The 72089-nt window shown below is 37.4% G+C and overlaps 2 protein-coding genes across 3 annotated transcripts; both read right to left on the reverse strand.

Moving 5' to 3' along the window:
- Positions 1-38483: 38483 nt before the first annotated feature.
- On the reverse strand, positions 38484-46928 carry LOC145119667 (transcription factor bHLH128-like). Of its 2 annotated transcripts, none has more exons than XM_079055373.1 (6): positions 46503-46928; positions 41970-42136; positions 41701-41838; positions 39366-39431; positions 39143-39211; positions 38484-38918 (listed from the first exon to the last, which is right to left on the reverse strand). In XM_079055373.1, the coding sequence occupies exons 1-6, from the start codon at positions 46846-46848 to the stop codon at positions 38868-38870; spliced, it is 837 nt and encodes a 278-aa protein (XP_078911499.1). In that variant the 5' UTR covers positions 46849-46928; the 3' UTR covers positions 38484-38867. The 2 variants fall into 2 exon arrangements, with proteins under 2 accessions (XP_078911499.1, XP_078911498.1); XM_079055372.1 differs by having other exon boundaries at positions 46416-46928.
- A 6684-nt stretch (positions 46929-53612) lies between these two features.
- On the reverse strand, positions 53613-55423 carry LOC145121389 (uncharacterized). Its single transcript, XM_079057142.1, has 3 exons — positions 55348-55423; positions 54345-54770; positions 53613-54247 (listed from the first exon to the last, which is right to left on the reverse strand). The coding sequence occupies exons 1-3, from the start codon at positions 55421-55423 to the stop codon at positions 53613-53615; spliced, it is 1137 nt and encodes a 378-aa protein (XP_078913268.1).
- Between the last annotated feature and the right edge of the window lie 16666 nt (positions 55424-72089).

Genomic DNA, 72089 nt, shown 5'->3' on the forward strand with positions numbered 1-72089 from the left:
CCACTTGGATAAGTCTAAAACTATTATTGCGTATGACTTCAGGAACCGATCAACAATCGTAGCTCTCAAAAGCTTCTGTCGAACTCTGACCTTGTCGATGAACTCTGACCTTTGTCAATGACTTGTCCATTAGATAAGGGATCATATATTCCTCCATTCTAGATATCATATGGACTGAGACATGGATTATCAATCATTCTCTCTGTCCATTTGTTGTTTCTCGATTTCCGATTTATGATGACTGACTGATTGAACAAATCAAATCAGTCCTGGCTTGGCCAAGCACTCACATGTATCATCTTTAAATCATCGAGGGGCCCACATATATCGCTTTTATCCCGAAGGTAAAAGGAATGGATAAACTTCGACTCATATGACTTGTTCTACTACTTGTTGAATCATACACAAAGGCACGTTTTATAACATCGAGTTACCAATGCGTTTTCGTGCAATCAATGTATAACCAACTCATAGTAACAACTCATATCTCTAGGTTTGAAGAATATAAGATATTATCGTCTCACGATCACTCGTGATAAAATCCATGAAGTGATTCAAATGAGCGCGGGTTGAATCCAATACTCAGAGCTTATGAGCACTTATGAGTGTTGTAGCACCACTTTGTCCACCAACTTGGACCTCTACAAACCAACCCATGACAGTCTTGATTCATATCTACTTCCAACATATGACCGACTGTGGATGGTTTGAATAACTTAATCATTCAGGAAGAGCGACTTAGTTATTCTGGAAGTCAAAACATGCAAAGTGAAACACAAGAATAAATGAATCAAATATGGTATCAAACCCTATGAATATAAATAAACACTTTTATTTATCACCATACTGATTACTCATTATTCATTGTTTCGGTTTTATCAACTTTATACTTGAATTTAAAACAATAGTTGTCCCATGCTCCAAGCATGTACACTATGTTTTCTAAACACTAGTCATGCCATACACCAAGTATGCATACTATGTTTGTCTATGATCTTTACTTTGTAAAATAGATCAATTGAACATCACTCCAATGATCCTCTTTTCACAGTCCCAAATCCTTACTGCAAATGCAAGAATTCCAAATTCATGCCATTTACTGAAATCTGTTAGATTCTAAACTTATATGCATTGATCCTCTTAATGATTATGCATAAAGTCAGAAAGACTTGACAACAATCATTACAGAGCATTCCAAAGGAGATCAGCTCCTTGGAAACATCCTTCTTTCATTAAGTTTCCTAATCTTACACAGATTGAATAATTTCTAACTTTGAAATATTTCCATATTCCATTTTGACTATCACTTCTGAACAAGAGTTGCCTCCTTACAGATTATGTCAATATGGTCCTTCCAGAATTAACATTATACTTCCAACTGTCCTTGAGCAACCAATCTTTGGTAAACCTTAGATTGTCCTCGACAATTGCTTAATCATTTTAGTCATATCCAATTCTAGACCTTTTCCCTTCATAATGCCCCAGGCATTTGGAAATTTTTAGAAAGGATGAATATAGCACATGTAATCGCTCCTATATCCGAAGCATATGGGACACGATTCATGATGTCTCACATAAAGACTAAACCAGTCTTTTGCTATAATATTTCCATTTCAATTTGCCAAGTTCTCAAAATTCAGATTATGAAAAGGGATGCCGTAATCATAATCGAATTTTAGAACGCAAATAATGGACCCATATATAGAATTTCCTTATGTTGAGCCATTCCAACATGAAATTCATATATATATATATATATATATATATATATATATATATATATATATATATATATCCTTGATTAAATACGATTAAAATCTCAATCTAAGCTTTTAGAATTGAAATGAAGTATAATTTCCTCTCCCTTAATTATAGCAAAACAACTTTTTCAACCCCTACAACCTCACGAATTGAAACTTTTGTTTTCTATAATTAACATTGCTAACTTGCAACCTCTGTCATAATTATCATGCTCCCACTAACATGATGATTATTAGCATAACACTTATGCTCCCACTAGCTTTGACATGTACTCAGAAATCAGCTGACTTTCTTACCAAAGTTCAGATTTCTGATACTAGATTGTTTTGATAAAACTTTATCAAAATCATACACCTCTCTTAGATAGCTCACATGTGTGTCTAAACAATTTTAGAACTATGAAAAGGGATGCCGTAATCATAGTCTCAATTGTTTAGACCTTTGCCACTTCTCACAAGTCCATGTTAGTGTGCCGGTAAACCACACACGCTCCACTAACGACTTTGAGAATGCAAATATCACAATTGCTATCTAGCTAAAATCTACTTAGTGAAAGTGTTTCCTCACCATCATTTTCATGAATCGGAGAGAAACCTTATGACACTTAGATTTAATAGTGTATGTGTTCTTATCCATGTGAATTTGTCAAAACCATAATCACAAGACAAGGTTAGTGACAAATCCAAACTCATATTGATTAAACTTGTGCAATCTTAAATTCTTGCCATTTGGTAGCTCAGGTGCCTGCCATTGCTTCCAAGTAGTTGTGCAACCAATTGAGAACTCTCAGAACTCCTATGCAAAGCCAACTTGAATAGGCACAAAAATTTCAACACGATAGGTTATAAACCTCAAGTCGTGTGCTAGTGAAGGACTTTAGGTTTTATTTTTGATTAAGTCTTGAAACTTTCAAGAGCTTTAAGACTCCCACTGTCCTCTTGACATATAAGACTCCCTTGTCAAATATTCAAGAGATAGTGCGGATTCTTTATCAAGACTAACACTTTACACAATTGGCCTAAGTTGGTCTCTATTTTATCCAAAACATCACAACTTACCAATTTCAAATGTACAAGAGTAGATAACCTTTTACTCTTACATTTGACTAGTGTTAACAAACCCTCTTTAAGATATGTCACTCAAGTTACAATCTTGGAGTATGACTCTAAGAATTGTTTTGGAACGAAGTATGACTCATCTTTTTGATTTAACCATTTCAACAATTCATGAATCCTCTTCTTAGTCATAAGAATGCACTAAGATGACTTTAGAGGACCAATTGTGATATGGTATCTTAATCATTAAGATGATCATAAACATGATACTAAAGTACTCTCCCATCTTTTCAGATTTGAGAAACTTTTCTCTTTCTGTCATACTTTGATTCTTCTTATCCGTTCTGTCTCACATTGAAACTTCTCCAATGCTACAGACTTATACTTAAACTTATAAGTATAATCATATTTACTGAACTTAAGTAAATCATGACGAATAGTCTTCTTGATCTTTTGTGGTGGACTTGACCAGTGCACAAGAATGTGTACTCGATCCCTTAGTCCTTTCCTTATTCACATAAGGAATTAGTCTTAATTTTCCAAGCTGAAAGTTCTCATTCATCATACTATACAACTTGCATGATTCCAAGTTTCGGTCCAATTGAACCTTGGGTGATGAGAATCTTTCCTTATTTGGTAATATTAGACACTACCACAACCAAAAGAATCAAATCCATTTTTCCAATATTGCTATCAATGGAATCTTATAAGCAATAACTTTTCACAAATGCCATTGTAAGGATACTTAAAATAAATAAAATCAAAACCTTTTTCTTTTATTTTAAAACTTTGCGGAAAAACTTATCCTTACAATCCATATGAAAACCTTGTTGTTATCTATTCCTAAGCAATATAAATATCATAACTCTTAAGTAATAGCTCAAAATTCTGATGCGATCGAAATCCACCTTCGCGATCAGAATCAGCATATACTTCCTTTAAGATTTCTCTCTATTCTTTGATTCTTAAAACATCAACATGTGACCCAGTCACATCATATAATGAGGATCTCAGAATAGAACTTAACAGAGTTAGATAATGGGCTCTACCTGATGTAGAGTCAAACTTATTGACTTTAACATCCTTAGGTAAATTTGGCAGCTTTGCAATCAACGCCCCTTCCTTTGGCAAAATAAACATATGGACCCTTTGGTAATGGGACTATCTCAGACTTAGCCTTTCTCTTTACCATTTTGTCAACCGGGTTGACTATGGCCAATCCCTTTCCATTGGGAAGATAATGCTTTTTCTGGATTTTCAGTGTCACCATTGTCACTATCCATAAAGTTTTTGGGAAGTTGATCTTCTAATCAAATTTGCTTTACTATCGTTCCAAATCATTGCTGATTCAGCAGCACCAAGAAAATAGATATGATCATTAAGGTTCATGTCATACTCTGTTTCATAGTAGTCCCAAAGGAACTCACTATGTGACTTAGAAAGTGATCGAACATACAACTTTCTCAAGACTTTGACACCCAACTCTCCCGGCTTGTCAATATGTGACTTCATCTCTAAGATGTGATCACACATAGACCTTGCTTGCCATTAGGGCTTGAGTGACCTTGAACTTGTGGGTTAGGGAGAATAATTGGAGGAGGTGGAGGAAGTAAAGTTCCAAGAGATTTGGGAAGATCATAGATGTCTGAACTAGACATCTTTTGGGAGATATTCAAGATAGTTGATCTAAAGTCCTTAATATAACACCCAATATGAAATATTAAGGCTAGGATCCAACAACCTATTTATAACTGGAAGAGGGATGCCGTAATCCGAGTTATAAAATAGTTGAAGGTAGGTAAATGACGATTTACCAATTTCCACCAAGAAAAACGAAATAATGTAATTAGGTTTTTAATTGGATTTGAAACTCCTAGATCTTTTGAGATTCATTGAACTTTTCAATGGCATGTTTCAATCTCGAGTGTGCCCTTCAGGTTTTGTGACTGGGATGCCGAGGATCACAAAACAAGGTGTGAAGTAACCATGCAAATATACTTGGTACCCTTAATATTTACTCCTCAATCGATGTGCCGGTTAACCACACGAGCTCCACCGATACTATGATAAATATTAAGTTACCCTTTGCCTACTTTGTTAAATCCAGGTTAGTGTGCCGGTTAACCACACACGCTCCACTAACGGTTTAAACAAAGTGCAAAATGTAATTTCATAGGTTAGCACCAAATTCACATTTTCCTAAGTAACTAAGATTGGGTATTAATAAGAGTTTAGTTACTTAGTATTTATCATTAATACTTTTAATGAAAGGAGAATTATAGTCCTTGTCCTACCCGTTCGGCTAACGACCCTCCACCAGTCAAGGAAGCGGTGGGTGAGAGTGGACACCCATTAAACTGCCATTTTATAGGCAGTAACCTTATACCCCCTTATAGACCGGCTTCGTGAATGAGGCCTACTAACGGTAAGACTGACTTTACTCTTATACATATATATAAATATTATTAACTTATAATATTATAAAGTATAAGGGTTGAATTTTAACTTTTAAAATTCTAAGGGCTAACTTGGAATTAAAGTATTCATAAGTGAAAACTTTTCAAATTCCAAAACTTGAGGGCAAGTTTTGAAACTATTCAAAAACTAATTAATTCCATAACTTATGAGTTTAAAGTAGTTTTAATTAAAAAAAAAAAAAAAAACTCTTCAAGTTCCATAACTTGAGGACAAGTTATGGAAGACTTTAAACTAATTAATAAAAAAAATAACTTTTTTATTGTAACTTATGGAACTAATTAAGGTTACACTTTTTTTTTTTAATTTAATGAAGAGACTCTTGAACCTCCATAACTTGAGGACAAGTTATGAAGTCATAAAACCATTTAATTAGAACTAGACTCTTCATTTTGTAACCTTTGCCAACTTTTATGAGTTTTATGATTCTTAAATGTGACTTTTCATATAACTTGAGGACAAGTTACAAAAACACACTTTGAAATCAACTCTTAGATTAAAATGGATTGAAAACAACTATTTCACACAACTTTTTTATTAATCTAAGAACCTCATAAGAACAAGATAATTCAAATCATCAATCTTCAAGAAATTAGCATGAACATACAAACTAATACAAATCTTGAAATTATGACAATTATCTTAGAAATTGGATTAGCATGAACATTAACACATCAAAAACAAGTTTATAAGTCCAAAAACATCTTAGAGTAATGTTCCTAGTCCAATTCCAGCCAAAACAATCGAATATATGCATCCAACTCGATTTTTTCAGCTACTTTTGCAAGTATAACAAGAAAACAAACCTGGCTCTGATACCACTGTTGGGTTATGAGCATTCTAACACTCCTAAGTGTACATGCAACCCTAAATACCTTGGATCTATGTTTTCTCTATTATACATACAATTATGAACATCCAAGGTATTATCCTAATCTAGCATACAAAATAATAAATATAACAAGATAGAATACATACCTTTTTGATGTAGAATGTCTTCATGAAGCTTGAGTGCCTAGTGCCCCAAGTGTGACACCTCAAATGGTTCACACAACACCAAATACACTTGGAATAACTTGAGAGAAACTTGAACACTCCTTGAAATCGTCTAGCCCTCACACTCACACATTAGTGCACGATTTCTTGAGCCATGGGATTCTTTTATATGGTGGCTATTAGGGTTACACCATGTAACTCATAACTTTACCCATTCCTTATGCTCCATGGATTTTAACCTCCATGGAGTATCCATGGGTCACCCCATGGACTTAGTCCAACATAAGGAATCTTGGATCACAAGCCCACATATATAAGAATGAATGATTTACACAATCAACCCATATATTTAATTAGTCTCCTTTTGATCACTTAATGAATTCCAAATTAATTCTTGATCAATACTAATTAAATAGCCTTATTAATATATTAGAACTTATAATATATTAACCAACCTTAAGTGTTATTTCTCTCATTATAGTCTATCCAAATGCATGATGCCATGCAACCCAAATGGACCATGCCGGGTCGGGTCAAGTCTTACCAATTATAGTTATGGACTTAGACATTAATCCAACAGTATTTTGGGGAACTCACTAAGCTTTATGCTTACCGTGTTACGTGTTATGTGTTTCAGGTACTCCAGAGGATCGCGGGAAGGCACCGGCGTGATTGTACACACCTGTGCGAGATTATGTTGAGGATTCTGGGATTTGTCTTTTGTTGTGGATTTATGTTGACTTTGAGACACTTATGATTTTAATGAAATATAATATATGAGTTTTATGTGTTTTAAAATGAAAATTTGGTTTGAAAAATTACGTCGTTACAAGTTGGTATCAGAGCCAGGTTGGAGGGATTCAGATGCACCTTCGGGTATGTCTGGACTGAAACTGAGGATTTTAGAAATTTTTCCATGAGAAACAATTTTTTTCTAAATGAGTAAGAGTTTCTAAGAGAAAAACGAGAAAGAGCAGTGTGTACAATCAGCCAGCGCCCGAACGGTGATTTCCCAAAATTCCCTTACTTTATGTGTTATGACATATTTATGAGATATTATGAGATATATATTATGCATGCTAGAGAGTAGACTAGGTATTTCATATTTTAGGACTAGAGTTGCCTGATTTGTGATGCCTTAGCCTAGGAGTTACTGCTACCTGTGATTTGCTTTGAGTTCGAGTATGTAGCAGAAATGAGCTTATGAGGGTAGTCGGTGTTCGATAAGATATAGAGTACTTGCAATCTAGAATCCTAGGAGGAGGACTTGGGGTGATTATAGATGCGGTGTGGAAGGTAGTATTGGGTCCGTACTACTAGAAGCACCGGGTCGGTGAGCAGTTCAAGTAAGAATCATTGGGATGCTAAGGAGCAAGTAGGGGGAGTGATCGACTGTGAGTATACTCGAGCGAGTCTCTGATTATTTTGTGTTGTATTTTAGAGACATCATGGTAGGTACACACCACAACCCGGGGGGCAGTGGTACCAGTGACGATGAGATTCGGAGGATGATTCATGAGGAGGTGGCCGCAACCATCCGAGCAGAGATTCCCAAGATGTTTGGGTCTATCAAGACCGCCCTGATTGAGACATTTGATGAGCGATACGCTGCTGTCACTGAGGCTGCTGCTGCTGCCGCCACTACAGCTGTCGCTGCTGCTAGGCCACAGGGAGGTGACTCGTTGTTGTTCCGGGAGTTCAGCAACACGAAGCCACCAGAGTTTGATGGGACACAGGATCTGATTGCTGCGATGAGATGGATTTCTGATATCGAGGGGTGTTTCTACACTTTTTCATGTCCAGAGCACTTGAGGGTACGGTTCGCGCTGAACCAGCTTCGTTTGGGACCGAAGGATTGGTGGAAGTTTGTGACAGCTCATTTTACTCCTGCAGAGCAAACTGTCGTGACTTGGGAGGGGTTTACTGTGATGTTCAGAGACGAGTATGTTCCCCCGGTAGAGAGCAAACGGTTGGCCCAGGAGTTTCTGTCCCTCAAGCAGAGTACAGAGTCAGTGACAGTGATTACGAGGATGTTCCATGAGAGGGCAATGTTCTGCCCTGAGCACGTGTCTACCGAGCAGGCACGTATGAGTCGGTATTTGAGCATTCTGAGGAGGGATATTCGAAAGTTCGTGGCGAAATCGACTTATCGGTCATTTGCTGAGCTTCAGGAAAATGCCCGAAAGAGGGAGATTGAGCTGGAGACTCAGGCCAGAGAGGAGGTGGAGTCTCAGGGGAGGGATCGACGACCGACACAGTCTCAGCCGGCAGCCAAGCAGGCTAAGCCCGCGGATTCGAGATCAGGGGGCCAGAAGGGCCGTACTTGTGGGAAGTGCGGCAAGGGTCATGAGGGGATATGTCGAGCGGGGTCTTGCTACAAGTGTGGCAAGGAGGGACACATGGCAAAGGATTGCCCCAAGGGGTTTGCAGTCTGCTTTCACTACAACCAGACCGGCCATCGGAAGGCCAAGTGCCCCAGCCGCTTCAGGGATCTACACCCGCTACTATACGAGCTACCGAGAGTCGGCCCGTTAAGGCCGAGGCGCCGAAGGTTTGTAGGAGAGCCTTCCAGCTGACAGCGGAGGAGGTCCGCGCAGCACCTAATGTCGTGGCCAGTATGTATTCCTTTGTTTATTATATTCTTAGATATTTGTGCTTATATTGTGATATGCGTAGGTACTTTTCTTGTGAGTTCTGTACCTGCCTTAGTGTTATTTGACTCGGGTGCGAGTCGATCATTCATATCATTAGCGTTTAGTCACCATATCAGTATCAGACGTGAGTCGTTAAGTCGACCTCTAAGAGTTTCTATAGCCGATGAGCGTGCGGTGTTTGCCACTGATGTGATCCGGGGATGTGTGCTCGAGATTTTTGGTGTTGAGTTTCCGATAGATCTGGTACCGATCGCGATGGGTGATGTCTGTGTCATTGTGGGCATGGACTGGTTGAGTCGGTACGGAGCGGTAATCGACTGCGAGCGTCAGTTGGTGACCATACGAGACCCTAGTGGGGGAATGCTTACAGTATATGGCGAGGGTACCCGATCTGGATCAGCTTTCTGCTCTGCTGCCCGAGCAAGACAGAGTTTACAGCAGGGTTGCATGGGTTTTCTGGCGTATGTGATGGATACGCGGGTTACTGCTGAGAGACCGAGTTCTATCGCTGAGGTTCCGATAGTGAGTGAGTTTCCGGATGTTTTTCCCGAGGAGTTACCGGGTGTGCCTCCCGAGAGGCAGGTGGAGTTCCAGATTGATTTGATTCCGGGAGCGGCGCCTATTGCCAAGGCACCTTATCACCTTGCGCCGCCCGAGATGCAGGAGTTATCCTCGCAGCTTCATGAGCTGTTGGGGAAGGGTTTTATCCGACCGAGTAGCTCGCCTTGGGGAGCGCCGATCCTTTTTGTCAAGAAAAAGGATGGTTCACACCGGATGTGCATTGATTACCGGGAGTTGAACAAGCTGACGGTCAAGAACCGTTATCCACTTCCGAGGACCGACGATCTGTTCGATCAGTTGCAGGGTGCGTCTTGGTTTTCCAAGATCGATTTAAGGTCTGGATATCATCAGATAAGAGTTCGTGAGGAGGATATCCAGAAGACGGCCTTTAGAACTCGTTATGGGCATTACGAGTTCGTGGTGATGCCTTTTGGACTCGCCAATGCACCAGCGGCGTTCATGGATCTCATGAACCGGGTGTGCATGCCTATGCTGGATCGATCGGTGATCGTGTTCATCGACGATATTTTTGTGTATTCGAGATCCAGAGAGTAGCATGAGGAGCATTTGAGAGAGATTCTTGGAGTATTGAGATCGGAGAGGCTTTATGCCAAATTCTCCAAGTGTGATTTCTGGTAACGAGAGGTCCAGTTCCTGGGACACCTCGTTAATCAGAATGGGATATTGGTCGACCCGGCCAAGATTGAGGCAGTCATGCGATGGGAGGTGCCGAGATCTCCATCCGAGATCAGGAGTTTTCTGGGATTGGCCGGCTATTATCGGAGATTTATCAGAGATTTCTCCAAGATTGCGGTTCCTCTCACCAGATTGACCCGGAAGGGCGTTACTTTTGTTTGGGGGCCTGAGCAGCAGGCATCATTCGAGAGTCTTCGCCAGAGATTGTGCGAAGCTCCGGTACTAGCTCTTCCGGAGGGAGTGGAGGACTTTGTGGTTTATTGTGATGCGTCTATCTCAGGGATGGGGGCAGTGTTGATGCAGAGAGGTCACGTGATAGCATATGCGTCGAGGCATTTGAAGCCTCACAAGACGAGATATCCCACCCATGATCTAGAGTTACGGGCGGTGGTGTTCGCCCTCAAGATCTGGCGCCACTACTTGTATGGGGTTCGGTGTACCATATACACGGACCACAAGAGCCTGAAGTATCTCATGGATCAACCCAACCTGAATATGCGACATAGGAGATGGTTGGATGTGGTGAAGGACTATGACTGTGAGATCCTGTATCATCCAGGCAAGGCTAACGTGTGACATCCCCAAAATCACGGCCAGAAAAGACCGGTTTCATTTATGCTTTTAAAATAATTTCAGAGTAAATCCATTGATTTAAAAGAGTTGCGGAATTTGTCCCAAAACAATACATGATAAAATAAGGTTTATCAAAGCATTTCTTAAAGAAATGTATTTTCATTATATATCAAAACTCGGGATGTCATGTTCCGATACAGACACAAAATCATAAACAATAAAACATAGACCTTACACATTTTTATACAACTACTGGTCTATAAACAAAAACATCTTCACAAGTTCTCCAACTTATGCTCTCGCGCCACTACCTGTAATACAAAGAAACTGAGTGGGTCAGGCTTGGGAGCCTGGTGAGCATATAGGGTTTTCAACCCACAATAAATAATTATATTTAATTTCACCAACCAACAATAACTCGATTACCCATTCCCGTTATCCTCACTTTACGTCCCTAAAACAACAACTATCACAAGGGACCTAATCTAGGATTTTCATCGGGACGGACAATACTGCAAAGGGGTTTCCTCAGCAATGAATGTCCTAAGGCAACCATGAGGGGATAGAATACAACAAATGAACACCCAAGTTCACCAACACCTACAGGTTATGAGCTTGCCAGCATTCCACAGGACAGTCTAGAAAGAGTCCGTGGTCGTCATCCATATTCTGCTGAATGACTAGATCACAATCACATCGATGCCTCTCATCAGTTTATCACACATCAACTATCTACCCAAGTTCTACCCAACATTTTTGTAGATAACAACATACATATGCATTCATATGCAACTTAAAAACTGATAAGATACTCATTCAATACTCATCCCAAATAAACAGATAACATATATATACACGTATATTTATACACACGTAACACGTATTCTAAAGTAGATACTTCATATCTATATGTTAGAAGAAAGGGAATATACACTCACTTGATCAGAAGATGATCGGACAGCACTATGGCTTTAAAAGTAGTATTCTTCGGTGAAACTAGAAGATCTTCACACACCGGGCTTCTTGCAGGCAGAGCTTCGGCTCGAAAATTCTTTTCTTCTCGGGATCTTCGGGCTTCGGGACTTGCTTCGGGTCTCGGGATGATACCAGGGCTTCGGGGGTATTTCTTTGCACGTAAATCGATGCAATACGGGTGAGAGATGAGAGAATGAGCAACCAAACTCGGCTGCCCCTTCAACTCTATTTATAGGGCTGATTTCTCGATTTTCACGTCGTGAACAGTGCTCCCACGTCGTGGGCTTGATCGTCACTGCATGCGTCATCACAGGTTGCGTCTGACAGGCTCTGAAAGGTCACGTCACTGAGTCCACGTCGTGAACACTGTTTTCACGTCGTGGTCTCTAACACAGCTTTGGGGTTTGCGCCCCAAACTTCAGAAATTCATAACTTTTGCATACGAACTCTGTTTTCGACGTTCTTTTTTTTCACGCGTAGGTAAAAACAAGATCTAAAACTTTCGTTTAGACTTCGTTGGCTAATTTTGACTTTAATTTTTATTATATTATTTTTAGTAGGCCGGGACAGGAAAACTCCGTTATAAACTCATAACTCCTTCGTCTGACGTCCGTTTTCGTCTGTCTTTCCGTCGTTGCACTACTATCGATGAGATCTTCGATTCTCATTTAGAAAGTTTTGGCTAAATATCGCTCGATCCCATATTCGAACTTCGGGCTGTACACTGCTAAGTCGAAACTTCGAAAAATCATAACTTCCTCATACGAAGTCAGATTTAGACGTTCTTTTTATGTACGCTCTCGGTTTAACATATTCTACGACTTTCGTTTAGATCACTAAGGCTAGATATCGCTCTATCTTAAATTCATATTTTACATCATTCAGCGTTGTGCCGGTTCTGTCGCGAAACTTCGACAGGTCATAACTTCTTCGTTATAACTCGGATTTCAGCATTCTTTATATATTCGGAAACCTCGTCACGACCACTACCACATCCTTCATAGATATCGGGTTTATCTAACATTTCATTTTGACGCTTATTTTTATCCTTAATTCAATTAAACCACACAATTAAGCATAAAACATATAATACTCAAATAATACATTCTTATTATTTCAAAATGAGTTACAAAGGTTAACCTAGACTATTACATCAATATTAATGCCTAGCCCAGAAACGCGGGTGTTACAATTCTCTCCACCTTAGGATGATTCCGTCCCCGGAATCACACATCAACAAACAAATGTGGATAGCGACTCATCATGTCACTCTCCGTCTCCCAGGTGAGATTTGGCTCATTCGTATGTTTCCATCGGACAAGCACTAATTCGACCATCTTGCGTCGCAACTTCTTAGTCTTTCGGTCAACGATTGCCTCTGGTTCTTCAATTAACCCTTTTTCTCATCAATTCTTAACTCAGAAATTGGAATTATATCGGGAACTTCTCCCGTGAACTTCCTCAAATAACACACATGGAAAGTGTTATGAATTCCATTCAGTTCTTCGGTTAATTCCAGCTTGTAAGCTTGGTTCCCAATCCTCTGAAGAACTTTAAACGGTCCAATAAACCTTGGACTCAGTTTTCCCCTTTTACCAAACCTTATAAGTCCCTTCCACGATGAGACTTTAAGTAAAACCGAATCTCCAACTTCAAAAGTCATCGGTCTTTGCTTTTTGTCAGCATAGCTCTTTTGACGATCCTGAGCTGCTAACATTCTCTCCCTTATTATTTTCAGCTTTTCAGCGGTTTGATGGACTATCTCCGGTCCCATAAACTGCTTTTTCCCCAGCCTCAAGCCAACAAGACGGCGTACGACACTTTTGTCCGTACAAAGCTTGATAAGGTGCCATCTTAATGCTCGAGTGGAAACTATTATTGTAGGAAAATTCTACCAAAGGCAAATGTTCATCCCAGTTGCCTTGGAATTCCAGGGTACATGCTCTCAACATATCTTCAAGCGTTTGTATTGTTCGCTCGCTCTGCCCATCAGTTTGTGGATGGTAAGCTGTACTTAAACACAACTTGGAACCCAATTCCTCTTGTAGACTTTTCCAAAACCTTGAGGTGAAACGGCTGTCACGATCCGATACAATCGTTAACGGAACACCGTGAAGCCTCACAATTTCCTTCACGTAAGAATTCGCAAGCTTATCCATAGACCATTTCTCATTGGCTGCTATGAAATGCGCACTCTTAGTGAAGCGATCAACGACTACCCAAATCATGTCGTGACCATTCTTTGTTCTGGGCAGTTTAGTGACAAAATCCATAGCAATGTCTTCCCATTTACCCATAGGTACAGGCAAAGGTTCTAAACTTCCGTATGGTTTCTGATGTTGTGCCTTGACTCTCGCACATGTCACACACTCCGCCACATACTTTGCAATATCAAGCTTCATCGTTGGCCAACAGTAATAGGTTTTCAGATCCTACATTTTAGTGCTGCCAGGATGAATTGAGTACATGGTTTTGTGAGCTTCTTCCATCAGAAGATCTCTTATTCCTCCTGACTTAGGTACCCAAATACGATCTTGGAATACCTTCAGTCCATGACCGTTTGTACCGAACACCAACGTTTTGCCCAAACGTTCCTCCTTCCGGTCATTATTTTCAGAAGCTTCCTCTTGAGCTTTCTTTATACTCTCCACAATTGTCGAGACAACTTCTATTCTCAATGCTCTTGGCCTTTTTCTCTCAAGATTGACTTTCCGACTGAGAGCATCAACGACAACATTTGCTTTACCGGGGTGGTAAAGTATCTCACAGTCGTAGTCCTTAAGTAATTCTAGTCAGCATCGCTGCCTCATATTCAATTCTTTCTGACTAAAGAGATATTGGAGACTCTTATGATCAGTGAAAAGTTTGCACTTCGTGCCATAGAGGTAATGCCTCCATATCTTTAGAGCGAAAACTACCGCTACCAGCTCCAAATCGTGAGTGGGGTAGTTCTTTTCATGCTCTTTCAGCTGTCGAGATGCATATGCTATCACATTTTTTCTTTGGGTCAAAACACAACCCAACCCAACACCAGACGCATCGCTATAGACAGCGAAGTCTTCAACTCCATCGGATAGAGAAAGAATCGGTGCCTCACATAACTTCTTCTTTAGCAACTCGAATGCTTCTTTGTGCTTATCACTCCAAGCATAAGTAGCTCCTTTGTGAGTCAAAGGTGTTAATGGAGTAGCGATCGGAGAAAATCCTTGGATAAACCTTCGGTAATATCCAGCTAATCCCAAAAAGCTTCGGATCTCCGTGGGACTTTTTGGTTTTCCCACTTCATCACAGCTTCAATCTTTGCTGGATCAACCATTATCTCTTCTTGGTTGACCACGTGACCCAAGAATTGGACTTCTCGAATCCAAAAATCATATTTTGAGAACTTTGCATACAGTTTCTCCTTCTTCAAGACTTCCAACACTTCACGCAAGTGTCTTCCATGCTCCTCGTGGCTCTTCGAGTAAATCAGAATGTCATCTATGAACACTATCACAGATTTATCAAGGAACGGATTACAAACCCTGTTCATTAAATCCATGAATGCTGCTGGAGCATTGGTTAGTCCAAACGACATAACCAAGAACTCGTAGTGTCCATATCATGTTCTGAATGCAGTCTTCTCTATATCCTGCTCTCTTACTTTCAGCTGATGATATCCTGACCTCAGGTTGATCTTTGAAAAATAACTTGAACCTTGTAGTTGATCGAACAGGTCATCAATCCTCGGCAACGGATACTATTCTTTATTGTTGCCTTGTTCAGCTCTCTGTAATCGATGCACATTCTCATACTCTCGTCCTTTTTCTTTACGAATAACACCGGAGCTCCCCAGGGTGATGAACTAGGTCTAATGAAACCTTTGTCCAATAAATCCTGAAGTTGCATCATCAGCTCCTTCATCTCCGTTGGTGCTAATCGATAAGGTGCTTTTGCTATTGGCGTGGTTCCTGGTAACAAGTCAATACGAAATTCTACTTGTCGATCAGGCGGTAATCCAGGAAGATCTTCTGGAAATACTTCCGGATAATCACAAACCACAGGAATGCTCTGCATCTCCTTTTTCTCTTTCTTTCCATCAATCACAAATTCCAAATATGATGTACATCCTTTGGCCAAACACTTTCTGGCTTTTATTAGTGAAATGATCCCAGAATTCACTCTGCGTTTGTCCCCTACACCATAAATGACTCTTTCCCAGGTGGGTTTACTTTTACAATCTTCTTCTTGCACAATATCTCGGCGTCATTGGCGCTAAGCCAATCCATTCCCAGCACGATGTCGAAACCGTTAAGTTCGATAAGCAATAATTCCTCGTGGAACTTATTCCCATTCATGTCGATTAAGATGTTTTTCATACGATGGCTAACAGGTACAAACTTGCCACTAGCAACTTCGACTAATAAAGCATTATCTAGTCTATCAACAGGCAAAGCTAGTTTTCTACCAAATTCATGCGATATAAAGGAGTAGTTGGCTCCAGAATCAAATAAAATTTGGGCAGGCAAATTGTTTACGAGAAAGGTACCTGAAGCGACATCAGCTTCATCTTTCGCAGCTTCCAGTGTCATCTGGAAAGCTCTTGCTTTAGGCTTTGGGGGAATATTGGGTTTTGCTGCCTCCTTCTTTCTCGGACAGTCTTTCAAAATGTGCCCCTCTTCGTTACATCCAAAGCACACTCTTTTGTTGGACGGACACTCATTGGCGTAATGCCCCGTCTTTCCACACTTGTAGCAGGTCACATCCTCGCTACATTTCCCAGAGTGCTTTTTCTTGCACTTTTCACACCATTTCGATTCGCCTCCAAACGTTTTCGAATCAGACTTCGAAAATTTGCTTCTCTTATTGGAACCTGATGTTCCTTCAAACTTTCTTTTCTCGCCAACCTCAACCTTGCTGGCGGTTGTCCCCTTTATCATGTCCTCAACAGACTTGGCAGCCCAAATAGCTGCCTCAAGAGTAGGTGCCTGACGTACTGGCACCGCATACTCCCATGGGAGTCCCTTTGCGTACCGGTCAACTTTTGTCAGCTCATCTGGAACGATGCGCAAAGCAAACTCCATTTTGTCGGTGAAGGCGTTTGTCTAATCGTCAACTGACATGCTGCCTTTCGCCAATGTCAGGAACTTGTTCTCCAACTCCAGTAGATTTTGGTCCGAGCAGAACTTGCGCTTGAATTGCACCAAGAACTCTGCCCAAGTCAGTTGCAGTGGCTCATTAGGGCTTAAGGTCTTCCCCAGAGTGTTCCACCAACGAACAACTCCACCCCTGAACTGAGGTACTGCGAAAGTGGTCTGCAACTTGCCTCTGCAGCCACACGTCATGAAGGCTAGCTCCATTTCCGAGATCCAATCCATAACTCCGATCGGATCCTCCTTTCCAGTGAAGGTCGATGGTTTGCAAGTCAAAAAGTCTTTGTACTTGCATCCAAGTCCATCATTTCCTCCCTCCTGGTGTTTTTGTCTAACTAACGGTGGGTTGTCTTGACCAATTATCCCACTAAAGTTTTCTCCTTCAGATTGCCCTCCATTAACTTCGGGCACTTCCACGTGAATTGACAGTTCTTCACGGTTTTGTCGAAGCAGACGCCTCGTTTCTTCCATTTGACGATCCAACATCGTCTGAATCATCATTTGTACCCCAGCCATTGTCACTGGCTCAGGTGCTGCAGCTACTACATGAGCTTGCTCAATCACTGGTGGTTGAGGCTGTTGATTCATGTTTTCGTTAGCGTTTCCAACTCCACTTCTTGTTCTTGCCATTCTTGATCTATACACCGAATAAGGTGAATTTAGATCCTCAATCACGATAGATAATTAAATCATCCTTATCGCTCCGAAACGTTTACATGCTAGTTCTAATACCGTAGTCCTACGCTAGAACCCTAAACACATAAGGTTTCCAGATCCGGTTGGCAACAAACCATCCGAACGAATATTATCATATATGGCAAACATATAACATTTAGCACATAAAAGAATTTTAGGCAACTTTCCTAAAATAAACTAGTGCTCGTGTCTAAAATATAACAGACACTATATCAAAATCTTCACTTAGCATTCTAAGTTTAAGTCTAGAAATCCTACAAATTCCTAGTTCGCTTAAACTAATGCTCTGATACCAACTGTGACATCCCCAAAATCACGGCCAGAAAAGACCGGTTTCATTTATGCTTTTAAAATAATTTCAGAGTAAATCCATTGATTTAAAAGAGTTGCGAAATTTGTCCCAAAACAATACATGATAAAATAAGGTTTATCAAAGCATTTCTTAAAGAAATGTATTTTCATTATATATCAAAACTCGGGATGTCATGTTCCGATACAGACACAAAAGCATAAACAATAAAACATAGACCTTACACAGTTTTATACAACTACTGGTCTATAAACAAAAACATCTTCACAAGTTCTCCAACTTATGCTCTCGCGCCACTACCTGTAATACAAAGAAACTGAGTGGGTCAGGCTTGGGAGCCTGGTGAGCATATAGGGTTTTCAACCCACAATAAATAATTATATTTAATTTCACCAACCAACAATAACTCGATTACCCATTCCCGTTATCCTCACTTTACGTCCCTAAAACAACAACTATCACAAGGGACCTAATCTAGGATTTTCATCGGGACGGACAATACTGCAAAGGGGTTTCCTCAGCAATGAATGTCCTAAGGCAACCATGATGGGGATAGAATACAGCAAATGAACACCCAAGTTCACCAACACCTACAAGTTATGAGCCTGCCAGCATTCCACAGGACATTCTAGAAAGAATCCGTGGTCGGTCCATATTCTGCTGAATGACTAGATCACAATCACATCGAGGCCTCTCATCAGTTTATCACACATCAACTATCTACCCAAGTTCTACCCAACATTTTTGTAGATAACAACATACATATGCATTCATATGCAACTTAAAAACTGATAAGATACTCATTCAATACTCATCCCAAATAAACAGATAACATATATATACACGTATATTTATACACACGTAACACGTATTCTAAAGTAGATACTTCATATCTATATGTTAGAAGAAAGGGAATATACACTCACTTGATCAGAAGATGATCGGACAGCACTATGGCTTTAAAAGTAGTATTCTTCGGTGAAACTAGAAGATCTTCACACACCGGGCTTCTTGCAGGCAGAGCTTCGGCTCGAAAATTCTTTTCTTCTCGGGATCTTCGGGCTTCGGGACTTGCTTCGGGTCTCGGGATGATACCAGGGCTTCGGGGGTATTTCTTTGCACGTAAATCGATGCAATACGGGTGAGAGATGAGAGAATGAGCAACCAAACTCGGCTGCCCCTTCAACTCTATTTATAGGGCTGATTTCTCGATTTTCACGTCGTGAACAGTGCTCCCACGTCGTGGGCTTGATCGTCACTGCATGCGTCATCACAGGTTGCGTCTGACAGGCTCTGAAAGGTCACGTCACTGAGTCCACCTCGTGAACACTGTTTTCACGTCGTGGTCTCTAACACAGCTTTGGGGTTTGCGCCCCAAACTTCAGAAATTCATAACTTTTGCATACGAACTCTGTTTTCGACGTTCTTTTTTTTCACGCGTAGGTAAAAACAAGATCTAAAACTTTCGTTTAGACTTCGTTGGCTAATTTTGACTTTAATTTTTATTATATTATTTTTAGTAGGCCGGGACAGGAAAACTCCGTTATAAACTCATAACTCCTTCGTCTGACGTCCGTTTTCGTCTGTCTTTCCGTCGTTGCACTACTATCGATGAGATCTTCGATTCTCATTTAGAAAGTTTTGGCTAAATATCGCTCGATCCCATATTCGAACTTCGGGCTGTACACTGCTAAGTCGAAACTTCGAAAAATCATAACTTCCTCATACGAAGTCAGATTTAGACGTTCTTTTTATGTACGCTCTCGGTTTAACATATTCTACGACTTTCGTTTAGATCACTAAGGCTAGATATCGCTCTATCTTAAATTCATATTTTACATCATTCAGCGTTGTGCCGGTTCTGTCGCGAAACTTCGACAGGTCATAACTTCTTCGTTATAACTCGGATTTCAGCATTCTTTATATATTCGGAAACCTCGTCACGACCACTACCACATCCTTCATAGATATCGGGTTTATCTAACATTTCATTTTGACGCTTATTTTTATCCTTAATTCAATTAAACCACACAATTAAGCATAAAACATATAATACTCAAATAATACATTCTTATTATTTCAAAATGAGTTACAAAGGTTAACCTAGACTATTACATCAATATTAATGCCTAGCCCAGAAACGCGGGTGTTACAATTCTCTCCACCTTAGGATGATTCCGTCCCCGGAATCACACATCAACAAACAAATGTGGATAGCGACTCATCATGTCACTCTCCGTCTCCCAGGTGAGATTTGGCTCATTCGTATGTTTCCATCGGACAAGCACTAATTCGACCATCTTGCGTCGCAACTTCTTAGTCTTTCGGTCAACGATTGCCTCTGGTTCTTCAATTAACCCTTTTTCTCATCAATTCTTAACTCAGAAATTGGAATTATATCGGGAACTTCTCCCGTGAACTTCCTCAAATAACACACATGGAAAGTGTTATGAATTCCATTCAGTTCTTCGGTTAATTCCAGCTTGTAAGCTTGGTTCCCAATCCTCTGAAGAACTTTAAACGGTCCAATAAACCTTGGACTCAGTTTTCCCCTTTTACCAAACCTTATAAGTCCCTTCCACGACGAGACTTTAAGTAAAACCGAATCTCCAACTTCAAAAGTCATCGGTCTTTGCTTTTTGTCAGCATAGCTCTTTTGACGATCCTGAGCTGCTAACATTCTCTCCCTTATTATTTTCAGCTTTTCAGCGGTTTGATGGACTATCTCCGGTCCCATAAACTGCTTTTTCCTCAGCCTCAAGCCAACAAGACGGCGTACGACACTTTTGTCCGTACAAAGCTTGATAAGGTGCCATCTTAATGCTCGAGTGGAAACTATTATTGTAGGAAAATTCTACCAAAGGCAAATGTTCATCCCAGTTGCCTTGGAATTCCAGGGTACATGCTCTCAACATATCTTCAAGCGTTTGTATTGTTCGCTCGCTCTGCCCATCAGTTTGTGGATGGTAAGCTGTACTTAAACACAACTTGGAACCCAATTCCTCTTGTAGACTTTTCCAAAACCTTGAGGTGAAACGGCTGTCACGATCCGATACAATCGTTAACGGAACACCGTGAAGCCTCACAATTTCCTTCACGTAAGAATTCGCAAGCTTATCCATAGACCATTTCTCATTGGCTGCTATGAAATGCGCACTCTTAGTGAAGCGATCAACGACTACCCAAATCATGTCGTGACCATTCTTTGTTCTGGGCAGTTTAGTGACAAAATCCATAGCAATGTCTTCCCATTTACCCATAGGTACATGCAAAGGTTCTAAACTTCCGTATGGTTTCTGATGTTGTGCCTTGACTCTCGCACATGTCACACACTCCGCCACATACTTTGCAATATCAAGCTTCATCGTTGGCCAACAGTAATAGGTTTTCAGATCCTACATTTTAGTGCTGCCAGGATGAATTGAGTACATGGTTTTGTGAGCTTCTTCCATCAGAAGATCTCTTATTCCTCCTGACTTAGGTACCCAAATACGATCTTGGAATACCTTCAGTCCATGACCGTTTGTACCGAACACCAACGTTTTGCCCAAACGTTCCTCCTTCCGGTCATTATTTTCAGAAGCTTCCTCTTGAGCTTTCTTTATACTCTCCACAATTGTCGAGACAACTTCTATTCTCAATGCTCTTGGCCTTTTTCTCTCAAGATTGACTTTCCGACTGAGAGCATCAACGACAACATTTGCTTTACCGGGGTGGTAAAGTATCTCACAGTCGTAGTCCTTAAGTAATTCTAGTCAGCATCGCTGCCTCATATTCAATTCTTTCTGACTAAAGAGATATTGGAGACTCTTATGATCAGTGAAAAGTTTGCACTTCGTGCCATAGAGGTAATGCCTCCATATCTTTAGAGCGAAAACTACCGCTACCAGCTCCAAATCGTGAGTGGGGTAGTTCTTTTCATGCTCTTTCAGCTGTCGAGACGCATATGCTATCACATTTTTTCTTTGGGTCAAAACACAACCCAACCCAACACCAGACGCATCGCTATAGACAGCGAAGTCTTCAACTCCATCGGATAGAGAAAGAATCGGTGCCTCACATAACTTCTTCTTTAGCAACTCGAATGCTTCTTTGTGCTTATCACTCCAAGCATAAGTAGCTCCTTTGTGAGTCAAAGGTGTTAATGGAGTAGCGATCGGAGAAAATCCTTGGATAAACCTTCGGTAATATCCAGCTAATCCCAAAAAGCTTCGGATCTCCGTGGGACTTTTTGGTTTTCCCACTTCATCACAGCTTCAATCTTTGCTGGATCAACCATTATCTCTTCTTGGTTGACCACGTGACCCAAGAATTGGACTTCTCGAATCCAAAAATCATATTTTGAGAACTTTGCATACAGTTTCTCCTTCTTCAAGACTTCCAACACTTCACGCAAGTGTCTTCCATGCTCCTCGTGGCTCTTCGAGTAAATCAGAATGTCATCTATGAACACTATCACAGATTTATCAAGGAACGGATTACAAACCCTGTTCATTAAATCCATGAATGCTGCTGGAGCATTGGTTAGTCCAAACGACATAACCAAGAACTCGTAGTGTCCATATCATGTTCTGAATGCAGTCTTCTCTATATCCTGCTCTCTTACTTTCAGCTGATGATATCCTGACCTCAGGTTGATCTTTGAAAAATAACTTGAACCTTGTAGTTGATCGAACAGGTCATCAATCCTCGGCAACGGATACTATTCTTTATTGTTACCTTGTTCAGCTCTCTGTAATCGATGCACATTCTCATACTCTCGTCCTTTTTCTTTACGAATAACACCGGAGCTCCCCAGGGTGATGAACTAGGTCTAATGAAACCTTTGTCCAATAAATCCTGAAGTTGCATCATCAGCTCCTTCATCTCCGTTGGTGCTAATCGATAAGGTGCTTTTGCTATTGGCGTGGTTCCTGGTAACAAGTCAATACGAAATTCTACTTGTCGATCAGGCGGTAATCCAGGAAGATCTTCTGGAAATACTTCCGGATAATCACAAACCACAGGAATGCTCTGCATCTCCTTTTTCTCTTTCTTTCCATCAATCACAAATTCCAAATATGATGTACATCCTTTGGCCAAACACTTTCTGGCTTTTATTAGTGAAATGATCCCAGAATTCACTCTGCGTTTGTCCCCTACACCATAAATGACTCTTTCCCAGGTGGGTTTACTTTTACAATCTTCTTCTTGCACAATATCTCGGCGTCATTGGCGCTAAGCCAATCCATTCCCAGCACGATGTCGAAACCGTTAAGTTCGATAAGCAATAATTCCTCGTGGAACTTATTCCCATTCATGTCGATTAAGATGTTTTTCATACGATGGCTAACAGGTACAAACTTGCCACTAGCAACTTCGACTAATAAAGCATTATCTAGTCTATCAACAGGCAAAGCTAGTTTTCTACCAAATTCATGCGATATAAAGGAGTAGTTGGCTCCAGAATCAAATAAAATTTGGGCAGGCAAATTGTTTACGAGAAAGGTACCTGAAGCGACATCAGCTTCATCTTTCGCAGCTTCCAGTGTCATCTGGAAAGCTCTTGCTTTAGGCTTTGGGGGAATATTGGGTTTTGCTGCCTCCTTCTTTCTCGGACAGTCTTTCAAAATGTGCCCCTCTTCGTTACATCCAAAGCACACTCTTTTGTTGGACGGACACTCATTGGCGTAATGCCCCGTCTTTCCACACTTGTAGCAGGTCACATCCTCGCTACATTTCCCAGAGTGCTTTTTCTTGCACTTTTCACACCATTTCGATTCGCCTCCAAACGTTTTCGAATCAGACTTCGAAAATTTGCTTCTCTTATTGGAACCTGATGTTCCTTCAAACTTTCTTTTCTCGCCAACCTCAACCTTGCTGGCGGTTGTCCCCTTTATCATGTCCTCAACAGACTTGGCAGCCCAAATAGCTGCCTCAAGAGTAGGTGCCTGACGTACTGGCACCGCATACTCCCATGGGAGTCCCTTTGCGTACCGGTCAACTTTTGTCAGCTCATCTGGAACGATGCGCAAAGCAAACTCCATTTTGTCGGTGAAGGCGTTTGTCTAATCGTCAACTGACATGCTGCCTTTCGCCAATGTCAGGAACTTGTTCTCCAACTCCAGTAGATTTTGGTCCGAGCAGAACTTGCGCTTGAATTGCACCAAGAACTCTGCCCAAGTCAGTTGCAGTGGCTCATTAGGGCTTAAGGTCTTCCCCAGAGTGTTCCACCAACGAACAACTCCACCCCTGAACTGAGGTACTGCGAAAGTGGTCTGCAACTTGCCTCTGCAGCCACACGTCATGAAGGCTAGCTCCATTTCCGAGATCCAATCCATAACTCCGATCGGATCCTCCTTTCCAGTGAAGGTCGATGGTTTGCAAGTCAAAAAGTCTTTGTACTTGCATCCAAGTCCATCATTTCCTCCCTCCTGGTGTTTTTGTCTAACTAACGGTGGGTTGTCTTGACCAATTATCCCACTAAAGTTTTCTCCTTCAGATTGCCCTCCATTAACTTCGGGCACTTCCACGTGAATTGACAGTTCTTCACGGTTTTGTCGAAGCAGACGCCTCGTTTCTTCCATTTGACGATCCAACATCGTCTGAATCATCATTTGTACCCCAGCCATTGTCACTGGCTCAGGTGCTGCAGCTACTACATGAGCTTGCTCAATCACTGGTGGTTGAGGCTGTTGATTCATGTTTTCGTTAGCGTTTCCAACTCCACTTCTTGTTCTTGCCATTCTTGATCTATACACCGAATAAGGTGAATTTAGATCCTCAATCACGATAGATAATTAAATCATCCTTATCGCTCCGAAACGTTTACATGCTAGTTCTAATACCGTAGTCCTACGCTAGAACCCTAAACACATAAGGTTTCCAGATCCGGTTGGCAACAAACCATCCGAACGAATATTATCATATATGGCAAACATATAACATTTAGCACATAAAAGAATTTTAGGCAACTTTCCTAAAATAAACTAGTGCTCGTGTCTAAAATATAACAGACACTATATCAAAATCTTCACTTAGCATTCTAAGTTTAAGTCTAGAAATCCTACAAATTCCTAGTTCGCTTAAACTAATGCTCTGATACCAACTGTGACATCCCCAAAATCACGGCCAGAAAAGACCGGTTTCATTTATGCTTTTAAAATAATTTCAGAGTAAATCCATTGATTTAAAAGAGTTGCGAAATTTGTCCCAAAACAATACATGATAAAATAAGGTTTATCAAAGCATTTCTTAAAGAAATGTATTTTCATTATATATCAAAACTCGGGATGTCATGTTCCGATACAGACACAAAAGCATAAACAATAAAACATAGACCTTACACAGTTTTATACAACTACTGGTCTATAAACAAAAACATCTTCACAAGTTCTCCAACTTATGCTCTCGCGCCACTACCTGTAATACAAAGAAACTGAGTGGGTCAGGCTTGGGAGCCTGGTGAGCATATAGGGTTTTCAACCCACAATAAATAATTATATTTAATTTCACCAACCAACAATAACTCGATTACCCATTCCCGTTATCCTCACTTTACGTCCCTAAAACAACAACTATCACAAGGGACCTAATCTAGGATTTTCATCGGGACGGACAATACTGCAAAGGGGTTTCCTCAGCAATGAATGTCCTAAGGCAACCATGATGGGGATAGAATACAGCAAATGAACACCCAAGTTCACCAACACCTACAAGTTATGAGCCTGCCAGCATTCCACAGGACATTCTAGAAAGAATCCGTGGTCGTCATCCATATTCTGCTGAATGACTAGATCACAATCACATCGAGGCCTCTCATCAGTTTATCACACATCAACTATCTACCCAAGTTCTACCCAACATTTTTGTAGATAACAACATACATATGCATTCATATGCAACTTAAAAACTGATAAGATACTCATTCAATACTCATCCCAAATAAACAGATAACATATATATATATATATATATATATATATATATATATATATATATATATATATATATATATATATATATATATATATATGTATATTTATACACACGTAACACGTATTCTAAAGTAGATACTTCATATCTATGTGTTAGAAGAAAGGGAATATACACTCACTTGATCAGAAGATGATCGGACAACACTACGGCTTTAAAAGTAGTATTCTTCGGTGAAACTAGAAGATCTTCACACACCGAGCTTCTTGCAGGCAGAGCTTCGGCTTGGAAATTCTTTTCTTCTCGGGATCTTCGGGCTTCGGGACTTGCTTCGGGTCTCGGGATGATACCAGGGCTTCGGGGGTATTTCTTTGCACGTAAATCGATGCAATACGGGTGAGAGATGAGAGAATGAGCAACCAAACTCGGTTGCCCCTTCAACTCTATTTATAGGGCTGTTTTCTCGATTTTCACATCGTGAACAGTGCTACCATGTCGTGGGCTTGATCTTCACTGCATGCGTCATCACAGGTTGCGTCTGACAGGCTCTGAAAGGTCACATCACTGAGTCCACGTCGTGAACATTGTTTTCAGGTCGTGGTCTCTGACACAGCTTTGGGGTTTGCACCCCGAACTTCAGAAATTCATAACTTTCGCATACGAACTCTGTTTTCGACGTTCTTTTTTTTCCACGCGTAGGTAAAAACAAGATCTACAACTTTCGTTTAGACTTCGTCAGCTAATTTTGAATTTAATTTTTATTATATTATTTTTAGTAGGACGGGACAGGAAAACTCCGTTATAAACTCATAACTCCTTCGTCTGACGTCCGTTTTCGTCTTTCTTTCCGTCGTTGCACTACTATCGATGAGATCTTCGATTCTCATTTAGAAAGTTTTGGCTAAATATCGCTCGGTCCCATATTCGAACTTCGGGCTGTACACTGCTAAGTCGAAACTTCGAAAAATCATAACTTTCTCATACGAAGTCAGATTTAGACGTTCTTTTTATGTACGCTCTCGGTTTAACATATTCTACGAATTTCGTTTAGATCACTAAGGCTAGATATCGCTCTATCTTAAATTCATATTTTACATCATTCAGCGTTGTGCCGGTTCTGTCGCGAAACTTCGACAGGTCATAACTTCTTCGTTATAACTCGGATTTCAGCATTCTTTATATATTCGGAAACCTCGTCACGACCACTACCACATCCTTCATAGATATCGGGTTTATCTAACATTTCATTTTGACACTTATTTTTATCCTTAATTCAATTAAGCCATACAATTAAGCATAAAACACATAATACTCAAATAATACATTCTTATTATTTCAAAATGAGTTACAAAGGTTAACCTAGACTATTACATCAATATTAATGCCTAGCCCAGAAACGCGGGCGTTACATAACGTGGTAGCCGACGCCCTGAGCCGTAGAGCGGAGAGTGCCCCGATTCGAGATGTGTGTATGAGGATGACAGTGATGACTCCAGTCTTGGATACCATTCGAGAGGCCCAGTCGGAGGCCGTGAAACCAGAGAACCGCAAGAGGGAACGAGTGATTGGGCAGGTGTTCGAGTTTGTGACGGATAGCCGAGGACTCATGACTTTCCGAGGGAGGATTTGGGTGCCATATACGGGCAGAGCTCGGCATATACTGATGGAGGAGGCGCATAGATCGAGGTTCTTGATCCATCCCGGGGCTACTAAGATGTATTTAGACCTGAAGAGAGACTATTGGTGGCCCTTTATGAAGAGGGATGTTGCTTGGGTAGTTGAGAGGTGCTTGACCTGCCGCCGGGTCAAGGCAGAGCACCAGCGTCCTCATGGTCCATTGCAGCCTCTTGAGATTCCCCAGTGGAAGTGGGAACAAATATCGATGGACTTTATCACCAAGTTGCCAAGGACTGCGCGAGGAGTTGACGCGATTTGGGTGATTGTGGACCGACTGGCGAAGAATGCTCACTTCCTTGCTATTAGTGAGATCTCTTCTGCGGAGAGATTAGCTGAGATCTATGTGAGAGAAGGGGTAGCGCGTTATGGGGTGCCTGTCTCGATAGTGTCGGATCGGGACGTGCGTTTTACTTCTAGGTTTTGGAAGAAGTTTCATGAGGAGTTGGGCACGCGCTTGCATTTCAGTACTGCGTATCACCCACAAACAGACGGGCAGAGCGAGCGTACGATTGAGACGTTTGAGGACATGTTACAGGCATGTGTCATGGACTTCGGGGGAAGTTGGGACACCTACATACCACTGGATGAGTTTTCCTACAACAAAAGCTATCATTCGAGTATTGGTATTCCTCCCTTTGAGCTTCTGTATGGGAGAAGGTGTCGGACTCCCATTTGCTGGGGAGAAGTGGGACAGAGAGTGATGGGTGGCACGGAGATAGTACTGAAAACAACCGAGCAGATCTAGCAGGTCAGACAGAGGCTTCTGACAGCACAGAGTCGCCAGAAGAGTTATGCGGACAGGCGACGGTCCGAGCTAGAATTTCAGGTCGGAGATTTTGTGCTCCTGAAGGTATCCCCATGGAAAGGGGTAATCCAATTCCGCAAGCGGGGTAAGCTGGGACCCCGATACATCGGTCCTTTCAGAGTAACCGCCAAAGTAGGCAGGGTAGCATACCAGTTGGAGCTACCTGCGGAGTTGAGCCAGATCTATAACACCTTCCACGTGTCCTAGTTGAGGAAGTGTGTGGCCGATGAGACGGCGATAGTACCACTGGAGGACATTCAGGTAGATACGAGCTTGAACTACATTGAGAGGCCGATCGCAATTCTAGATCGAAAGGTGAAGGTTCTGAGGAACAAGGAAGTGCCCCTGGTTCAGGTCCAGTGGAAACATCAGAAGGGGTCCGAGTTGACTTGGGAGCCGGAGTCGGAAATGCGGGAGCAGCATCCTGAGCTATTTACTGAGCATGACTTCGAGGGTGAAGTCTGATTCTAGTGGGGGAGAATTGTAACATCTGGATTCCCAGGTATAATATTTTAATATTTTATTTTAGATTTGTCGTGTGACTCGACGAGTTAGTGCCTCAACTCATCGAGTAGAATCGCGACTAGTGACGTGGATTAATGAATGGACTCGACGAGTCTGTGAGGCGACTCGTCGAGTCAGCGCTGCTGAAGGAAACCCTAAATTCTCGGGCTTGTGGCCTATTTAAGGGCACTTATAGCCTCCATTTCGTCTCACCAGAACCCTTACACCCTTGAGAGAAACCCTACCGTCCATATTGAGCTAGAGTGGTGAGGATAGCTAATCTTGTGTTCATTTTGGCTCATTTCCTTGAAGAGGAAGGAAGGTTCTTTAAAGATCAAGAAGGGAGGGCCATTGGATCTGTTTCTTCTTCATCTCAAGCTTCAGATCGAGGTAAAAAGCTTTTACCTTTCTTGTAGGATGATTAGATCTCATGTTCTTGAGATTTAGGGCTTGTAACACCTTCTTGATGGGGCTATGGATGCATCAAGCCCCTTTTCGAGTTTAGACTTCAGATCTGGATCTTGTGAGGTCCAGAGAGTCCAAAAGTTTAGAGCCTTAGTGAATCAACCAAAGAGTTTTGTGTTTTGGAAGCATTAATGGAGTAGTGATGGCATATAGAGCAATATATGCCATACATGGTCAAGTATGAGCATTTGAGACAAGAAAGGGGTAAAATGGTCTTTTACCCATTCCAAGAGTTAGAAAGAGTGTAAGAGAAATTTTGGTGTATTTGAGTAAGAGTGGGATATTAATTAGAGATACTTATCTAATATGTTAGGCTGAGGCTAGATCGAGGATTTCGAGCACGGGATTTTACTAGCTAGCTTACGAGGTGAGTCTTCTCACCATACTTTACCTAGAGTGGTATCTATGTGTGACCAGAGGGTCTATTGTGTTTATTTGAGTACTGTGATATTACTGCATTATGTCTGTGTGATTTATGCTATGTGTTATACAGAGTTTACAGAGTTAGGACCGGAGGGTCCACAGAGTTAGGACCAGAGGGTCCATCAGATTTGTGGGATTGGAGGGTCCCACTGAGACACATTGACCAGAGGGTCTTACAGAGTTATAGCCTCGAGTGGCTAATGTGTTGTATGTGGTATTGTGGGGAACTCACTAAGCTTTATGCTTACCGTGTTACGTGTTTATGTGTTTCAGGTACTCCATAGGATCGCGGGAAGGCACCGGCGTGATTGTACACACCTGTTCGAGATTATGTTGAGGATTCTGGGATTTGACTTTTGTTGTGGATTTATGTTGACTTTGAGACACTTATGACTTTTATGAAATATAATATATGAGTTTTATGTGTTTTAAAATGAAAAATTGGTTTGAAAAATTACGTCGTTACAGCGTATGGGCCCTGTGCTTCCAGTAGTACCGGCCCATACTACCGTCTACACATACCCATATTCGTATAAAAGGGTCGTCACAGACCACCCGATTGCAAGACCCAACATCTAGGATACACATAAATCCTATACATTTTCTACACAGTGGCTAATCCTTCCTCATGCGAGCCTACTATAAACTGCACTCACTCATGGAACTTCCACCAACCCTGTAGTCACTCGTGCATGCTAAACATACATAACGTTGGACTCCATAGACTGTCGAATACTTGATTCTACCCTAAGCCCACAACCAAACAAGGAACAAGAAATAAGGCTAAATCAAACATTCTCAAGCTATAAAATCTTAGTTATGTACCATTATGGTGCATACACTAAGCAACTACAATAATGATGTCAATTCCATTTAGCGTACAATAAAATCTCCTAGGCTATCAGGCATCAAAATTTAGGCAATTCTATCATGCAAATCCTGAAGATCTCTAGCCTACAACTAGCATGCAATTCTATCATAATCATCATAAGAAAATAACAGTGTGGGTATCTTGGGGAATACTTTATTGCTCCGGCTGATCGTACACATCTCATCCCTCATTGGTTACTTTTGAAAACAGTTTTGAAAATAATTTGAAAACTTTTGCAGATCCTTAGTTTGAGTATGGATTTAGATGAATGTTTATCTAATTCTCTCAAACCAGGGCTCTGATACCAACTTGTAACATCCCAAAAATCAAAGCAAAATTTTCATTTTTAAAACCATTCCAAAAATCCATAAGTTTTACAAAACAAGTTCTCAAAAGTCACTATCATGAATCAGAGTAACCTAAAATCATAAAACACATAAAATCCAAGATGATGTGCACGATCAGGCCTTCGCCTTTCCCCTGTTCACTGAAGTACCTAAAACCATAAAAATCAAACTATAAGCCAAAGATTAGTGAGTTCCCCCAAAATACCATACACAATATAACATATACAATCACGTATGTTGGGTCCACATTCATCGAACTAGATTACCCTTGGGTCCACAGTCATCAGACGGAATTACCCCTGACCCACAATCATCGAACTGGATTGCCTTGACCCAATCATTCATCAGACTGGAATGCCCTGGTGTGTTGGTTTATGCACATAGGAGTAAAGCCTCAACCCAAACCGTACTATATCGACATATGCAACAGATAAATCATATAATAACATCAAATAATCATGCAGATCTAACAGATTACTACAACATAGAAACATCCTGTATACTAGGATACATAACGTAGTGGGTTGGCATTGGTGCTGTAACTCCCGTAGATCCGGGCTAGTCAATTTAGAGATAATAGGGGTCAAAAACGACTTTTTGACAAAATATTATTTAGAATAAATAATCTTAACCAAGTTGTAGAATACGTCGCAAGGGTTCCGTACATATAAAGAACGTTGAAATCCGAGTTATAACGAAGAAGTTATGGTACGTCGAAGTTTTATGGCAAAACCGGCACGACACCGGGAGACGTAGATAGTGAATTTATGATGGAGGAAGTTTTAGCCTTAGAAATCTAAACAAAAGTTGTAGTATACGTTAAACCGAGAACATACAAAAAAAAAAGAACGCCCAAATCTGACTTCGTATGAGGAAGTTATGAATTTTCTAAGATTTGGCTTAGCAGTGCACAACCCGAAACTCGAATTTTAGATCGAGCTGTTTTCGGCCTACGCGACCTAAATGAGATTTGAAGATCTCATTAATAGGAACTCAACGGTAAAAAGACAGACGAAAACAGAGTCCGTATGTAGAAGTTATGAATTTTACGCGGACATTTAACAGTATAATCTCCTCGTACTGTTAAATTTAAGATCGGTCGAGAATTAGCTGACGGAGTCAAAATGAAAGTTGTAGATATTATTTTTACCTACGCGTGGATATAAAGAACATCAAAAACAGAGGTCATATGTGAAAGTTACAGATTTTAGAAGTCGGAAGTGTGCTGTGTGAAAATGGGTGATGTGGCACAATCTTGGCCATTGCTTTCTCCCCAAGTCTTTCTTCTCTTTACTCTCTCTCTAGAATCTCTCTCTAGCCCCGAAACCCCCCCGAAAAGCCTAGGGAACCTCCCTAGCACGAGGCGGAAGCCCCGAAGTGCTCGACGGCTCCGAGAAGAAGAGATTTTCGGCTCGGGAACGCTGCTCCAAGCAAAGCCCGGTTTTCTATAAAACCCGCTGTAAGTGATCTACGCCTACGCTATTTTTAATATAGCTTTTATTTAATTATAGTAACGTTATTAGGACCTTATAAGGAGTACTTGGGCTATTATTATGGGTTATATAAGTATTGTTTAACGCTTATATAATAGTAATAATAGCTAGACTATTAATTAGTCTCAACGAATAATAGACTAAACTCTAGTGGTAATAATACTAGGTTTCGTCGAAGGAAATTATTTTTTTAAGAAGCGAAGCGCTGTCTGAGTTCGGAATCACCACCTTTTCAAGTGAGTGCATAGTTACTTTCATCTTACACATAGATATGAAGTATTTTATATAAATTACGTGTTATGTGTGCATATTATCTGTATACTTGCTATCTATGTTGGATGAACGATTTTATACAAGTTTTATATAATTTAAACTGTATATGTATTTATATCTACATAATATGTTGGGTAAAACATGGGTAGATGAAATATGAGTTGGATGATGAGTTGAGAGGTGATATAGACCATGAGGTAAGGGTGAGAGGTGGACGATGTGAGAAGCCTTGTTCCCAAATGCTGGCCCCATCATCTAGCAGAGTATGGATGACAACCACGGACTATTCTAGACAATACAGTGGAACACTAGCAGGCTCACAACCTGTAGGTGTTGTGAACGATGTGTTCACCCGGTGTACTCTAAACCCTGTCGATCATGCAGACTTGGTGCCTAAACCTTGGCGATCATGCAGACTTGGTGCCAAAACCCTGGCGACTATGCGGACTTAGTGCCTGTTGTATAAACCATGGCGACTATGCAGACTTAGTGCCTAAACCCTGGTGACTATGCGGACTTAGTGCCTATTGTATAAATCCTGGCGACTATGCAGACTTAGTGCCTAAACCCCGGTGACGATGGACTTCGTGCCGATTCCTTAGGATGATCCTTAGGAATGAATGAACGAGGAATAGTTGATTCTTAGGGTAGATCCTTAAGAGTAAAGAAGATAATGGGGATGGGTAATCGGGTTGATTGTTAGATGTTTAAACATAATAATTATATTATTGTGGGTTGAAAACCCTATGTACTCACCAGGTTTCCCAACCTGACCCACTCAAGCTTATTTGTATCACAGGTGTCAATATGAAGCTCCTTTACACTGAGAGATTTAAAAGAGATGTAGATCACTAGTGTAAATGAATGTAAGTTCTGTTTATGCTTATGTTTCTGTATTGACGATGACATCCCAAATGTTTTAAAATGAATAAAAATACATTTCTTCGGAATTGCTTTGATAATGTATTTATCATGTTTTACTGGGAACTAATTCCGCAACATTTTTATTAAAAGAAGTACTCTGATTTTTATAAAGCATAAACAAAATTGGTCTTTTCTGGCCGTGAAAATGGGGATGTCACAAGTGGCTTCGACCCACAAGTACAGTGAGGAAAACTCACCTCACAGTATGAAAAATGGTTGAACAGATCACTGCTCCAAATACTGCCTCTACATATCATATATACAAATAAAAGGACCCAATATCTCCCATAATTCTCATTAAGTTCTTATTCCTTTAAGTCATTACATCTAAGTCTCAGATCTAATCCTAAATAACCTCTTAAATCATAAAGTTTCCAACTTCATGACTTTGCATGACTAGAAAGTATCCAAAACTAACACCCTAACATATCACAATATTCTAAGCTGTCACACCCCTAAATCGGAACGGCGGAAACGTTCGGGGGCGGATGACGTCATGTACAGTATCACAACAATTTTATAATAGTAATCAAAGTACAACAACCATGATATTGATAATGTATAGTTTTTACATCCGTGTTCAAATCAATGTATACTTGACACCAAAATGTATAGCAAAAACTAAAAGACGTAACTCTATGAAGCTCCGTCTTCTCAAAACCTGTGTGGATACCTGTCTACTGATTCCCTGAGAATACAAGTAGTTTTGAAAAAAGTGTCAACAATTAAGTTGGTGAGTTCATAAGCATGTTTGTATTTGAAATCAGTCATTTGTTCCTTGAAAATGTACGTGTTTTCTTCCAGAAAATCTAATATTTTCAGTTGTAAATGAATTGTAGTCTTAGTACTTTAAGACTAAAATGTATAAGTGTTATTGTACTCTGAAATAGTATAATGTAGTTTTAATTCAAATAAAACCATAAAATGTATGTTTATAGAAATGTTAGTTTTCTCTGTAATGGAAATAGTATTTTGTATTTGTACTTGTATGAAAATTCTTTAATGTAAAAGCCTGGATTCACCAGCTGTACTGTAAAATAATGGATTGTAGTTTTATTATTAAATAAAACCATATGAAGTTGTTTATGTATTCGTACACTAATCGTATTGTTCAATACCAAATTGTGAGTTATTATAACCATGCTTAATGACCTAAGATGGCCTGAATACGACGTTCTTCAGGCGTCAGAATCGGTATGACATTTGTCACCCCAGGCCAGCCAGCCTAACTGTAGCTAATAGTTTAGGTGCGGGATTGTCAGTCCCGTATAGATCTATACACAAGTGTCACGCTCTCCCTCCAGGAGACTCTAGTTATAATTTCAGGGCTTGCTTGGTACTTAGATAAGTACTTGAAGTATGTCTCACAAAGCTATATTGACTGTTACGAGTAGAATAATGAAAAGTCACTTTGTAATGAATAAACTGTATGTATGTTTCATAAACTATATCTATTATAGTTTATATGTTTGTTTCTATTAAATTGTAACCTGAACTTGATAAAATAGTACATATGTTCCATAAACTATACCTATTATAGTTTATATGTTTGTTTCTATTGAATTAAAAACCTTTGTATTATTAACGACTTTGCAAGTTTAAAATCGTAAATCCGTGAAAAAGATATTCCGTGAAATTTAACATTTATGTCCAAATGGTAATAAAATAAATTGCAAAAATATTCTTTTTGTTTAACATGTTTAAATAGTTTTATACTTATATATATATATATATATATATATATATATATATATATATATATATATATATATATATATAACTACGATTAAAAAGGTAGTCGAATCGTTAAGCTCACAACCAAACAAGGAACAAGAAATAAAGCAAAATCACAAATTCTAAGCCTGTTGAATCTTAATTATATAATTTATATAGATATATAAATATATGCTTTTTTAGTAACGACAACGATTGAAACTATTTGAAATAATTTAGATATTAACACAAGATTTCTTGTGTTTTACTTGTATTTCCCCCCCCCCCCCCCCCCCTAAAACAATGAAAAATCATGAAAACGTAGGGGGTAAGAACTCACCTCGAGTGTGTGTTCTTGATTGGGTACGATGTGGTAGCGATAATCCTCGGGTTAGAACACGTATATAAATTCGTATCCTAATAGTATTAAACACATATAATATATGTAAATTAGATCACCTAATAATAAAGTGTTGTATAACACTAATTTATGTAAGAATACTTACAAATTAATTCCTAAGAATTAATTGAAGGTTTTGATTTCCTGGGGAAAATCTTGAAGATGTTCTTGTTGTTCTTGAGGGAAATATGAAGATTTGAAGGTTTTCTGGGAAACTGCTTGAAGATATGAAGATTGCCTTATGAACTTTGAGAGCAAAATAGAAGGATTTCGGCCTTGAAATGTGAATTGTAAGAGTTGTTTTCGGTTATATATATATATATATATATATATATATATATATATATATATATATGGGATAAAATGATTTGACATGTGTATTGGGAGGTGTATTTTATCACTTTGGATTGTGTGCCACCGCCTAGGAATGAGATTTTGGCCATAAAGAATTAGATTTCGGTCCTAGCATGACCGAAATCACCTAATGTGTCTCACAAAAGGTAGTTTTCGGTCTTAGTGGAGCACCCAAAACCGAAAATCCTAATTGATCTAAGATTCCAAAAGCCGAAACCACTTGTTTCCTAGATATTAGAACCGAAAACTCAATTGTTTCTAGATTCCAAATACCGAAATCTAATATTAGGTGTCTTATTTGTGGTTTTAACTTAACCTTCTTGACTTATATTGACTTGATACTAACTTACTTCAACATTGTTTTCAATATAAGTATATATAACTTATATTAGCATGGCTTTCAAAGTATAATCGTATATATTAATATGCCCTCATGGCTAATTGTGATTTAATGTAACAAGGTTACAATGTGGTTTCCACTTATACATGGTACATCTTTTGACTTAAACTAATAGACTTTTGTTTATAACATTGATTTTTATTTAAACATTGTTTGACCTTTATTGACTTTCTTTGACTTTTATTGAATGGAAATAACTGGTTGTTACATAATCCCCAATACTCATGCATGGATGAAAGGAAAGGATCAAGATCACATTTTTATGACTTCATGCACTTCAAAATATCTAAAAAGGATACTCATTAGGTCTGGAGTAGCTCATACTTTACTAGACCAAGATTATGGGACCAAAATGCATAAAACTTAAAAACTAACAAGATTTAGTGAAGCACTCATCAAGTTTAGAACTTTATACCTTCTGGAGGTTTCTTGAAAGGTGCAAATCCAAGATCTACAATACTTGAAGCTTTCCAAGTGCATTCTAATGATCTTTTTCCTTCAAGGATGGACACAAAACACTCAAATAGCTCAAAACTCTCAAATGAAAATTAGTGTTTGCAAGGGGTTATTTGGGAGGGTGGAGGCTGAAGGTGGAAGGGTTTATAGGATTTAAGGTTGCTTAAATAGGGCTCAAACCCTCAATATTATGGTTTGCATATCTGCCGAGTACGCCATGCATTCCCATTGAGTACGTCATGTGTATTCTTAAACACACACGTCCCTTTTAACAGCTTACGCCCAACGAACGCCCCAAGTACGCAGGGTGTAAGGACCATTTTTGCAATAATTGATACTTTGAGATAAGAAAGGAAATTACTAGATTGCCTGGGTGTTACAGTTCCTTGCACTTATTTTGAAAATATGTTGAATTACCTTGAGATGTTTGGGACCATTATTTCTACAACCACTTTGATTGAACTTTTGAAAGTTAAAATTCTTTTCTTAACTCATTTTTAATTTGAGCCTAGAGAGCGGTATTTCAGTTGTGGTGATCGATATTTAAAAATGCAAATCAGAACTTTCACACTTTCTAGAAACTAAATTTTGAGCACTCTCAAGGTCTAACATCTTCAAAACTTCTACTACGAAACTCATCATGAAATGGGGCAACATGTAATTCTACTACTACTTTTTTTTCATATCTTCATCTGCTTAAAGTTTTCCTAACTTGTTGTTCCTTCAGTTAGGGTTTCGAATGGGAAGAATGAGTTCGAAACTTCTTGATGAGTTTCAAACTTGTTCTTCCAGTTTGAAACCCTAAATATAAGGTTGTATTGGTTGGATTTGTGTATTAGCATCTTTCGTAGTGTAGGGTAAGGTATACAAACTACGTAGGTAACTCATTTAGTTGAAAATATTATTTTGAACATTAAGAACATGTTCGAAAAGATGGTAACTATTGGTTTATTTGCTAGATTTTTTCTTTAACACATTTTAGAGTGTTGAATAAGTTATAAAGCTATTGTAGGTATTTCATTTAGGTTAACATTTATTTCTAATATGAACAATAAATTTGAAACTTATTAATGTTCAAAACTCGGTAACAGATTGGATACTGATTTTGTTTATAATGTTTGTGGTTTTATTACATCGTCTTCGCTTTTATGAGGCCAACTTGACTCTAAAATTCAACACCATATCCAGAAGAGGCGATAGTGGATAAGTAGAGTATGATACATGTATGATTAGACATGTTTATAGGCATATGTTTTGGATCTTATCTAAATCTACAGAGACCAAAGGGCTTGTAGCCCAGCAGTATTAGGTGTTGCCCTCCTTCTTTGAGGTCGAGGGTTCACATCTCGTGGTGGACATAGATGGAATAAGTGTTGTTAGCTTAGGAGTAGAACACCAAAGGTGGACATAGGTGGTATAGTAGGTTGTAAATTAAAGACTTAAGGATTTCAAATGAATATGATTATATTTTATAAGATATAATTGATAATAGATAATATATAATATATAATTAATAATAGATCATAACACCATTAAGAAACACAATGATCAATTTTTATAGTTAGGGCATACAAACAAAATTAATCAAATTAATGAATGTAATAGATATACTCGTTAGAGAAACAAATACCACAAGAAACTCATGATATAGTTATACAACCCAATAATTAGATGTAACTTCTATAATTACACAAACATTACCAAAATCCTGTAATTACATAAATATCCTAATCAAGAATTAAATGTGCGTATATTAGGTTGTGCTGCAGATTGGAAGATACAAAAGAACACGTATATTAAACCAAAGCTAAAGTTAACTTGCTTTCCATTGAATGTAACTCCATGGTCGTTTAGTCGTTTTCACGTGAACAATGACGCTCTTATGATCCCTTGGATGTCTATCTCAACATCATGTGTTACCCTACGAGATTTCCCTTCAATATCTTGTTGCATCAGTATAATTTTCATTTGGGTTTGCATCCACACGAGCAATTTTGGAGTTCATTGTTAAGGCTCTACAAAAGAAGCAAAAATTAACCACGTCGCACGATCTACAATATAAGATTAATCAGAAACATTGTCAAGAAAACATGCAATATGCCCCCAAGCCTTTTTGGTGCTTAAAATCTCGTAACACAATTTATAATGAACGTATATTACTTACAAAATTTACTTATAAGCTAAAAAGAATATTTTATCAATCATTCATTTATTATTATTTAATATAGTTTCTACCAACCTGAACGTGAGTTTGAAGGCCTTTTATATGTTGTACAGCCAGGTCCAACATATCTGAATAGCTTGTTTGCTGCAAAAAGAATTTTCACCAAAATAACTTTGTAATTATATTTTGTATGTTATGGTATAAAAAATGATATGATTATAGGTTTTATTTATTTGGTGCAAATAGAATTAAAACAAAAATCATAAAATAAAAGATGCAATCTAAGTGATATAGCTACCTTATCCATATTTGGAACAAGATCTTGCAACTTCTTCAGCTTCCCGCTTATTCTTGTTCTTCTTTCCTAAATCAACAACAAAATATAAGAACTTGGAACTAATTAATAAGCGTTGACGAGTCAACCAAATGTGATCTAATCCTCTTTTATTAATGCTTAATAATTAAGAAAAATAATTGTGTCAAAATCGAAATATTGTAATAATATAGTGACCTTCTTGCAATTTGAAACTCGGTATCACAATCCAAACTTTGATAAACTTAATGACTTTATTACAATTCAGAAAAAATAGTTACCGGAAAAACATGAACAACATGTCATTTGGTTGATATTACAACAAAATTACAAATATAATGATATAATGGAGAAAAAATATAACTTATGTCAAAAAAAATAATAATAATAACTAATGTTAAATCCTACGTGGCGTCCAATAAAAAGATTGATATCAGCCAATCATTAATTCGTTTTTTTCAAAAAGAAAATAGATCCACTCATTTCTTCCTCAAACTATAACACACATTTAGAATATTAAACCAGTATATACATTATTAAAATTGGACGTTGACATAGGCTGCAAATAAGACCATGATCATCATAAATAGCCTTTAATTAGCATACGAACCTAAAAATAAACGGGGTAATACCAAAACCGCTAAAGCTGCTTGGACAAAAGAGCATGATTAAACACAAATATACTAGCAATGTCGAGACCACCATGGACTTTTTACCCCAACAACTTACGCCAACTAATTCAAGTCATAGCCTACAACACTTTAAACAAAGATATGAAATAAGTCGGAAAAGATTCCAAGAACGACTTGATTAACATTAGCCGACCACCCACAAATAAAGTCTTAGCCTTCCAAGATGACAATTTGGTAGTAATATTTTTATGACATCCTTCTACACATCGATCGGATAAAGGTTACCACCAACAAGAAATCCATATATATATAAGAAAAAGTAGTACAAATAGCCGCACACCAGATATCCTTTTCCATCTCGTCAACAGCTAAGGAAGAAACTACAATACCTAAAAGATTACTTTTATGCACATTCAACTTTAATTAGTTCGGTAGCCAAAAAAAGAAAAGCATTAAAGCGTACGAACAACATTATTAACATTTTGTGAGACTACTAAACTAAAAAGATCACATCATTTGCATAAAAAATGAGTGGTTTCCATGGTCTGCTTCCCAAAAGAAAGACCATAAAAGATCTTCTTAGAACCAACCTCCTGAAAGGCTAAACCGTAACACGTAATCCTTCTATCTTGAAAAAAGCATAAGGAGATAGAGGGACACCTAGTGTCAACCCCTTCTAAAGATGAAACTCATAACTTATAGACCCATTAGCATGAACTGGATCCTTGGAAGATTAGAGACAATGCAACCTCGAGTCCAAGATCTTTATTTACACCAATAAGATATTTATTAATAAGCATGTCCGGATGCGAACAATTTCAGGATGGATAACCCCTGAGAAGTTTTCCTGTTGGGAAGCCCAAAGTGGACACCATTGTGGTATGTGCCTAAGAAGATGTTACAGTGTTGACTCATAATCAACTGAAACCTTTGTTAGAAGAATCAGTTGGTGGACTGACAAATGACGATCAAGAACTAAACCAAAAAGGTTGTCAACACATCAGTAAGGCCACCATACACCAAAAATTGGTCGATCTTGCTCATCTGAGTGACCTATTTTGTCTGGCCACATAAAGGATTACCCTCCTAAAGGGATGTCAACAAGACTCACATTAGAGATACATTCATTAAAAACATCTGCAAAGTTAATAGTGGAATATCAAAGCATATCGTTGTGAATCCAAATGATCATCATCAAATTCACCCATGATTACCACCACTCCATGACACCGAGTAATCATACCTACTACTCCATGACACCGAGTAATCATACCTACTAACTGGTTCAAAAGATCCATTTGCAACCAAATATCCTGAGGCGCATAAACCGAAATAATAAGAAAGGAAGTGGCAATAGGAGTCTACAAAGTACAACCTTCCACTACAACAAAAGAATCTGAAGAAAACGATCTATATTCGGCAAACAAAGGGTCCCAAATTAATACAAATAATACCACCCGTTGCACCCTTTGTACTATTAAACACAAAATCAAACTAAACTATTATTGGTTGTTATTTTATGATATTAATCGTATTTATCCCATTTTTTTATTTGTATTTTACATGTCTTTATCAACATACTTGTGTATAATATAATCATGTTATAATGCATAATTTAAATATTCATTTTTTATCCAATAATTTACTATATCTTATCATTATAGCAAAAGAAATCCACATTGATTTACCCTTTCTGCAATGCTCCGGGGATGAGTAGCGCAACCACGCTTGGCACGGATTTTACAAGGGACAGAATCATGAGGAAGGTCCATCATCTTCTCCATCGTGGCTGCCTCTAGAGCAGATTCTGATAGCCCAAAATTAAGCTAAAATTCAATTTAATTAAATTGTTAGTATATATATAATCTTTTTATCAATTAAATAGAATCTAAATCACATCTTTATAATTAATTATCTCCATATAATAAGTGGGATCAGCATAAAAATATCCAAATACCTCAGAATCCATGACATTGAGACCACTGATGTCAAGTTTAGCTCTTTTGTTATGCGATGAGTTTGAAAACATTAGGGAATTTGCAATGTCGTTCTCTTCGGATATTTGAGAAAAAGAACTTGTTCCAGTGAAACTAAGTTGAGAGCTTAATCTTGAACCCCTTCCGTCTACATTATCATCTCATCAATTAGTTCATATAATTATGTTTCTTTTTTAAATTATGTAAAAAATGATTTTTATACGAAATATATTCATTACGAAACAACATCAATGGTTTACCCGTAACATGTTAATTTAACATCAATCCTTTTACTGGGTTAGTAAGAAGCTAAATTTGATTCGTTTATATTTAAACCGTTTTGTAATTAGAAACCTTTAATTTGGTTTTACATATTTTCATATATATATATATATATATATATATATATATATATATATATATTATTGGATTCGATAAGAAATTATATCTGAAAAACTATTAAAATTTAAACAACCGTAAAATTTTAAATGATAGAAACATGACTGCTATCGCATCAAAAATGATTACAGTTGTATGTATTTTAGTTCTATAACATTTCGTCTAAAAGAAGTAGATAAATACATATTTGATATTATTAATAATTATTATTATACATGATTTATATATGTATGGAAATTAGATTCTGGTACATGCGCGACGAGCATATGTTTGAGTGGGGATCAGGTGGGGTTGAAGGGGAGACATGTGATTGGTCAGGTACGAATGGTTATGATGATGATTGATGCACTGAATCTACCCACCAATCAACCAATTTTCAAACTAAACAATTACAACTTGCAACTTGCGAATTGCAACTTGCGACACTTTATTTTTATATTTATTTATTTTTTATGTTCGATGCAGGATTTAATATATTCTTTTTGTCACATTAAAATTCTACGATAAACATAAAGAAGTATAAATGTAAATACAATATATAATTAAATTATATATACTAAAAGATATAACGGATGGAATTATAGTTCTAAATTTAATATACCACATACTATTATCTATAAAAGTGTATTCAAGTATGTATAGAAACACTACTAGCTAGTTTCATCCGTTTTTTATTATATTTTATAAAGCCTTTTTGTTCGTAATTAATGCTTTGTCTTTTCGGTCTGAATGCTCGACGATGTATTATCAAATAGCAAATTGATATAAAAATATAGTATTATATATTTTTGACACTCAATTGGAAGACATTCACATGAAACAAGATTGAACGAGTAGTTAAAAAGACCAATAATACACTGTATATGTAGACAAGTGGGACTTAAATATCATCCATTGGTTTTAAACAAAGCCCATGGTTTTGCTTTTCGAATATTTTTTTTCTTACTGTTTGGATTTGATTTTTAATTGATTAATTTGTATATATAGATTTCTTTAGTTGCATATTTATTCTACAAAACACTATAAATCGAGCCCATAAAATATATACTTAAAACGAATATAATCTAAATAATAATAGTTAAACAAAGGTGTAAAATATCATACAACTTAAGCCCATAATCTCCTCTGAAAAAATCTTTTTGTCACATATCACATGTTTATTGATTTGATCACATTTCATTTTGTGGTTATTTCTAATTAAATTTTTTTTCCATATGGTATTTTGTGTTTGTTTTATTTTTATTAAATTTCACATAATATTTAACTACATATATTAAGGGGCAATTACTAATCTAGCCAAATTAAGGAAGTTATTAGCAATTTATAGCAAAAAATTAGTAAATATCCAATTATAGACCACGAAACCGTAGGTTTTGATATTCGTCTACTGTTCCGCCAAATCGTCTAGGTTTTGATATTCGTCTACTGTTCCGCCAAATCGTCTACTGTTTCGTGTTTTGTATAATTTTTTTTTTTCATTTTTAGGATACAAAACCGTAGGTTTTTTAAAACCTACGGTTTCCTCTCGAAACCTACGGTTTTGGGTGAAAAAATACGGTTTTTTTTTAAATCTACTGTTTTGGGGGTTTTAACTACTGTTTTGGGGAAACCGTAGGTTTCGAGAGGAAACCGTAGGTTTTTAAAACCTACGGTTTTGTATCCTAAAAATGAAAAAAAAAAATATACAAAACACGAAACAGTAGACGATTTGGCGAAACAGTAGTCAACCTACAGTTGACTACTCTTTTGTGGACTATTTTTGGCTAAGTGGTTTTTTTTTTGGCTATTTTTTGTTAAGTAATTAAGGATTTTGGCTGGATTTGTATTTTGCCCATATATTAATTGCAATAAATATAATAATAAATGCATTTCAATTTCATTAATCGACTTTCTTTTTAATTTCAAAATTTATAAATTAAAGCCATGTAATACATGAGTCTTACGCCTCGTAAAAAATATATATATACTTAAAAAGAATTAATTGAAGTTTTGGATTTCATCATCTAATAATTGTTCTTTGATTTAAAATATTAAACATGTATTAAACCATATTACCATTATTATCTACTCTTCAATCGCGTTGACGCCGGCTCTTTTTTTTTTTTTTGAACCGGCGGAGAATTTTATTAAAGCCACAGCCTAACGAGGCAAAGACAGGGCAAAAACATAAACAACACAGCTACAAAATGTCAAAAGGGTTACAAACCCAAACACACCGATTACAATTATTAAACTTTCCCCTATCTTTAACCCAATCAAACACGTCGGCTCTTTTAATATCTATCGTACGTACTTTGTATTTTTCTAAAATTATATTTAGTTTAATATTTAAAGGAAAATAGTTATTGATCGACATAATTATGTTAAAATAGTTGTAATTCAATTAAGTGCAAAACCAATTAGCACAAATAAGTAATTTGAGCATGTGAACAATAAATGAATGAAAAGAATGTTTATCTGTTGATTTGATTATGAAAATATGTAAGTATGTGACTAATAAATCTGATTGTAAAAATTATATATAACTGAAAATATACCAAAGTATTGATTAAAAAATATACCACACTTTTAGGATCTTTTTATAAATTGAGGTCTTATATATCTTCCATGTGTGGGAGGAAACTTAATTAATTGTTCGATGGAATTTTTATGTACTGGAAAATGGATGTAACCAATTAATCGGCGGTCCAATAATTAATTAAGGATTGGTGTTTATTGTTTTCAACGTAGGGTTTTCGTTTAAACATGAGTTATATATGCGCGTTGGTTAACAAATGAAGACCTTGTATTCAGACAATATTGATTCATTAAACTCCCTTATAATTTAAATAAATAAATATGATATGTTTTATTACAACTGTATAAATATAATGTACGTAAACCTAATCTGTTTTATTACAAAATATAAGGATATATATATAACTAATAAGTAATAACTATTAATGCAAAAGATGTACAAAATATAATTTTATGCAATTTTGAATTTAATATATTCATCATTTCAAAATTTCAACCTTAACAAATACAGAACATATAAGGAATTCGTGAGTTAATGAATAATCTCCCCATCAAAAGATAAAAATGCATAATATATAGTATGCATATAATTAATAACTATTAAAGTATCAGTGCAAAAGATGTAAACTATAAGTCTATTCAATTTTGAATTTAATACATTAATCATTTCAAATTTTCAACTATAAAAAATTTCAGAATGCATAAGAAATTCGTGAATTAATGAATAATCTCCCGATTAAGAGTGTTAAAATTGCATAATAGTACACATACATTGCATGAATTAAACTTCATAATTAAATAATGTTTAGAGCATGCTAATATCCAGTTTTGCTAAGAAAAAAAGTTAGAATTAAAGTTTCTGAAAGTATATGATATATATCGTATAAGATTGTTTTATCTTTAAAACTATATATAGGAAAAATACTCATGTATTTGCATGAAAATCCATTTACTTTGTGCATGTCTCTACGATTTTATCAAGTGTTATTGGTACATTTGGTTCTTGGAATACTAATGTGTGTGATACTTTATATATGTGCATTCCTGTAGAAATTCACTAAATTAGGGCATCATTTCATATTAAATAATAAGTTAGTTCTATATGCAATACATTAAATTTCAGAAAGAGATCAAGAAATTTAAGGGTTTAAGCGAGGGTGGTCAAATGTGTATTATATCTTCAACCATGCATTTGATAAACCTATATGTTGTAAGGGTATACGCATTAAAAAGGTAACGAACAGTGATAGAGATAAAAAATCATTTTTGAAACGTTTTAAACGAACAATGCAAGTTGAAAGCAATTATGAATATAATATTTTTAGGGTTTTCCTTTATGCGTACTCCGATGAATACTATATATCATCATGGAAACTTCTAGGTCAAGATGTTTTATATATAATTTAACCGAGCTAATATAATCTTCCTGCTAGCTAATTAACAAATTAAGTATGGATTTCAATTAGATACATAAGTAAAATAGGGTGTGAAAATATAATTAAAGGACGAACCAGTGGGAGTAGAAGAAACAAGAGTGTTGAGAAAACCGGCGGGGGAGCTGCCGTGCCGGAATAACGGAGACGGAGTCTGAGATGTACCTTTCAAACCATTAAAAGCGGTTGCGAACTCGTTTAAACGGAATGAGGTGGTTGGTAACCGATCTCCGGTGGAGAGCTGCGAAGATGTCGAATCTGGAGGTGAGAAGAAGCGAGTAGGGGTTCCGCCTCCGCCAACCATATTGTGATTTCCGACGGTGGTATGTTGGGTTTGTCCATTGATGACGGAGTCTACGGTGGTGGTTAAAAAGGAGACGGGAGCAGAACGGTAGCGAGCGAGGCCTTGCTGTGCTCCTCCCCCACCGCCGTTAACGTTACTGCCATTGATGGCGTTAGGATCTCCTCCTGAAGTCTGAGATGCGGAAGATGAATTGGAGGTGGGATACATATCAATCTTTCTTTGCCAGAAATGGGGAAGATGGAGAGAGATGAAGGTCGTTGAAGAAGCAGCCTGCAAGAGATGCGTTGGATTGGATAAATATAAGAGGAAAATTAATGTCCCACTTGTTCAAAGTCTGCGGTCTCTTTCGACAAGCTAATTCAATTTCTTTTACTTGATTTTTTAATCAACTATTCCATTAAAGGCTTAAAGCTAAAAAGTAAAAACATTTTTCTAATTCTTGTTATGTGTTAATTATGGTGATAAAAAAAAGGTAAACGCCACTTCTTGATTAAGAATGTCTTTGAAAAAAATATCATTTGTATTATCGAATATAACTATAAATACATCATATTTAGTAACAATTAAGTATCATAAATTAAAAAAATAGTTGTAATGGTTATATATATATATATATATATATATATATATATATATATATATATATATCATTTGAGAACTCATATATTCCCGAGAACCCGAGAACCAAACAAGAGCCGCTGGATGAAAATAATAGATGGCCAAGATGATTTGTGGCATTGTTGTAAATAATTGGAAAAAAATAGAACGGGGGTAGCTTATTAAATTGAATCAAAGGACATTTTAGGGAGAAGATAATTTGGTCGATCATCCTTATACTCTCCCTTCATCTAGTTTCTCTCTCTCTCTCTCACCCTTTCATCCCGCTTCGACCATCTCGCCTCCGACTATCCATATCCGATAATCTCCAGATCGTCGACGACATTTTCTTGACCAAATACATGTTTCCGATGAGTCGGATTCCTAAAATCGACGAAGATTGGCCGACGATAATGAATATGCTTAAGCAGAATCGATGAGTAATGTTGTTTACTTCCAAATCGGAAAAAGAGGCATCCGAGGGAATCACTTATGAGCGGAGATGCATCATTGAAAAATCAATGTAATTTTTAGTTTTTGAGCTACTTTATTGAATCGTCATCGTGGATCTGTTTGACAGTACCTTTGCCGATACGTGCCTCCTCCACGTTAATTCTGCCTCCTTCGAATCCTCACCTGCCGATCTCACCTACCGTAATCGGTTCCTCCTCCATGATGATTCCGAAGCCATGGGCGTACCTGGTCTTCTGATGTATTATTTCACCATCTACTGCAGTTGTGATGGTAAATGGTAATTCCTTATAACGATTGCATCACAGTTTTCATTGCTTGCTCTTCTTTGATGTTCAATTTTTTGATGAATCCTTTTCAAGAACATCACTATTTGTGCAGTCCCTTCGCATTTTTCTTGGTCTTGATTCAGTACCGAATTACACTCTTGCTGATATCAGTGAGCAATCTATGCTTAAAATGCATGTAAAACCAGAGGTATTTATCTATGCTATGAATGTTTAAAGCACAACAGCTCTTTGTTTTTATATTTGTATAAATTATATTGTTCTCATGTTACAGACATCAGAGATACGTCCGTATGTTGTTTGTGTTGTTTTGAGAGGCATAACTTTCAGTGAGGCAAGATATAACAGCTTCATTGATCTCCAAGATAAGCTTCACCAAAATATATGCAGTTAATATATAAATCTTTATTTTTTCCAGTTGTAGTATGTTACAAGTGAAGTTGCTGACATCACTGGTTTCAAAGTATGTATTGTATCACAGGACATATAACATTGAATTTATAAACTCATGTCATATTTATCTAAAACGAGTAAAGTAGAAATATGTGTTAATTAGTTGGACATATGTAAGTGATTAGTCAATGGGATAATGTGAAAAGTGTAAAAATGTAATAGTAAATAACACTAGAGACTTAGAGTTAAATTATGTTATAAAGGAAGCTTAAAGGTATTCTATTACAATGGATTTGTCTTACATGTATTCTTCTTCAATAAACATAGTCTTTATGTACACCTTTATCTTTTTGTAACCATTTGCATCTCTCAAACCTACAACCCCTCACCCTTTATTCATTCACATTTTGTCATCATCATCATCATCAAAGCTCCACAAAATATGCACATTTAACCAAATTTTCATTTGCTATTCACTTCCAAAAGCAACAATTGTTTCAAATCCTACACATGTTCTACCTTCCTTCCTACTTGTTGTACTTGATCTTCCGGCTCACAATATCTTTTCCAAAACCAATGTTGTTGACATCACTGGTTTCAAAATATATGCAGGTAATATATGAATCTTACAAGTGAAGTTGCTTAGGTTCACCATGTAGTTTCCAACGTACCTCCTTTATGCCGCCTAAGATCTTATAGTTGATCAATTGTTTCAGAAGTTCGCAAGGCTGTAACAGCTAAAGTCGAGCCTTTGATGCTGGTTCAGTGTTCAATGATTGAATTCAAAAGCAAGAAGCCGAGGATATTATTGGTGTTGCTCTTCACTAACCAAGGATGATCTGATCTGATATACTTAATTAATACATATAAATTAAAATATCACGTCTTCATTTGATTTCTATACATCAAAAAACAGTATTCACAACTTATAAATCATGAGCCAAAACACCTAAATCAACTAACAATTAAAATTATCATTTTTGGACCTAAAACAGCCACTGTTTAAAGCTGTTTTAGCACACTTGAAACCTGTATAACTTCCGTTTTTATTTCATATTCCAGAAGTTCAGACTTTTTTCTTTTCAGAATGTACTTTTGAAGGTCCAAATGATTTTTCTACAATTTTATATGATTTTTACAAAACTGCCTATCAATGCAGCTAAATTCTGACCAGCTGGTGAAAATGTGATTTTCACCTAATTTAGAAGCAACAACAGGTTATGGAAAAATTAATGGATAAACTAGATTGAAAATGGAAACTTTGAAAGTTTACGGATCATTAATTCGATTCCTAGTGATTTTTCTATAATGTTTCCAATACAGGGACACATTTGTAATTTTTGCTGAATTTTCCAGCTTTGGATTTCAAAGGCTTTTTGACCACTTAACATATTAAGCCATCACTAAGAACACCCATAAGGGTAAAAATTAGCCTCTAAACAGACGTGGCATGTCAAACAATAAAAATATCATCCCACTCACAACCCACTCATCAAGGTACAAAATATTTGGTGGAAAACAAAGTAGGTTGCACGAATAGGAACTTGGATTTCTTCCACCACCAATTCTCATAGAAGGAATTTGAAAGATTGTTTTGAGGCTTATTGGGTGACTCAAAAAATGATTTAATCTAAACAAACAACAACAAAATCATGAGCACTCCTGTATTTATTTCTTTTCTTTCTCTGTCTCTATTATTGGTTTGTGAGTATGCAGAAAGCAATTTTTCTGACTCCTTGGACATGTTTGAGGATAAAAGTTTAAAAATAGAAGATGATTCTGACTTGACATGATGTTCAGGTGATGAACGTGGTGTCAGGGTTCTTATGAATGTTGATAGCTTTGGTGCTGTTGGAGATGGAGTTTTTGATGACACAAAGGTGAATATACATATATAGTCTTTATTGAGTGTATTGATGGAGTCATTAAGGGGATTCTTTTTATTTTCATGTATATTACATAACAGGCCTTTGGAGATGCATGGAAGGAAGCATGTTTTACAGATTGCATTCACTGGAAGCAGTGCAATATATAATGATATATGCATGAGAACTCAACTGTAAAAATGGAAGAACAAGACTCGGAAGAAGAACAAGGAACTCCATGTGGATATGATTCAAAGTGCCATCCAACAACTCTTCTATCAGGTCAATCATAATTGATAATGGTTCATGTTCGAATTTTCTTGAATTTTTGTATTTGTCTGAATCATGGTGTGACGGTTATAAGTAAATCACATGTAAATCACAAGTAAATCACATATGAATTACATGTGATTCACATGTAATTATGAATTACATGTGATTCACATGTAAATCACATGTAATTCACACATGATTCATATGTAATTCACATATGAATTACGTGTGATTCACATGTAAATCACAAGTGATTCACATATGAATTACATGTAATTCACATATGAATTACATGTAATTCACATATGATTCACATGTAAATCACAAGTGAATCACATATGAATTACATGTGATTCACATGTAAATCACTAGTGAATCACATATGAATTACATGTGATTTACATGTATATAATATCTAATTCACATATGAATTACATGTGATTCACATGTAAATCGCATGTAATTCATATATGATTCACATATAAATTACATGTAATTCACATATTAATCACATGTAATTCACATATCACAAGTGAATCACATATCAATTACATGTGATTCACATGTAAATCACAAGTGAATAACATATGAATTACATGTGATTCACATGTAAATCACTAGTGAATCACATATGAATTACGTCAATATGCACACATGCATTTGTTTGAGTGGTCTTTGTTAATTTTTTTTTTATTTTTTTGTGAATTTCACATTTGAATCTTAAAAGATACAATCACATGTGAATATCACATTATATAATCATATTTGAATCACATGTGAATCTTACATGATATATACTTGTGCATTTTTCTGAGTGTTTTTGCATTAATCAATTTTTTTTTAAATTTTCTTGTAGGTTTTAAAGAATTTGTTGAAAATATTGAAGAGGTGAAAAGTGATAAATTGAAGAAAATATGGAAATCTTGATATGAAGAAATGATAACATTGTGAATCTTTGTAGTTTTTTTATATTTTATTTTGTATCGAACAAAATACGTGTATTATGTTTATAGATTGATTAATAAAAATGTGATTTTTTATAATTTACTTACGAATATTATAGTATAAGAAATATGTATATATGCATTTGAAAAAATATGCATATATGCACCTAAAACGTTGATTTTTTTGTTAAAAAATGCAGTTTTGAAAAAAATTGCATTTTTTTATAAAAATCGCAGTTTTTTTTTTTTTGAAAAAAATGCAGCTTTTCTGAAAAAAAATGCAGTTTTTTTGAAAAAAAAAATACAGTTTTTTTTTTGAAAAAAAAAAATACAGTTTTTTTTTGAAAAAAAAAAATACAGTTTTTTTTTTGCATTATTTTTTGAAAAAAAAAATGCAGTTTTTTTTTATAAAAGATGCAGATTTTTAAAAAATATTTTTTTTCATTTTTTTTGAAAAAAATTAAAAATCTCCATTTTTAAAAAAAATCGATTTTTTTTCTTAAATAAATCCGAAATTTTGAGTTATTTTTTAATTTTTAGACATTTATATTAATATATTAAATAACACAAAAATTAAACATTAAATGAGATTGGTAAGATGACGATCATGTCCTTAACGAATTACTTTAATCGAACGCTCCACTTTTAGTTTTCGAGTTCTCGGAAAACTTTGAGTTGTCAACCGATCTCAATCCTATATATATATATATATATATATATATATATATATATATATATATATATATATATATATATATATATATATATAAATTTTAAAGCTTTATATTGGAAATGGTGTGATATTGTGCCGTTTGGTGCCGTTGAAGATTATAATTAGTAACAATTAAGTATCAAGTTGAATTTTAAAGTTAAAAAAATATCATCATAATTAGTAACAATTAAGTATCAAGTTGAAGATTATAATCATACGATTTTGAAGTGCCGTTTGGTGCTAGAGATCTTTGAGAAGGTTTGGAAATGGTGTGACATTGTGTTCCCTTCTTTACATTTGATAGTGGAGCTTGAGAACATTTTCCATGATTTGCATTTATCGGCGACTCGGAAGAACGTGGTAGATGCATTTTGATCTATAGCTTGGTGGTGTTTGTGGAATTTTCATGACAAGTTTCTTTTTGATCGGGTTAGGCATAGATTGTTAGATGATATTGTAACTTTCTCTTTTTGTTGGACATGCATAAAAAGCATGAGCTCCACATTAATTGGAATATATATGATTTTAAACATGATGTAATTGCTTGGATTTTTCTAGTTTCTTACTCATTCCAACAAATATAAGGTAAATTAGTATGAAGTTTAAAATGAATATATTATTCAAAATAGATGATTTATTTTAAACCATGTTTATTTGGATGATCTCTATTATAAGATTTATAGATGTGTGTAGTTATATGGTTAAAGATTATTGAGATTTACGATTTTACACATGTTTTTTTGGTCATTATATATATATATATATATATATATATATATATATATATATATATATATATATATATATATATATATATATATAGGTTCTTAATATTTCGAAATCACTCCTAGATTAATCATAACCATCGGTTCCAGGCAACCAATTTCTAGATTTTTTTTAATACTATGAAAGAAATTGATTGATTATTACAAACACCAAAATAAATAATGAACCATAAAAATATTGACAACATATAATACAAATAAAACATTACAAATCGTAAATATTGATATTCCGAAGATTTTATTTTTAGAACAGCAGGATTCTATTAAAAATAAACTAGCAAGATGCTAGTAAAGAAAATAATACATCATGAAGAAATAACAAGTTGTGGGTTTTGAAGCCAAACAACCCAGTTTAAGTTTTTCTTAGACCTAACTTTGCACCAAAAGAAGGTTTTAGTGACAAAATTATCAAATAAAACTGCCATCATCGGAATAGAAGAAGCAAAAACTCGAGCATTCATGTACTTCCAAATGTTCCACAAAAGAGAGTAGAACACACCCTCCAACCATCCTTGGGCAACGAACGGAAGAAAACCAAAGAATCTAGTCGTCAAAAGAAGCAAACAAATAATTATCAAAACCCCACCATCTAAGGACCTGTAAATGGAGATACATAGCCAAACGACAAGAAAAAAACAAATGATTTATGTTTTCTGCAAGAGAATCGCAAATAGGGCAAACAAAAGACGGAACATCCAATCCCCTAGATAAAGGTTCTGTCTAGTTGGGAGTTTATCGAGACTCATCCACCACGCAAATACATTAACCTTTATGGACACCAATTTACACCACTTAGTCTCTGAAGAAGAAAAATGAAGAGTCTTCTCATCAATGAAGGATCTAACAGACGCCACCATGAATTCCCCCACTCCTGAAAGAGCCCAAAACCACGTGTCATAGCAACCGAGAAAGAAAAGGAACCCAACAACCGGACAAAAATTTTCCACTGAATGGATTCGGCTCCCCCCCCCAAGAGATCTACGAAAAGAAGAAACGATAAAGTCATGTTCCATCTTAGCTTGAACAGTCACCTGTTTTTCCAACTCAAGATTAAAAAGTATCGAGAACTGACTTTTAAGAGGTGAACCGCCAATCCATATATCTTCCCAGAAAGCAGTGGTAGACCCGTTTCCAATCCTCTTTGTATAGAACAACATTAGATTCAAACCTTTATCCTTTAAGTGATTTACTACTTTCAAGATATCAAGCCAAACCGAGGTCTTTCCCATAGGTAACCGACTTCCAACGAAAGCATTTTCTCCATGAATACATTTAAGCACTTTCACCCAAAGAGAATTAGGATTATTGAAAAAACTCTAAACCCACTTAAAAAGAAGAGCTCTATTCAAAGCAAAAAAGACTGCTAACCCCCAAACCTCCATGTTTCTTGTGAGCTGAGACTTTTTTCCAAGCAATCCAACTCATTTTTTTCTCATCTAAATTAGCTCCAATGAAGAACTTATTTCTCATAGCCTCAAACGAATTTAAAATACCAATGGGAGCCTTACATAAGGACATAAAGAAAGTCGGCAGTGATCCCAAGGTAGACTTAATTAAAGTCAATCTACCACCCACCGATACAGTTTTAACTTTCCATTTGGAAAGCCATTCCGCCACCTTTAGAATAATATCTTTCCAACTTGAAATCTGGGACATGCTCCCTCTCACTATAAGACCAAGATAAGGAAAAGGAGTCTTCATAGTCACACATCCAATAAGAGAAGCTAAATCTTCAACCTGCATGCTAGGCACCCTAAAACCAAGAAGCTTACTTTTATTTAAGTTGATCTTCAAGCCCGAGGCTAAAAAGAAACAATGAAGCACATGAACAATGTTTCTGATGTTTAACTCCTTCCATTCCCCCAAAAAGATAACATCATCCGCATAAATAATATGATATAAGCAAAAGCCAGACGAATAATCGAAAGAGATACCACGAAATAAACCTTGGTCAACAACTCGTTGAAAAGCCACATGTAAACTCTCCATGATTAAAATAAAAAGAAAATGTAAAAGAGGACCGCCTTGTGTAACACCCCGTTTATTAAATAAATAAATAGATAAAATTAATAAACGAATAGTGGCCCTAAATGCGGAATAATTTAGCAAGGCGTTGTTGTTGGGGGTTAAAATGTAAGTCCCGGATTAGTTTGTAAAGAATTTTGGAGGTTGAGGGTGGGTTTGGTAAATTCTGGATTTAAATTGAAATAAAATCATGAAGAGAGGGGCTGAATGGTAAATATTGGATTAAAGTTGAAAAGATTTATGGAGACAAGGGCTAAAGTGTAAGTTTTGGATTTAAATTGAAAACAAATATTGTGGGGAGAGACTAATATAGGATAAATGAATTCAAGTTTGATTTGGAGTCACGGGATATACCAGATCCCCATTTCCCTCTCTTTGAACGGATGCAACCAAGAACCTTAAACCTCACATAACTTCCTTCAGCCGCCATGCTTGGAGCTCTTCTAGCCGCCGCCTCCTCACCATTGAAGTTGGAGTCCACCGCAACCAAACCGCCGGCGAAGCTGCCGCCAGCGACGAAGTGCAGCACAAGGATGCCAACAGCGGGTCGCCGCTGCCCTCCACCGGTGAAGACCCCCCTTCGCTACCTGCCTTCTCTGCTGCGACCACTGCCGAAAAATCTCGGTAAGCCCCTGTGTTCTTCCTAGCGTGCACGACTTGGTCGTTATTTTGCTGTCGGCGTCGACCGCCGTTTCTGTTCATCTCAGCGGTGTCAGCCACCAAGTGGGTGGCTGAGAGTGGTCATTTCATGTTGTGTTTTGCAAGTGTTGCTGCTAGAACCCGTGAAGAGTATTGACCGGGGGTGAGGCGAACCACCATGGTGGCTTTCGTTTTCTGCCACCCATTGCCGCCACCAGCCACCGTGGGTGGTGGTTGTGTGTGTGTCTGTATGCTATGTGTGTTAATGGTAAATGATATATCAGTTTTCTTGGTCAAAAGTGAAGAAGATCACCACCACCACAAGATGGTGGCCGCCGCCATGCGCCGCCATGTGCCGCCATTGACCACCACTACCTGAGGTGGTATTGGGTGGTACCCGGCCTAGTGGGACCCTAATGAAACCATAATTGACCCAAAAATCTAATTATTAGACTAAGTGGCATGTGTTTAGGTTAGAAACCCTAATTAGGGTTTAGAAAACCCTAATTTTGGAATATGTTAGTTTTGGATTGTCGAGACCCGCATTTGGACCAGTGGATTGATGTATGGCTTATGCCTAATTATACCGTATGATTGACCTAGTAGATGGATGGACTTAATGGATTAAGTCCTTCATGGGTTAAGTGTTTCTAATTAACCCTAATCGTCATTTCATGTGAAAACCCTAATTGTGTTGGGTTTAGAGTTGGGCCTTTCTGTTGGGCCTACATGTCTGGACTCTTGATGGGCCAACTATTAACAAGTAAATGGACTAGAACACTTGGATTGGGCTTAAGGATAAGGCCCATTGGAAAGGTTTGGGCCCAATTTGAAAAATTGGGCCATAGATGGGCCATAGTTGGGCCTTGATGATTATGAGATATTGGACCAGTGGACTGCCAAGCGTTTGGACCAGAATAAATTGTTAGGCATTAAGGTTAGAACATGTTAGGGGTTTGAGCCCAATTTGGAAAATTAGGCCATATTTGGGCCTTGGTTGATTATTTGACTTTTGGACCTTTAGAGTATGAGTTGGGCCTTGGTCTTGGACCAAGCTATGTTAGGGGTAAATGGTCCTTTTACCCCAAGTGTGTATTTTAGAGTATGCATTGGAAATCCAAATGGTTAATTGGATTTTATTTTGATGTTGACAGTCTAGGGATCTGTCAGCTAGCAGCCAGAGATTTATTCGCGGGACTTCAGCAGTGCGAGGTGAGTCCTCTTCCAGTAAGAACGGGTCTAAGGCACCAATGTCGTCCCGTGTAGTTTATATGTTCTTGATAGGAACACGGAGTGTGGGCGGGCCCGTATCTCATTATTACCAGAGTATAGATATCAGTTAGATTGTTAGATTGTTATACTTGTTGTCTGTGTGATACATGTATGTGGTTGTTTATGTATGTGAGTGTGGGCGCGGCCCGTATCTCATTATTATTCGAGTGTGGGCGGGGCCCAAATCTCATAGTACCCGAGTGTGGGCGGGGCCCGAATCTCATAGTATTATTTGAGTATGGATATGTGACTGCTTGATAGAATTAGATATACTTGTAGTATGTGTGATACTTGTATGCATGTTAGTAGCGGAGTGTGGGCGGGGCACGAATCTCCTAGACAGCGGAGTGTGGGCGGAGCCCGAATCTCCTAGACAGCGGAGTGTGGGCAGGGCCCGAATCTCCTAGACAGAGGAGTGTAGGCGGGGCCCAAATCTCCTAGACAGCGGAGTGTGGACGGGGCCCGAATCTCCTAAATAGTGGAGTGTGGGCGGGGCCGAATCTCCATGAGAGTGGGCGGGGGTCTGTATCTCTTAGTTGCATGTTATGTGTATGGTATGTGGTAGTTTGGGGAGACTTACTAAGCTCCGTGCTTACGGTTTTTAGTTTTGGTTTCAGGTACTTCGGTTTTCAAAAGAGGAGCTCGGGATGATTGCAGTGCACACACCATCTGTTTCAGTCTGGGATGTTTATACTCTGATATATTTGACAGTTGTTATGATATTTTGAGATACACTATTTATGATTTTTTATATGTTGTTTGATGACTATGGTTTTATTATTATGGTTTTATTAATGATTTAAAACGAAAATTTTAGACTGTATTTTTGGGATGTTACAAGTTGGTATCAAAGCCTTGGTTTGAGGGATTCGGGCACACTCTTGGGTGTGTCTGAATTCAAACTAAGGACTTGGTATGAAAATTTTTCAAAAATAAAACCATTTTTAGAAAATAATTTTGAAAAGAGAAAGAGTTTTGAAAAGAGAAAAGGGGTGTGGTGCATGCAATTAGCCGAGCTCAAGTAAGTGTTGGATTAGTGTCTAAGTCCATAACTATTTTGGTATGTACTTGACCCGATTATGAGCATGGTCCTTTTGGATTGCCTTCACCATAGCAATATGTAGGATAAATTAAGGAGAGAAAGGTTTAATTATGATTTATTAATATATTATGGGAATAATATATTAAAGGAGAAATCATATAGTTTAATTAATATTAGTCAAGAATTAATTAAGAATTAATTTAGTGGCTAAAAGAGATTAATTAAACTTAGGGGACTGGAGTTGTAATTATAAGATAATTACAATTGAGCTATGGATCACCTAATAATATATAGTTTGGACGAATTCTATGGGAAGCCCATAAGGAATTCGTCCAAGGGATATGTTAAAGGAGTCCATGGGCTGCTTAGGGCCTAAGCAGTCAGATTAGGGTTTCCTAGTTGCAAACCCTAATAGCCTACATGTATATAAAGGACCCCTATGCCCCAAAAACGTGGCTAAGGGTTTCTTTAGGGTTTCCAACCGTTTTTGGTGCCTCCCCTCTCTTCTCTCCTTCATCCAATTGCTTAGTGGTGTTTGTGACTCCATTAGAGGTGCAACACTTGAGGCACTAAGCTTTCTGAAGCCAATCAAAGCAAGGAATTGATTGTTATTACTATATAACAATCAAAGGTAATTACTAAACCCTTATTTCAGTTCTTATTTGATATGTCTAGGGTTTATAGCTTTGGATATTCAATTGCATGTTCATTAGACAAACTAGATCCAAAAGCTATTAGCGTTTGCATGTACACCATAGGAATGATGTATTGCTCGAAACTCATCAGTGGTATTAGAGCCTAGGGCTGTTTGTTAGTGAATTTGATGCTTGATTGATCGATTTTTGCATGAAAAATGAAGTTTTTTTTGCCCCTGCCTTACTGACTCGGCGAGTCAGTGGATGAACTCGGCGAGTCAGACCGACTCGGCGAGTCCAGTCCCTGACTCGGCGAGTCCATGGATCTGGCAGCCTGTTTTTGCGATTTTCTTACCTATTTTGCTGTGGGATAATTACCAAAACAGTTTTTATCAATAAAATCCGAATTTTATGTATATATGGTGATTATCCTTGCCAAAATAGAAGATAATTGTCAAAATTTAAATAATATTTTGTTTTATTAGATAAAGATTGATTATTTGTAATTTAGATTTGAATTATCTTGTGAAAAAGTTTCAATTTTCCCTTTTAGGTTTTATAGTTTAAATTTGAACTTAAAAGTTTTGTTTTTGAAATTTAAATAGTTAAACCCTAGTGTTTTGAAAAGTTTCAAAACTTGTCCTCAAGTTTTGGAATTTAAATTTTTGATTAAAAGTTTAATTTTGAAATATTTAAATTTTAAACCCTAATGTTTTGAAAAGTTCAAAACTTGCCCTCAAGTTTTGGAATTTAAAAGTTGATTAAAAGTTTAATTTTGAAATGTTAAATTCTAAAAACCCTCTTATTTTTGAAAATGTTCAAATTACACCCTTATGGTTTTATTAGTTAATTAAAGTGTATAATTAAAAGAGAGTTAATAATTCCATGAAGTTTTGGTTTACATTTAATTAAATTAAAAGTATAATTTATTAAATTAGACCACCTAGTATTTTAAAAGTGTAAAATACACCCTATACTATATAACATTAAAAGTCTAATATTATATATATGTATGAGTAAACAGTCAGTCTTACCGTTAGTAGTCCTCATTCACGAAGCTGGTTATAAGGGGTGTTTAAGGAAATTGCCTATAAAATGGCGATTGAATGGGTATCCACTCTTACCCACCGCACTCTTGACTAGTGGAGGGTCGTTAGCCGAACGGGTAGGATAGGACGAAACCTTCCATTATAAGTATAATGAAGTACAAAGTAACTAAATGCTTTTACAAATTCCCAAATCATAGTTACTTTAGGCAAAATGTGAAATTGTATGCTAATCCATGGAATTACACTTCGTACCCTTGTCAAACGTTAGTGGAGCGTGTGTGGTTAACCGGCACACTAATTTGGGATTGGCTTTGGTGGCGAAGGGTGGCTCGATGTTTATCATAGATCGATGGAGCGTGTGTGGCTAACCGGCACATTGATTAGGTGATAGTAGCATTGGGTGCACCATGTGATTTGCATGGTTATTCACACCTTGTTTGTGATCCTCGGCATTCCAGTCGCAAACTTGAAGGACATAATCGAGATTAAACATGCCATTGAAAAGTTCAATGAATCTCAAAAGATCTAGGAGTTTCAATTCATTTAAAACTTAAACTTCATTTTGTTTTTCATGGTGGGAATTGGTAAATCGTCGTTTACCTACATTTAAATATTCTACAACTAGATTACGGCATCCCTCTTCTAGGTTGTAGAATATTGTGCTTGATCCTAGCCTTGATGTTCCATTTGGGTGTTACATCAAGGATTCTTATCAACTAACTTGAATTTTCTCCCGTTTTGTAGATGTCTAAATCTTACAATGGTCTTCCCAAGTCCCTTGGAACAAGCTTTCCAAATGAAGATGACGTTCCACGATACGATCAAGGAAATGAGAGTCATGCTTCACTTCCTCCACCTCCTCCAATTATTCTCCCTAATCCACAAGTTCAAAGGCTTGAAAAGTTTAAGCTCACTCAAGCCCTATTGGCAAGTAAACACGAAGATGGGAAACATGTGTGTGCACACGTCTTGGAGATAAAGTCACACATTGACAGGTTAAGGATGTTGGGTGTCGAGATTTCAGGTGAGTTGGCTGTTGACTGGGTTTTTCAGTCACTTCCTGAATCATATAGTGAGTTCGTAAGAGAGTACTATATGATGGAACACGACGTGACCCTCATTGATCTCACCTATTCGCTTATAGCTGCTGAATCAGCAATGATCTGGCGTGCTAGTCAAGCAAATTTGTCTGGTGAATCAAACTCCCAAACTTCAATGGACACTGGCAACATTGGAAGTCCAGAAAGGACTAAGCATGAGATTGCCCCATGTGTTGTGCCAAAGGAGTCCATTTGCTTTTATTGCCTAGAGAAGGGGCATTGGAGACGAAGCTGCCCAAACTACCTGAGAGATCTAAAAGATGGGAGAGTCAAGGAATATGGCTCTACTTTAGGTAAAATCCATTATCTAATTCTGTAAGCTCCTATTTTGATTCTTAATACATGATGTGATAAGATTACATTTTGATGTTTTGCAGGATCAAAGAAAAGAGGGGAAGCTTAAGGAAGAAGCATGTTGAATCTGATCATGAAGAAATGGATTTCGATCGCATGGATTCGAAGATCAGATGTTTTGAGCTGCTACTCTAGAGTTAGGATAGAATGATAAGAAATATGAAATAGCATAGTTTTTCAGTTGAATTGCATTGTAAGGACAAATTTTTCCGCAATAAAATAAATTTTGATTTTGTCTTATTTATTTATCCTTGCAATGGTGTGTATGAAAAATTGATGTTTAATTGTTTCTATTATTAGCAATAATGGATTTGATTCTTAATTATGTTATTTGTGGAAATGTCGAGAATTTGCCAAATAAGGGAAGATTCTCATTGCCCAAGTTTCAATTGGACAGAAACTTGGAGTCATACAACTTGGTTGCGTGATGAATGAGAAACTTCATATTTGGAAATTAGACTAAATCTTTGACAAAGTGTCAAGAGAAGGACTAGGAGATCGAGTACACTAGGTTGTGCGTTGATCAAGTCCCCCACAAGAGTGATAAAGATATTCGTCATGATTTACTAAAGTTTAGTAAACATGGTTATACTTATAAGATTAAGTATAATTCTGATTTGATCGAAAGATTTTCAATTAATAGTAGAACGAATAAGAAGAATCGAGTAGGCAGAAAGATAAAAGTTTCTCTATTCTAAGAAGAAGGGAGAGTACCTTTTATTGTGTTTTATGATAAGTCTTAATGATTAAGAACTGTAACGCCCGTGTTTCTAGGCTAGGCATTAATATTGACATAATGGTCTAGGTTAACCTTTGTAACTCATTTAGAAGAAATGAAAAGGAATTATGTGAATTTTATGTGAATTATGTGTTTTATGCTTAATTATTAGGGTTTAATTAATTAAGAATAAAAATGAGCGTCAAAAATTAAATTTTAGATAAAGCCGATATCTATTAAGAAACTTGTAGTGGGCGTGACAAGGATTACGGATATATAAAGAATGCCGAAATCCGAGTTATAACGAAGAAGTTATGATCTGTCGAAGTTTCACGACAAAACCGGCACGGTGCCGAATGTCGTAAAAAGTGAGTTTTTGATAAACTACTTTTTGGACTTGGTGATCTAAACGAAACTCGTAGTGTTCGTTAAACCAAGAGTAGGTATAAAAAGAACGCCCAAATCTGACTTTGTATGAGGAAGTTATGATTTTTCGAAGTTTCAGCTTAGCAGTAGACAGCTAAAAACTCGAATTTTAGATCGAGTGATTTTTAGCCGACACGACCTAAACGAGAATCGAAGGTCTTGTCATTAGTAGCACAATGGTAAAAAGTCTGACGAAAACGGACGTCGGATGAAGAAGTTATGAATTTTTAACGGATTTCCTGTCCCGGTCTGTTAAAAATAATAATATAAAAATTAAATTCAAAATTAGCCGATGAAGTCTAAACGAAAGTTGTAGAGCGTAATTTTACCTACGCGTGCATATAAAGAACGTCAAAAACGAAGCTCGTATGCGAAAGTTATGGATTTTAAAAGTTTTGGCGCGAAAACCGAGAAATTTCGCATAGGTGGCTTCGGCCACGTCACCTTCGCTTAGAGCATGCCACGTGTCCGAAATTTGGATGAGTCATCCGAGCTGCTGAGTCATCCGAAGGGGTCCACTAGGAATCCGACGCGTGTCCGGAATGTTGCTGAGTCATCCGACACGTGCCCCCTTTTCCTTGTGTCCGAACCCTCGCAGAAGCCACGAGCTTCCCTCCTCGGATCCGGACTTCGGTCCAATCAGAGGCTGCCAGCAGCCCCCTCGCATGCGCAGCCACGTGCGAGCCTATGTCCTGCGAGCTTCGGATCTTCGCCACCTGGAGGCTTCTCAGTCGTCCGATCAGAAGCTCCTCCCTATAAATAGAAGGCTGCGAGCCTTCCCGGGTAACTTTGGAAATTTGCCACCTTTCACCCTAAATTTCATATTTCTTTCATTCTAACTTCCCCCAAAGCCCCGGTATCAATTATAACCCCCGGAATACGCCACGAAGTGCCCGTGAAGCCCGGAAAATTTATCTTTTCGGTTTCGAAGCCCGACCCTTTGCAGAGCCCGGTTTCTCAATAAAACTCCCGGTTTTATTAGAAACGATCGTTTTAGGAAACGAATTGCTGCCCGATTTTCATTAAATCAAGTGAGTGTGTAGTTACTTTCACCTTACACATAGATATGAAGTATTTTATATAAAATACGTGCTGTGTGAATATTTATTGTTTGTTTTTTTGAGTTGGATGTTAAAGGTGTGATTTATACATGTTTTTAAATAATTTAAACTGTATATGTATTTTTATCTACAAAAATGTTGGGTAAAACATGGGTAGATGAAATAATGGGTGTGTGATGAAAGGTGAGTTGGATAAAGGAGATGATCAGCAATATTGGTCATAAGTTGAGGGTGAGTGGTGAAATATGAGAAAAGCCCTTACCCAAACGGTGACCCCCGTCATTCCACAGAGTATGGATGACAACCATGGACTATTCTAGATGGTCTGTGGAACACTAGCAGGCTTGCAACCTGTAGGTGGGTGAACTATATGTTCATAAGGTGTACTCTAAAAACCCATTGACATATATGACAGGGGTGAATACTGTCAATAATACTGTCGATAAATAAGAGCTTTGGACTTAGTGCCTATTGTATAAACATAGGTGACGATGTGACTTCGTGCCTATTCCTTAGGATGAATCCTTAGGAAGGAGTGATAGTTGAATCTTAGGGTAAACCCTTAAGAAATTAATAAGATAATGGGGTTGGGGAAATTTGGTTGACTGATTGATGTTTAAACATAATAAATTTATGTATTGTGGGTTGAAAACCCTATATGCTCACCAGGCTTCCAAGCCTGACCCACTCAGCTTTTTATATTACAGGTAGTGGACCCCGAGCATAGTCGGATGATGATGATGAGTGATTTATGGATTATAGGCCAGTAGTTATGAATAACTGTTGTAAGGCTTATAATATCTTGTTTATGCTTTTGATCTGTATCGGAACATGACATCCCAAGGTTTTGATATAAAAGGAAATTATATATTTCTTAAAGAAAGGTTTTGACAAACTTTTATCATGTTTTGTTTTTGGGGACCAATTCCGCAACATCTTTTAAAAAGATTCTCTGACTTTATTTTAAAAAACATAAATTAAATCGGTCTTTTCTGGCCAAGAAATTAGGGGATGTCACAAGAACCATATCTTAATTGATCCTCTAAGTGAGTCTTAGTACATTTGTATGTCTAAGAAGAGGAATCGGGAATTATGGAAATGGTTAAATCAAGAAGTCAATCATACTTCATTCCAATATCGAATCTTAGAGTCATACTCCAAGATTGCGAATTGAGTGACACGTCTTTAGTAGGTTTATAACACTCAACAAATGTGGAATTTGGAAAAGTTTTCTTATTCTTGCACATTTGAAATTGGTTAGTTGTGATGTCTTGGATAAGACAAAGACCAACCAAGATCAATTGTGTGAAGTGTTAAAAGGCTACACTAACTCTTGAATATTTGTTTGTCAATAAATGTTTCTTGACAAGAGAACCTCATATGTCAAGGAGTCAGTGGGAGTCTTAATGGACTTGAAAAGTTTCAAGAACAAATCAAGAATAAACCTAATTGATCATCACTAGCACACGACTTGAGGTATATAACCTATCGTGTTGACGTTATCTTGTTTCTGTATCATTCCAGTTGAGTTAATTGTGCATGTGAGTTCTATGAGTTCTCATTTGAATGCACAAAGACAAAGCACCTTGATCAATGGAAAGTAAATTGATATGTAGGGGTGAGTTGCTTGGAAGACATGGTGGGCACTCGTGTTACCGTGAGGCAAGAAATCAAGATTGAACAAGTTCAGTCCATATGGTTTTGGATTTGTCGCAAACCTTCGTTTTGATAAATTCACATGGATAGGAACACATACATCATAAAATCTAAGTGTCATAAGGTTTCCCTCCTTCAAGAAAATGATTGTGAGGAAATGTTTTGACTAAGAGAGATTTTAAGAAGATAGCAATTGTGAAAATTTGTATTCTCAAATTCGATTATGATTACGGCATCCCTTTTCATAGCTCGAATTGTGAGATTTGGCAATTGGTCTGAACATTTGGGACTTAGTAACATAAATTCTGAATTGTTTAGACACACATGTGAGCTATCTAAGGCAAAGGTGTATGAGCTTAAAAATCTTAGATAAAGGCTTATCAAAGCATTAGGTATTAGAAATATGAACTTAAGGAATTCAATAAGCATTGTTTTCTGGAAGTTCAATTGTTTTCTGAATACATGTCAAAGCTAGTGGGGGCATAAGTGTTATGCTGGTAAGAAAATAATCATCATGTTAGTGGGAGCATGATTATTATGGTAAGTATTGCAAGTTAGCAATATTAATTATAGAAAACAAAGATTCACTTTGCAAAGTTGCAAAGGTTGAAAAGTTGTTTTGCTATAATTAAGGGAGAGAATATTATACTTCGTTTCAAAATTCTAAAGCTTAGATCGAGAAATGTTAATAAAGTTAGTCAAGGATACATAGTGCATTCTCAAAATTCGATTATGATTATGGCATCCCTCTTCATAGTTCGAATTGTGGGAACATGGCACATAAAATATTATGGCAGAAGGATGATAAAGTATCACGTCTTTATGTGAGACATTATGCATCGTGTCCAATACGCTTTGAGTATAGGATCGATTGCATATGCTATAATATTTGACCGTTCTAAAATTTTCCAAATGCCTAGGGCATTAAGAGGGAAAAAGGGACTAGAATCGGTTTTGACTAAAATAATTAAACAACTATCAAAGGACGATCTGAGGTTCACTGAGGATTTGTCGCTTGTGAGTAGTTGGAAGTATAGTACTGGATGGACTATATTGACATTATTATGAATAGATAAGATTCTATTAAGAATGAGTTGTCATATGGCTAATATGGAAATGTTTCCATTAATGGGAGTTGGATATTAAGAAATATGTCTAGATTAGAAACTTTTATGCGAGAATGATGTTTAAAGGAATGTACTTTGAATGTGAGACTTCACGTCTATGGAATTGTCTTGTAACAATTTCCGATAGAATACCTTGTAATTTCATTAGCCGGATCTTGGTAACTTTTGTGCTATGACATTACGAAAGAATCTTTGCATAAAATGTTAGAATATGACATATTCTAAAAGTGGTAAGAATTTGGTATTCTTATACTAATAATAAGGATTGGGGATTGTGAAATGAGTTTCATTGGAAAAGTTTTTCAATTGATCTATTTCACAAAGTATGGACCATAGGAAACCAAAGTGTGCATGCTTGGAGCATGGGACAATTGTGGTTATAATTCGAGTAATAAGTTGATTTTCTGAAACAGTAAGCAATGAATAATGAGTAATCAATATGGTGTTTAAATAAAAGTGTTTTTATTTACGCTCAAAAGTTTTGGGGCCATATAGGATTAATATTATTATTGCGTTTCACTTTGCATGTTTTGACTTCCAGAATAACTAGGTTATTCGAGCCTCCACAGTCGGTCATACGTTGGAAGTAGGTATGAAGGAAGACTGTCATGAATTTGTCTGTGGATTGTCTAAAGTGTTTAGACATAGCACAAGTTTGCTGCAGAGTTCATGAGTGCTTTGATAAGATTAAAGTGTTGGATTAAACCCACGCTCACTTGAATCACTTCATGGATTTTATCACAAGTGATTAGTGAGACGATAACATTGTATATTCTTGAAACCGAGACGTGTGAGTTGTTATTTGCTGGTCGGTTGCACATTGATGATAAGTAAATGCACCAGTAACTTGGTGTTATAAAACTTATTGTTGCGTGTGATTCGATTAATAGGTGCAAGCAAGCATTTGAGTCGAAGTTTATCCATTCCTTTTACCCAAAGTAGGATAAAAGAGATATTTGTGGGCCCCTCGATGATTTAGTGATGACACCCTAAGCGCTTGGCCAAGCCGGGACTAAGTTGATGTGTTCAATTATAGTCTGTTGTCAGTTGTCATAAATCAGAAGTCGGGAAACAGTATAGAGAGAATGATTAAAATTCATGTCTTGTGTCTATACGATATCTTGAGAATGGAGGAATATATGATCCTTTATCTAAAGGACACGCGTACCTGATAAGATCAGAGTTGACAATGGCTTTTGAAAGCTACGATTGCTGATCAGGTTCTGAAGTTATGCAAAATAGTTATTAGACTTATCCAAGTGGGAGACTGTTGGATTAGTGTCTAAGTCCATAACTATTTTGGTATGTACTTGACCCGATTATGAGCATGGTCCTTTTGGGTTGCCTTCACCATAGCAATATGTAGGATGAATTAAGGAGAGAAAGGTTTAATTATGATTTATTAATATATTATGGGAATAATATATTAAAGGAGAAATCATATAGTTTAATTAATATTAGTCAAGAATTAATTAAGAATTAATTTAGTGGCTAAAAGAGATTAATTAAACTTAGGGGACTGGAGTTGTAATTATAAGATAATTACAATTGGGCTATGGATCACCTAATAATATATAGGTTGGAAGAATTCTATAGGAAGCCCATAAGGAATTCGTCCAAGGGATATGTTAAAGGAGTCAATGGGCTGCTTAGGGCCTAAGCAGTCAGATTAGGGTTTCCTAGTTGCAAACCCTAATAGCCTACATGTATATAAAGGACCCCTATGCCCCAAAAACGTGGCTAAGGGTTTCCTTAGGGTTTCCAGCCATTTTTGGTGCCTCCCCTCTCTTCTCTCCTTCATCCAATTGTTTAGTGGTGTTTGTGACTCCATTAGAGGTGCAACACTTGAGGCACTAAGCTTTCTGAAGCCAATCAAAGCAAGGAATTGATTGTTATTACAATATAACAATTAAAGGTAATTACTAAACCCTTATTCCAGTTCTTATTTGATAGATCTAGGGTTTATAGCTTTGGATATTCAATTGCATGTTCAATAGACAAACTAGATCCAAAACCTATTAGGGTTTGCATGTACACCATAGGAATGATGTATTGCTCGAAACCCATCAGTAAGTTATCCCAAATTACCCATACAAGTTTATGTTACGATATGTTTATGAGAACTGCATGCTAGATTAGTACTAAGGTGACGGGTTTTGAGCATTCTAACACTCCTATGGTGTACATGCAACCCTAGACACCTTGGATCTATGTTTGACTAAGATACATGCAAATAATTATTTTTCCAAGGTTCTTATCCTAACTAGCATGGCATGGGATACTTGAATCAAATAAAACTAGTAGAATTACTTACCTTGTAGTAGTAGTTGATTGCTTGGAGTTTCAGAGCCTAGCACCAATAATGTGGATGCCTCAAATGGAAGTCACAAATCACCACAAACTTGGAAACTTGAGAGAATAGTCACAAACTTCTTGAAATCGGCCCTCTTGGTTTACACACATCAACTAGTGTTATTTCAAGAACCAAAGCCTCCTTTATATAGTGTGGTGGATTAGGGTTACATTCATGTAAACCCTAATACCCATGTCTTTTCATTTCCATGAGATCCATGGGTTAAAGCTCCATGGAGTATCCATGGACTTTCCATGCAAGCCTAGCCCATTCCAAATAAGCATTAACCCACACTATATAAATACAAGAGCCCATATTTAATTAGTCATACTTTTGATCTCTAAATTAATTCTAGATTAATTATAGATCAATACTAATTAAATAATATGATTTTATATTAATATATTAGGACTTATAATATATTAATAAATCATAACTTATACTATTCTCAAACGATTATCCATAAATTGTTCGGGTGAAGTGCAACCCAAATGGACCATACCGGGTCGGGTCAAGTACATACCAAATATAGTTATGGACTTAGACACTATATCCAACAGTCTCCCACTTGGATAAGTCTAATAACTATAGTTGCAAGTATGACTTCAGGAACCGATCAGCAATCGTAACTCTTTAAACTCTGTTGAACTATGAAGCGCCATTTTAGATAAGTGATCATATAATCCTCTGTTCTAGATATCAGCCGGACAAATACATGGAACATGGTCTTGCTTATTGTCCAGCATTTGTTTCCCGATTTCCGATTTGTTTGACATAGAACTTAACTGAACACATCAATTTAGTTCTGACCGGGCCCAATACATAGGTCAAAACAAAATCATCGAGGGGCCCAGATATCGCTTCTAATCCTAGAAGGAACATATAAACTTCGACTCATATGTTTGCTCTACTACTTGTTGAATTACACACAAAAGCACGGTTTATAACATCGAGTTACCAATGCGTTTTCGTGCAATCAATGCATAACCAACTCATAGGCAACAAATCATATCTCTAGGTTTGAAGACTTATATGATATTACCGTCTCACGATCACTCGAGATAAATTCCATGAAGTGATACAAGTGAGCGTGGGTTGAATCCAATACTCAGAACTTATGAGCACTCATGAGTGTTGTAGCCCCACATTGTCTAACATCTTAGACCTCTACAAGCCAACCCATGACAGTCTTGATTCATATCTACTTCCAACATATGACCGACTGTGGAGAGTTTGAATAATATGATATAAACCATAACATAATTATTCTGGAAGTCAAAACATGCAAAAAGAAATAATAGTAAACGATTGACAAGAGATAGCAACACTTTACTCATAAATAACAGCTTTTATTTATCATCAAATGTCAATTACATTTTACAAATTTCAAGATTATCTAACTACTAAAACTAATATCATCCTTCAGCCCTATGCTCCGAGCATGCTGGAGATGCTTAGCCCGAGTCAGTCCCTTCGTGAGGGGATCTGCTGGGTTCTCATCCGATGATACCCTCTTTGCCACGAGGATTCCTTCTTCTATTCGATGTCTGATGAAGTGATATTTTCTGTCAATGTGTCTGGATCTCCCATGATCTCTTGGTTCCTTGGCTAAGGCAACCGCACTATTGCTGTCACAGAAAATCTCCATTGGCTCCTTTATAGCTGGTACAACTCCTAGGTCTCCGATGAAGTTCTTTAGCCATATAGCCTCCTTTGCTGCCTCGCTTGCTGCTATATACTCTGATTCACAAGTGGAATCAGCCACTGTCTCCTGCTTGGAACTTTTCCAAGTAATTGCCCCTCCGTTTAGAGTAAAGACCCAGCCCGACTGAGAGCGGAAATTATCCCTGTCAGTCTGAAAGCTAGCATCATTGTACCCTACAACTCTCAAGTCCTCACTGCCACCGAGGGTAAGGACCCAGTCCTTAGTCCTCCGTAGGTACTTGAGGATATTCTTTACCGCAGTCCAGTGTGCCTTGCCAGGGTTCCCCTGATACCTGCTAACCATGCTCAAAGCAAAGGCTACATCAGGTCGAGTACACGTCATAGCATTCATGATCGATCCTACAGCTGAAGCATAAGGTATTCGACTAATTTCTGCTATCTCAGCCTCAGTACTAGGGCTTTGTGTCTTACTCAATCTGGCGTTACTCTGGATGGGTAACTCTCCTTTCTTGGAGTTATGCATGTTGAACCTTTTCAACACTTTGTCCACATAGGTGCTTTGACTAAGTCCAATTAGTCTTTTACTCCTGTTTCTCAAAATCCTTATCCCTAGGATATAGGCAGCTTCTCCAAGGTCCTTCATAGCGAAACACTTCCCAAGCCAGGACTTTACTTCCTGCAGGGTTGGGATGTCATTTCCTATGAGTAGTATGTCATCAACATACAGTACCAAAAAGCTGACTATACTCCCACTAGCCTTGATATAGACACAAGATTCATCTTCACTCCTTGAAAAGCCAAATTCTTTGACTTTCTCATCAAAGCAAAGATTCCATCTGCGAGGTGCCTGTTTTGGCAACCTTCTTTGTAGGGACTAGATTAAGGATATGGGCGGCAGTCTCTAAGGCATACCCCCAAAATGAGATTGGTAGCGAAGCTCGACTCATCATGGAACGAACCATGTCCAACAAGGTCCGATTGCGCCTCTCAGCTACACCATTCAACTGTGGTGTCCTAGGAGGTGTCAATTGTAAGACAATCCCACATTCCTTAAGATGGTCAAGGAACTCAGTACTAAGATACTCACCACCACGATCGGATCGAAGCATCTTAATGTTCCTGCCCAACTGATTCTCCACTTCTTGCTTAAACTCTTTGAATTTCTCAAAGGTTTCTGCCTTATGCTTGATTAGGTAGACATATCCATATCTACTAAAATCATCAGTAGAAGTCACATAGAACCGATTAGCATCTCTTGTGGCGGTTCTGAAGGGTCCACACACATCCGTGTGTATGAGGTCCAACAAACCTTCACCCCTAGCACAAGTGCCAGTAAAAGGTGACTTTGTCATTTTACCAAGCAAACAAGATTCATAACTATCATCTGACTTTAGGTCAAATGACTCCAAGACTCCATCCTTTTGGAGTTGGCCTATGCGTTTCTTGCTTACATGTCCAAGACGAAAATGCCATAAGGATGCTTTATCTAAGCTAGTGGAAGAGTTAATACACAATACATTATTTCCTAGATTATCTACAACAGATACAGTTTCATACACACCATCACAAGGTAATGCTTTAAAATAAAGAACATTATTAAAGAAAGCATCAATACTACCATTATTATTATCAAAATAAAAGGTAAAACCTTGTTTATACAATGCATGAAAGGAAATAACATTTCTTGCCATTTCTGGCGAATAATAACATTTATTCAAATCGAATGTAAACCCACTATTTAGCACTAAGGAATAAACTCCTATCTTGGTGACAGGTGAAGCTTTCCTGTTTCCCATGATCAAGTTTATCTTCCCCTGCTCCACATTCTCACTTCTTTTTAGTCCCTGCAAATCACAACATATGTGAATACCACAACCTGTATCAAGGACCCAAGACTTAGAATGAGGTGAGTTATTAGACAATATAGTGTATATACCTGCATGGTTGGGTTTTACTTTCCCATCCTTCAAATCTTGCTGGTACTTTGGGCAGTTTCGCT

The sequence above is a fragment of the Lactuca virosa genome, chromosome 6, assembly GCF_052849685.1.
Source record: "Lactuca virosa cultivar CGN04683 chromosome 6, Lactuca_virosa_CGN04683_v6, whole genome shotgun sequence".
Lineage (NCBI taxonomy): Eukaryota > Viridiplantae > Streptophyta > Magnoliopsida > Asterales > Asteraceae > Lactuca > Lactuca virosa.

Bases quoted from the DNA above. Each gene is read 5' to 3' on its own strand.
- LOC145119667 (XM_079055372.1), bottom strand. From the start codon at position 46,848: ATGTATCCCACCTCCAATTCATCTTCCGCATCTCAGACTTCAGGAGGA. The intron at 39,212-39,365 runs GTAGCTATATCA...TTCTTTTTGCAG, and splicing joins TTGTTCCAAATATGGATAAG to CAAACAAGCTATTCAGATAT. The intron at 38,919-39,142 runs GTTGGTAGAAAC...CTTCTTTTGTAG, and splicing joins GCCTTCAAACTCACGTTCAG to AGCCTTAACAATGAACTCCA.
- LOC145121389 (XM_079057142.1), bottom strand. From the start codon at position 55,423: ATGGCGGCTGAAGGAAGTTATGTGAGGTTTAAGGTTCTTGGTTGCATC. The intron at 54,771-55,347 runs GTATATCCCGTG...GTTTCTTTTTAG, and splicing joins GAGAGGGAAATGGGGATCTG to CCTCGGGCTTGAAGATCAAC. The intron at 54,248-54,344 runs GTTTGGGGGTTA...TTTGGGTGAAAG, and splicing joins AGCTCACAAGAAACATGGAG to TGCTTAAATGTATTCATGGA.